Source organism: Sycon ciliatum, chromosome 1 (genome assembly GCF_964019385.1).
Source record: "Sycon ciliatum chromosome 1, ocSycCili1.1, whole genome shotgun sequence".
Lineage (NCBI taxonomy): Eukaryota > Metazoa > Porifera > Calcarea > Leucosolenida > Sycettidae > Sycon > Sycon ciliatum.
In genome coordinates this window covers 5,748,451-5,820,539 of record NC_088643.1, presented here as the reverse complement: position 1 = coordinate 5,820,539, position 72,089 = coordinate 5,748,451, and the positions used below count along the sequence as shown (strand labels likewise).

The 72,089-nt window shown below is 47.6% G+C and overlaps 3 protein-coding genes and 1 long non-coding RNA gene across 4 annotated transcripts in view; 3 read left to right on the top strand and 1 right to left on the bottom strand.

The window, feature by feature from the left end:
• Positions 1-3,824, top strand: part of LOC135811370 (uncharacterized) — a gene marked incomplete at its 5' end in the record, with an annotated part of 10,378 nt that extends 6,554 nt beyond the window's left edge. Inside the window, 1 exon segment of the mRNA XM_065324599.1 lies at positions 1,435-3,824. Within this exon segment, the coding sequence (XP_065180671.1) occupies positions 1,435-3,003 (1,569 nt within the window).
• Positions 3,825-24,967: 21,143 nt separating this feature from the next.
• On the top strand, positions 24,968-27,970 carry LOC135806800 (uncharacterized). The gene is made up of 2 exons (XR_010551283.1): positions 24,968-25,149; positions 27,452-27,970. It is a non-coding gene; the product is annotated as an uncharacterized LOC135806800 (long non-coding RNA).
• Positions 27,971-34,702: 6,732 nt separating this feature from the next.
• Positions 34,703-45,362, top strand: LOC135811358 (non-homologous end-joining factor 1-like). Its single transcript, XM_065324590.1, has 8 exons — positions 34,703-34,982; positions 36,276-36,380; positions 37,473-37,583; positions 40,894-41,032; positions 41,930-41,991; positions 42,957-43,062; positions 43,768-44,051; positions 44,622-45,362. Exons 1-8 carry the CDS (start codon positions 34,797-34,799, stop codon positions 44,712-44,714), a joined length of 1,086 nt encoding a protein of 361 aa, XP_065180662.1. The 5' UTR covers positions 34,703-34,796; the 3' UTR covers positions 44,715-45,362.
• Positions 45,363-45,836: 474 nt separating this feature from the next.
• Positions 45,837-49,875, bottom strand: LOC135811347 (kelch-like protein 3). Its single transcript, XM_065324578.1, has 2 exons — positions 47,938-49,875; positions 45,837-47,422 (listed from the first exon to the last, which is right to left on the bottom strand). The coding sequence occupies exons 1-2, from the start codon at positions 49,369-49,371 to the stop codon at positions 46,673-46,675; spliced, it is 2,184 nt and encodes a 727-aa protein (XP_065180650.1). The 5' UTR covers positions 49,372-49,875; the 3' UTR covers positions 45,837-46,672.
• Positions 49,876-72,089: the final 22,214 nt, after the last annotated feature.

Sequence of the window (72,089 nt, the reverse complement as noted above, 5' to 3'; positions counted from 1 at the left end):
CACTAGTGAGGGAATGCTGTATATCTGTGCATAGGGATCAGTGAGTGTAACAGCAACTACCGTACTGGCAATATATGTTGCCGCGTAACGCGTAACGCAGGGGGTGCGGCGTAACGCGCGACCAGGCTAGTGCGACAAATTTTCGTTGCGTTCGTAACGCGCGTCAGGCGGGGTGCGGCGATCTTTTCATTGCAGTTTGCACTGCAAAGGCTGAAAACTGTGAAAGCACGTGTACCGCGTGGCAAAAAAAGGACTGCGGCAATATAGAAACCTGTGTAACGGCTCCTGTGCGACTTTGCATGTAACGCCCTGCGTGCGGCAAACATGTGCCAATGTAACGCTTCATGGCCTCACTGCGGCAACATATATTGCCAGTACGGTAGTAGGGAAAGAAAAAGAGAGAAGAAAAACAACTCAAAACAGTACAACTACATGCAGTATGATTTTGATGTTTATAGCCCAAACGTGAACCATAACTAAGTTAAATTCCTGGCCGGGTTTGAGTATTTCAGCCGGTTAAGCATTAATCATTGTACAGATATGCTGGTCAGAAACCCTATTCTGGCCGAATTAAAATTTGGTTTTGTGCCTGACTCTGCTTAAATCGGATTTGCGAAAGGCTAGGTAGAGATCAATTGTTTTGTAAAACAACTGTAGTTAGGCCGTGATCGTTTGGTCGGACCCAGATCCAGATCCAGAGGATCCACTGGATCTGCAGTGATTGATTGGTCGAATCCGGATCCAGATCCTTCGGATTTGGATCCGAATCCGGATCCAGATCCTTCGGATTTGGATCCGAGCAAGGGTTGACTGGATCAATCGGATCCAAACGTGACATTTGTGCGTATATGACGGGTAAAAATCATTTTCGTACTCATCGTGGTACGTCTAGTCAACTTTTGTTGACTTTTCGTACGACGCGCACGATCAGTATGTCTTTTGCCCTTTAGGGTGGCCTGTCAGCGCCATTTTTTACTTCGTCAACATGGCAACAACCAAGGTCCCAAAAAAGGTGATCGGTTGATTCTGAAGGATCTGACGGATCTGACGTCTGGATCTGGATCCGGATCCGACCAAACTATCATAGCCTTATTACAGTCAGACGTAGCTTAAACAAATATCTGGATAGGCGAGGGAATCGGATAATCGAACACACATACTGTATGTATCAATGGCATATGCTGTAAATCGGTAACCAGCGTTTTTCTTCTGAATGGAGAGGGATCCGGATAAAAGAGGACCGGATAAGCGATGTCTGACTGTACTCATCCTAGGCAGATTACTAGCAAGCCAAGCAGTTTCTTCTGGGTCGAGATGCGGTGTAACTCATGGGGGCTGGGAGCTGTTCTTCACAGACACTGCGTGTCCTATCTTGTTGGTGTAGGCCATATTTAGACGTGTTTGTTTGTGTCCCGCGTATAAATGTGTGAACAGCGTCGCTACCGCATCAGCCCGAACCTGGACGTGTCCTACATCAGCGTGTGCAAAGGTCTCTACATTGCACACACGATCGCCGGTCTGGAGCTCCTCAAGTGCTCTTCCGTCTACTCCCTGCTCAAGCAAGACGGTATTCCGAACATCTGCGCACAGATGACCCAGATCAGCGGTACACAACTGGCCAGCCTCCCCCTACTACCCTATAGTGGCAACAGTGCGCTAAGCTTCCCGGAGCCAACGCAATATCACCTCCGATCGTCGAACAGTGGTTTCCTGCTGCTGTGCCACCCTAGTGAGCTGGGAAACTTCGTCACAGCACAGGTGGCCAGAAGAGCGCTGCCCAACCTGACGGCAGCGGAAATCCGGAAGCAGTACAAAGGCCCGACGTTCCAGCTCGGCAACCACCGGTATCGGCTGCACGAGTTGGCGGAGATATCGATTCGCAAGTACGGATCCATCGAAGCCTTTCAGACTGCGCTGCTCAGCAATCTTTTACAAGTGACCCCCGACCTGGTGAGGTATCTGCCGTATCAGTCTCATTGCCGGAGGCTGAGTCAATTGGCTGACTCCTACCATGACCTGAAACAGCAAGAGCCGCATTTACGGAATTGCTTGTTAGCGTTTGGGGGGATCATGCGCACCAGAGCACACAACGACCATCTTTCGTCTAGACTCGAAGCGGACGTGCGGATTCAATTAGCCGCCAACGTTGCTAGGCGCCATTCCGCGTTGAGGTTGTATATCAAGGGCACCCTGCAGATAAACGTGGACGAATACTTCGGTGCGTGCTTGGACTACTACGGAACCGTCTGTGCTGACGCACGCCAGTCGATGCAGAAGCGCCGAAGTCACCTGCAGACGGCATACTCCAGCTTAGGGCCGTACCTTGAATCCCTGTCCTCCGTGTGCAATACCTGGACCAAGGCCCAGCTGTTCCATGCCATGATGCGGTGTGGAGGTATGCTGAGCACCCAAGTGCAGTGCGGAGGAATGCCCAGCACCCCAGTTCAGTATGGAGGAATGCCCAACGCCCCGGTTCCATGTCAAGGCACTCCCAGCGCCTCGATACAGTGTGTGGCAATGCCCAGCACACCAGTACAGCTTACTGATATGCCCAGCGTCCCAGTACAGTTTGGATTAATGCCCAGCGCACCAGTACAGTGTGAAGAAACACCCATCACCTTGGCACAGTGCGAAGGAATGCCCAGCGTCCCAGTACAGAGTGTAGGAATGCCCAGTGTCCCAGTACAGAGTGTGGGTATGCCCATCGTCACCGCACAGTGTGTACAACCTTCCATCACCACGGCACAGTGCGAAGATGTGCCCAGCGCCCCGGAACAGTGTCACGTAGGAATGCTCCCATCACCACTGCCACAGTTTAAAGGACCTACCATCACCATGCTGCCGTGTGTAGGAATGCACAGCGTCTCAGCACAGTGTGGAGGATCTCCCATCACCACTGCACAGTATCAAGGTGTGCCCAGCGCCCCGGTACAGTACGCAGATGTACAGTATGCAGATGGGGTGCAAGTACTACAGCATTTCCCTGCCTTTCAAATTATGTAGTCGCAATCGCTTCTAAGACTACAGAAGCAATACGATAGAACGTAGAAACTAGCGATAGGTTATCCGATTTTCCTTACCAGCTTTACTTGCTGTCATTACAATGGTTTCAGTAGACCAATGCTTGGCACTACGGTAGCAGCTGAGTGCGGTTGCCATGACTGCAGGCCAAGGGGCAGGGCACCTGATGATAAGCCGACAATCCAGTTTTGTTTGTTTGTTTGTATACTTCACTTGAATTCGCTAATCCAAACGAGCACAAATGCTTAATGACAGGGCAGCGAATTTTTGGCATTTGAACCACGAACAATGAGTATAGGATTTAGAACAGCTCTTTTCAACTTTGAAATTCAAGTCACACTATCTCTCTCACTGCCACATTCCACTGCCACATGCCCATTGCTGAAGTGATGATAGTGAACAAGCTACATGTATGGTAGACATACTAGAGAGATAGGAAGCTTTGTCACAACTCTGAGTTTCGCGTATTACTTCGATCATCAGGCAACTGATGGTTCTATGCATAGCAACTTGTGCTTGGATTACACCACCCGCATGCACACACACACACACACACACACACACACACACACACACACACACACACACACACACACACACACACACACACACACAAACACACACACACACACACGCACACACACACACACACACACACACACACACACACACAAACAAACCCACACACAGACACAGACACACACATACACACACACAGACTGAGCTGGGTCTGTCCCATCGGCTCCTGCTTCTTTTCCTTCATAATATTTCTATTGTTCGGGCCTTGTGTGAGGTTACCGTTAGGCGCTGCATCTGCCACTAGGGTTTATCGGGTGTGAGCGCAACCAAGATAAGCACGAGGTGAAAGTCTCAGCTGTGAAGGACGTTGGCGGATGTTCATGCATGTCGATCACAATACTGGCAAGACCATTGGACAATGCGGTCAAACCACGATTCAAGGACGCACAGCAACATTCCACACAACTTGTGTGGCTCAAAAGATGCGAAGATCAATTATATAAATGAACGTCAGTACCGTCGGTCAGCGTCGTGCAATGTTATCGAATGAGCTGGCTGTTTAGTAACTGGTGGTGTTAGTGGACATTATAGCATAACTTGTAGTTCCTTGGTCCTTTTCTTTTCTATAAATTAATCCTTAGCTCTCCATCCGAGTCCATTCATTAAATTAATTAATTAATTTAATTTTCAGCCGAATTTAAATTTTTTTCCACACGTATAGCGTGAGGTTCTCGATCTATGCTATTGCTGTAGCTCTACAAATTGCTGTATTTTGACATTTTTCCATTATTCCCTGTACTTACCCATGATGAGCAGGGAACGAAAACGTTCGGTTAACAAATTGGCTTACTTGACTGTGTGGATTGCGTCGATGCTGACACCTTTTCTTTCGAAATTTATTTTTTTTCATTTTTTTCGTCGTCTGATGAGTGTTTGTGAACACGAAACTCGGAGTAACGAGAAAGATGTTTGGTCTCTGTTGGTCTGCCTTGTGTAGTACGCTCTGCCCATTTTGAGGTATTGAGCAATATTTGCAGTAAGGACTTCAGACACTTTGTAAATTTAATTTTGTGAAAAATGAAGGACCAAATAACGGATAACTTGTAAACCTTTGGTCCTTTATTATTCACTTTTAAAAGTGTTTGATCCTTGGCTCTCAATCCGAGTCGTATCTGCAAATCATTTGTCTGTTTGTGCTTGCCTGTTTGTTATTCGACTTTGGAAAAAATCAATCAAACCCAAGCCAACCAACCTAGATCGCCATTGATACCATCTTTTTTAAGCAGTTACGTAGTTACGTACACTTGGCCAGCCGGATCGATCGATGCACGTAACTTTCGAAAGCTATTTTTTTCGTTAAAAATCACGAAACTTTTCACTCACATAGCAACCGGGTTGTACATGGGGTAGTGGTCTACCAGAATGTACTCACAGAAAGTACTCAGTATTCCGTCACACCACACTCGCAGCCACACGCTAGCCAAAAACTAGGCCAGAAGTAATAAAGAGCAAGGCGGCCAGCAAGAGATATGTCAGTGCAAGACACGAGCAGAGCAATGTCCTGGTGTGGGTGACTGGCCAGTGGGGGAGCGCCTGAAAATCCGACTCCCTAAATTTCCAGCCACGACCGCTCAACCGGGCTGGGGGAAAAACTCGCCTTGCGGCCAAAAAAACCTTCTACTAATATGGGACCTGCCCCACTGCCAGTCACACCCAAAAGAAAAACCGAAGAGAAACAAGCAGAAAGGAGTAATCATACAACCAAAAAACCCCGAGACCCTCGGGACAGAAACACACAAAACAAAGTATGCCATGGAAAACCAGTAAAACAGCACCCAATGGAAGCCCAACAACGTACGGGACCCAAGGGAGGGAGGGCGGGAAAACTCCACGCTCTACGAGGAATACAAGACCACGATGGCAGGTGGGGGAGAGTTGCGCAGTGGAAGAGCAGCAGAGCACGACAGAAAAATGGTGAGTGAAAAATACGTTTTTTACACTCTTTCGCTACGCTCAGCCGTGAAAAAACAACACATTTTCACATTCATTCGTGGGCGCGGCAAATCCTCGACAACTGCAGTGACGTGAAGCTGGAAATGGTTTATCACGGGAAAAAAGATTTGTTAGGTGCGATGTCGCAGATTGCTGGTGATGCTCAGTAGAGGACCCAGGGGGGGGGGGGGGGACAAAATTGTTGTCTGATAACGAGTACAGTCGAATGTCACTTATCCGACCACTTCGGGAATCAGGCATGTTGGATAACTGGAAATGTTGGATAACTGATATCATTTTTATGTGCATAAATGGCTGGATTTCATTGATTTATGTACACAATACCCAAATATATTCATGCATACCGTATTATCTCTATTATAAGCACAGTCTCCAATAATAGCACGTCTCCAATAATAGAACACCTTGGGGCGGCATTCAAAAAATAAAGTGCTCAGTCTCCACTATAAGCACACTGTGTAAATTCATTATCTGTACCGGCGAAAAAAAAACCTGAAATGTGTGTGTCTGACATGAATTTGGCATGGCAACAAGCCTCTGAAATGAGGTTGAAATAATAATGGAACAGTCTCCAATAACGGAACGTCTCCAATAATAGCACGGGGCAGAGGTACATTGAAAAAATAAAAGACCGTGCTTATATTAGAGATAATACGGTATTCATGAATTGCTCCATGTACACATACATGTTAGCATACTTGACCACATCTACTTCAAGTAAATGCATATTACACCGTATAATAATACAAAAAAATAGAATTTTACTGTTGAGAGTCATAAAATTACCACTTCCGGGCTTGTCGGATAACCGACGTGCTCGGATAACTGGCGGCCGGATTAGTGACATTCGACTGTATCATACTATCCGGGCTTGCATGCATGCGTTTCAGGCGTCCTGGGGTTTTGGATCATTGTCTACTAATGAGGTTTGTCTTGTATCCGATGTCGTAATAACGAGGGTACACCTTTAAACCAGCGAATCCAATCCAATCTACGAGATCGTCACGGAATCTCTAACCCAGACCTGATCCATTCACTCCCGGACATTTCGTAGGAAAGAAACAAGTCACCCAACCTCTCTACCAAGAGTCCATAGGGGGTTATGGAGTCTTGTGTCTATACACTCAAACGTCTCTTATCCGGACGCCTCAGATATGGGCACGTCTCTCTACCGGGCACCTTCAGCTTGAGTTCAGATGGCAAAAATGCATCGAATTTGGCAACCTATGTAATCCACACATTTTTGTCAACGGTGTCTTTTTTAACCTGAGATACGGGCAAATCTGAGATACGGGCAGTGCCCGGTCCCAAGGTGCCTGGATAAGAGACGTCCGAGTGGATTAGTCTTACTGCCATTATAAAAGTAACTGTGTTCAGGATAACAGAGTGGCATCGAAGCAGCCATCCACGCTGTGCAGTCCGCGTTAGCGCAAGGTGACACTGAGGCGGTGTTTCTAGCTGAGGTATCAAAATGCATTCAATCGTATCAATCTCAACGTATGCATTCGTAGCACCCAGCATTTGTGCCCAGAATTCTCCACCGCCATCGTCAACACGTACCGGTCCCCATCTCGGTTGTTCGTCGGTGGCGAGACCATTCTCTCCTGTGAAGAAACTACGTAAGCAGATCCGCTCGCAACGGCGATGTATGCGTTGGGCACCGTGCCTCTCATCCGTCGTGCAGCTTCTAGCAAGGCCGTACAAGCGTGGTTCGCGGACGATTCCACTGCAGCAAGCCCTCTCACCAAGCTTCACAAGTGGTGGTCCATCCTGAAAGAAGAAGATCCATCCTACGGTTACTTCATCAACGCCAAAAAGCCGATACTCTTGGTGAAGCCTAAATGCTTAGATCGGGCCAGGGAAATCTTCCAGGGCTCCAGCATAGGCATTCGGTCGGATGGGTGTCGCCACCTTAGGTGCCGTCCTCGGAACGTGTTGTTTTTTCACGGCTGAGCGTAGCGAAAGAGTTTAAAAACGTATTTTTCACTCACCATTTTTCTGTCGTACACTGCTGCTCTTCTACTGCGCAACTCTCCCCCACCTGCCATCGTGGTCTTGTATTTCTCGTGTAGCGTGGAGTTTTTCCGCCCTCCCTCCCTTGGGTCCCGTACGTTTTTGGGCTTCTATTGGGTGCTGTTTTACTGGTTTTCCATGGCATGCTTTGTTTTGTGTGTTTCTGTCCCGAGGGTCTCGGCGTTTTTTGGTTGCATGATTACTCCTCTCTGCTTGTTTCTCTTCGGTTTTTTGGGTGTGACTGGCAGTGGGGCAGGTCCCATATTAGTAGAAGGTTTTTTTGGCCGCAAGGCGAGTTTTTCCCCCAGCCCGGTTGAGCGGTCGTGGCTGGAAATTTAGGGAGTCGGATTTTCAGGCGCTCCCCCACTGCCCAGTCACCCACACCATGACATTGCTCTGCTCGTGTCTTGCACTGACATATCTCTTGCTGGCCGCCTTGCTCTTTATTACTTCTAGCCTAGTTTTTGGCTAGTGTGTGGCTGGGAGTGTGGTGTTACGGTATACTGAGTACATTCTGTGAGTACATGCTGGTAGACCACTGTGAGTACATTCTGTGAGTACATTCTGGTAGACCACTACCCCATGTACAAACCGGTTGCTATGTGAGTGAAAACCAACATTCTGTTTGCCCGCACCCAATCACAAGCGGCATTTGCTGCCTTCGGCCAGAGAGTTCACCGCAAGTGGTCCTTTGTCGCCCGGACAGTGTCAAATACGGCGTACCTGCTTGCACCCCTGGAGGAAAAAATCCGTAGCAAATTGATCCCTGCTATCACCGACCACATCCCTTCGAGCGTTACGCCGTGTCATGCTGGCCCAACCGTAGAGGGGTGGAGGGCTGGGGATTGTCAACCCACCCTCCCTTGCCTCCCGGCTCCAGGACTCCATGCAGATCACCAAGTCTCTCGTGCAGAAGATCCTCCGACAAAATCCGTCCGCAGAAGGCGTCCCGGCTGCCGCCATCACAGCCAAGGCAGAGATTGTTTCCCAGTCACAGCGCCTGGCAAAGGAAGCTGTTGCCCCGGTCATTGCCACCGCCACCAGCACTGCAGAACGCACCTTGCACCTCGTGACCGAAAAGGGCGTCTCCAGCTGGTTGACATGTCGGCCCCTTCGACAGTATGGTTTCAACCTACACAAGCAGGCATTCTGGGACGCCCTGTGCCTACATTATGGCTGGGCCCCTCCAGGCCTGCCAATGGAATGTGCGTGGCAAAGCGTTTTCACCAGAACACGTGCTGTCTTGCCCAACTGGAGGCTACCCTGCCATACGACAACGATCTAAGGGACCTTACCACGTCCCTCCTGCGCGAAGTGGCCCGTGACGTCCAGATCGAGCCGCATCTCCAGCCACTAACCGGTGAGACCTTCTGTCACCGCTCCGCCATCGAATCAGAGGATGGTGCTTGCTTGGATGTGGCTGCATCGAGTGTCTGGGGTGGACGTTTCGAAAGGGCACTCCTGGAAATCCGGGCGTTCAACCCTCACGCCCATTCCAACCACCAGCAGTCCATAACGGCTACCTACAGGAAGCATGGCGTGCTTACGAAGAACGCGTCCACGAAGTCGAACACGCTTCATTTCCCCAATTGTGTTCAGCGCTTCCGCCAGCTACGGCAAGTTCCGCCTCCGCTTTCTTGAAGCGTATTGCCTCCATGCTCGCCGACAAGAGAAAGGAGACCTTCTCTTCACTGCTTGTCTTTATAAGGTCAAGGGTTTCCTTTTCTCTTGTTCGCGCCTCCCATGCCAGCCTCCGAGGTCACCGCAGGCAAGATGCCCGCCAAAGAGTCGTTGATTCTGATGCTCCAGTGGTCCTTGCTGCCGCAGAGTGCTTTCAGTAACTATCTGTGTTGATTTGGCTGCTGTTGTTCTATTTCCGCTCCACCCCTCTTTCTTTTAATGATTTTGCATGTTATAATTTTCTCGAATTCCGGTTTTCCCCCTTCCTATAATTCATTCATATTTCTTATGGACTCGCATGGAGAGCCAAGGAGCCAAGGTGTTAGTGGACATTATAGCGTGACTTGTAGTTCTTTGGTCCTTTTTCTTTTGCATATTTCTTATGTTTGTTTTTAGCGCTCGACTGGTTATTGTTTTCCTTCTTTTCATTTACGAAAGATGTAGCGACATCGGCGGTGATTAGTGAAGAAAGTGTCTGCTCCCAACGTCGGAGCTCGCGCTTCCTGCCGACTGACTTGACACGTGACTGACTCACGACTGCGTCTGGAGCACCCGAGACTGAGCCCATCGAACCTTCCACTTGCGGGCAAACCAGTAAGAATCCACCACTCCCTGCTCACTACATAGTGTTTCGGGGGAATCCCCCCTCATCAGTTGAGCTTGAGTCGGTTCGATGGGCTTCTCGTGTGCTCCAGACGCAGTCTTGACTTGAGTCAGTCAAGTGCCAAGTCAGTCGGCAGGAAGCGTTAGCTCCGACGTTCTTAGCAGACACTTTCCTCTTTTTATTTGATATTAGCACCATATCCCTCACACACTCATCTTGCCAACCCCTAGCCCTGACAAACAGTTTCCTCAACACTGATGAGGTTTTCCTTGATTTTGCCTATTTTTTATTTTTTCTTGATCTGCTGTTATACAGTCATGATAATTGTGCAAAATGTGGATATGACACATCACACCATGACCACAAAATATTCGCAAATAGCACAGCATGTACGACAAAAACGTACTTGTCCAAGCGCGAAATCAAGAGTTCTTGCTCGTTACTACGACGTTAGAGCTTCGTTGTGCAAATTGTGGGCGCAGCACTGCAAGCGAGCGTCCAAAACACTGAAAACCAGCAAAAAAAGTGCGGACATACATTTTCGAAAATCCGGTAGATGTTTTAAGTTTCCGGTATACCGGGACGAAAGCGAGTGTTACCGTATTTTACCGATTGTAAGTCGACCCCAATATCCGGAGGTCTCAATTCTGCGTTTTAAAGTTTCGCCCAACGAAGCACTACTAACCACTCCCTGCTACTATTAAACACATCAATATATTGCAGATGACACTACACTGTATCAGTGCATCTCCGCCACCGCCAGCATATCCGACTCTGCAGCACAACTCCAGGAAGCAGTGGACGCCGTCTCCCACTGGGGTTCCAAGTGGAAGGTCACCTTCGAGTCATCAAAATCTCAGGCCCTCATCATCGACCACCGCAGCCACCGACGCCCTATGAAACGGTTTAGACCAGCGCCTCACTAGCATTCTCCCCCCCCCCCCCCCCCCCTTACCACAATGTGACGTTATCTTTCACTCTGCTTCTCTCACGACCATCTACCCATTGTCTTTGTTTCTCACTATTATTCATCTCCCCTCTTCCTCCTCTCTACATGGTTTTACTGCATTTTGGCGCGCTTTGTCTGCGTAGACGCCGAGACCTTTGAGGTCGGCAGAGCAGCCTGGCCCCGCCACCACTTCTCGCACATATTCGGGAATATAGTGGACTTTCGTATAAAAAAATAAAAAATAAAAATCATGTAAATGTTCCTTATTGGAGAGTATAACTTCCCAATCCTTGAAAAAGGCCAATAAACTGGCAAAAATGTGCACACACGGTGCTCTCGTGCATGCAGTGCAGGTCATTTTTTGTAAGATACTGATAGTTCCCGGATATAAGTCGAATCCCGGTTGTAAGTCGACCCGCACCCTTTCTCCTTCTATTTTTAGTCGTAAAATGTCGACTTACAACCGGAAAAATACGGTATCTACCTCGCAATCCGGCATTTTCAGCATCACTTGGAGGGTCGTTCATTCCATATTCTGACAGACCACAAGCCGCTCATATTTGCTATTAATCTGTCATCCTCATGTCATTCACCTCGTGAGCTATGTCAGCGTACATTGCCAAGTTTACGACTGACATTCGCTCTGTGAAAGGTTCGGAAAATACTGTCGCCGACGCTCTATCCCGCCCTGCCGTCGATCCTGTTAGCCAATCGCACACTGTTGATTTCACCGCTCTTGCCACTGCTCAAGAGACTGATGCTGAGTTGGCTACCTACATGTCGACGCCCGACTCATCACTCCAGCTCCAGCGCCTTCCAGTGGCCGGCAGTCCCTCTCTGCTTATCTGTGATGTGTCTACCGGTGTAGCTCGCCCATTTGTGCCGCAGAAATTTCGCCATGATATCTTTCTGTCTATTCACAGTCTCAGTCATCCTGGTGGTCGTGCAACCCGTCGGCTAGTTTCTGCTCGCTTTGTTTGGCATCTATGCAGAAGGATACTGCCACTTGGGCCAAGGCCTGCGACTCGCGCCAGCGAGCTAAAGTCCAGCGTCATACCCACTCTGCTATTGGTAGCTTTCCTGTGCCGGATCAGCGTTTCGATTCCATCCACTTCAATCTCGTTGGTCCTCTCCCTCCATGCAATGGCAGTCGTTATCTCTTGACGTGCATTGACCGTTTCACCCGGAGGCTTGAGGCTTTTCCAATCCCCAATGCCACTGCATCCACTGTTGCGTCTGCCTTAGTGTCTGGTTGGATTGCCCGGTTTTGTGTACCCTCTTCTCTCGTCACAGATCGTGGTGCTCAATTTGAGTCGGCCCTCTGGAATAATTTGATGAAGCTACTGGGATGCCAGCGTAAGCGCACCACCGCCTACCATCCCCAGTTCAATGGTTTAATTGAGCGATTCCATCGGCATGTCAAGTCATCACTGCGGACTCTCTCTCTCTCTCTCTCTCTCTCTCTCTCTCTCTCTCTCTCTCTCTCTCTGACCACCCACTGGCTGGAAACGCTACCGCTTATTCTGCTCAGCATCCGGACATCGACCAAGGCTGATAGCAACTGTTCACCGTCCGAACTGGTTTACGGTACAACGCTGCGCTTTCCTGGTGAATTCTTCCCCTCTAGTTCCCTGACTCCTGCCAGCGACCGCAGTGATTACGCATCTCGTCTGTCTACCTTCCTCCGGCTGATCTGTCCTCTTCCTGTCCGTACTAGCACGAATCCTGTCTATCTGCCCCGCGATTCGGAACAGCCGCTTAAGTGTATTTGCGCCGTGACACAGTTCGGCTACCACTCCAACCGCCATATGATGGTCCGTTCCCCGTGGTCAAGCGCAGCCCCAAGTACTGTAATTTCACAAATTTTCGGTGTACCTTTATTTTCAGTACTTTCGGTGCGTCTGTTTCACACCTAAAAACTCAATACACCGAACAAACACCAGCACATGTAATCCAATAGGGAACTGCTTCTCTGTACCGAAAATTTCTGTTCACCTAACCTAGCCTGTTGCCCTCATACCGAAAATATTGAGCACCGGAAATTTCTGAAATTAGAGTACTTCACTCTGCGTATGAACGGTAAGGACCAGACTGTCTCTGTTGATCGTGTTCAGCCTGCGCATTTGCTTGATCGACTTTCTGCGCTGCGCATCATTGGCTTTCCGCTACAGTGTGTATTACATACTGTACTTCTTTCCTGTAATTTTTGATTTCTTATCGTTCACTGGATTGTTCCCGCACTCGTTCTCTGGGTGGGGAATACTGTGGCAGTACAACTCTAGACTCGGACCTTGGGCACAGAATTTAATACTTATCATGAAATCGTATCAGCAACTTTCATTTCCCTTTTCTATATTCGTCATGCAGGTTTCTTATTCATCATGGTTGTACATTTGGTTTGCATGACCTCAGATTGACTTGTACGCATTTCCCAACGGTAAAGTTTAGGATTGGTTCACATATCGCCGGTACGCACCAGGAGTCAGCGGCGGTGGGCCTCTTCCGGCGCATTGCGATTTTATGAACCAGTGCAGTCGTAACAAAATCATACGGTAAGTAATCGCAAGGAACCGCCGGGAAAGTTGTTGGGCAGTGCCCAACTGTTGCGATCTGCCCCGGCACCGATCCCATAGAATTTTGACCAAAAGTGGTTTGTGAACCGGTCGCGCAAGTGAACGCTGCTGCCGGGAGCCAGACTTTGTCAAAATTTCAAACCAATACTTGTCCAAAATTTCCTAAATTGAAACTAGAGATGAGGTCCGTTCGCCATTCTTGTAGTCGCTTCAAGGTGGCAAATAAGTCAGCATACCAACCCGTCCTTCTCGGATGATCTGCTTGGCTGTTATGCAACTAATGAAACAAATAAAAAACACGATGGATACCTTGGCAAGTTCTTGTGACTTTATCAACGTTTGCACGCATATTTTCGACACCATCGCTTACTAGACTGCAACAAAATGTGTAGAAGTGGTTTCATGATCTCCAGTAAAAAGTAGCACCGAGTGGCCATCACCGAAAGACCTTGAACTGCTGAAGAAGCAAAGAATTTAAGCTTCAATTGGCAAACCTGTCGTAGCATTTGGGCACATTCTGTACTACTCAGGCCCGTCGCACCGACTTTGGAGGTGGGGCGGCCATGGAAGGGGGGTCGGGGGGTCCTCCCCTGGGAAAAAATTTCAAAAATTGAAGCCATTTGCAAGCATTTCCGGGTATTTGGTGCCATCTCAATGTATGGTAACTACAATGAAAGTCTTTTTGATTCTGCAACAAACGAAGAAGACGCTACGATCGGGACAAACGTTACCCTCCCCCGGGAAAAAAATTCAAAAATTGAAGCCAATTGCAAGCATTTCCGGGTATTTGGTGCCATTTCAGTGTATGGTAACTACAATGAAAGTCTTTTTGATTCTGCAACAAACGAAGAAGACGCTACGATCGGGGACAAACGTTACCCTCCCCCGGGAAAAAATTCAAAAATTGAAGCCAATTGCAAGCATTTCCAGGCATTTGGTGCCATTTCAGTGTATCTGCAATGAAAGACTTTTTGCAACAAACCACGATCGGGGACAAGGATTTGTCACGTTTGCGCTAAGCTGCGCGTGCGATCATTGTGCTTTGTTGTAATGTGCTCCAAAAAAAAAAAAAAAAAACGTCGAAAAAGTGGGGCGGCCTCAGCCGCCCCGGCTGTGACGGCCTTGCTACTTTGTAGTAGACTTGGTACTCAAACCGTATGCGCAACGGATCGGGAGCTGGCTCACCGCCGATGTCTTGCGGCGCCGATTTTGCTTATGGGAACCAACCGTTATTTATGCACCTCGTATTTTTATACGTCTCCCAGATTCAGTGTACCTGCTCACATACGTCCCTGTGCGGACCGTACCGTATCTACAAATTTCCATAAACGCATTTATCTCTCCTTATTGCTTTTCCTTCTCTCTCTTTCTCTTTCTCTTTGCTCTTTTTATTTGGCATTCACACTGTTTGGCAACACTTTTCTTGCTCCTCAAAAAATTAATAATACAGTGCAAATCTATCGAGCACGCCAAAGCAACGCTATCCCCTAACAACCCCCATTATCGAGCAGTGAGATTCCTATGCTAGGACTCCAGGGATAGAACATAAAACTGTCAGTGCAAAGAATCAGATATGGTCACTCACTGAGGCAAGCTGAGCCGAGATCTTGGACTTGGTCTCCATCCGGGAATGCGCATACAGCGTAGACACACATCGCTCAAGCAGCAAGCGCACAGTACTGGTGAAAACAGCGCGAGTCCGGATGATGGCATTGTGACATGCTAGTAGTAGCACCGTTCTCAATCAAATGAACCCCTCTGGCTCGATAGGCACATTGCCTTTGGGTCATTTCATAATAATAATAAGAATAATAATACCCTTGGCAAGTACATACACTGGATCGGAAGAGGAGTGGATTCGTTTCGACTCAGCGACCAATCAGTCGGAGGATCAGCAAGACGAAATTGGCGTTAGTGTTCGCACTCCAAGGAAAGCTTTTAATGTGCTGCGCATGCCTATGCAAGACGATGACCAATCCCGAAAAGACTGTCTGGGTTTGAAAACACATACATGATTGTACTTCTACATTGTACTATTACTACTACACGTACTACTACTGTAGCTTGGTTGCCACAAGGGCCACACCACTCCGAAAGGAGCCAGAGTCAGGAGCAGAAACGGAGATGACGACTCAGGTCACCTGGTAGACCATGGTAGACGGTACTACTACTACTACTACCGTACTGGCAATATATGTTGCCGCAGTGAGGCCATGAAGCGTTACATTGGCACATGTTTGCCGCACGCAGGGCGTTACATGTAAAGTCGCACAGGAGCCGTTACACAGGTTTCTATATTGCCGCAGTCCTTTTTTTGCTATTGCCGCATCACTTTTTTTGCTATTGCCGCATCATTTTTTTGGCTTTTGCCGCATCATTTTTTTTCATCCACATTGAAGGCACAGAAATTCAGTTGCTATCCAACTGTTACAAACCCGACGGCAAAGGGCGACAACGATATCAATAGAAGACTGTATATTTTAACTATCAGAGTGCAAAACGACCTCGGGAAAGAAGAAACCATTAAGATCGCCAACCACTGAATGATGCGCCTTCGAGTGTCAGGACTTCCTGCTGCGTCCAGTTTTGAACTTTTCACCACGCGGTACATGCACGTGCTTTCACAGTTTTCAGCCTTTTTTTTGCAGTGCAAACTGCAATGAAAAGATCGCCGCACCCCGCCGGACGCGCGTTACGAACTCAACGAAAATGTGTCGCACTAGCCTGGTCGCGCGTTACGCCGCACCCCCTGCGTTACGCGTTAAGCGGGATTCACAGAAGCTTTTTTTGCGATGCGACACGCGATGCGACAGACGCGAAACCGGGAAAACCCCAAATCGCAGCCATGTCGCACCCCACGCAACTGCCGCCACTGGGCCATCGCAGGCCATCGCAGAAGTTGAGCTTGGCTCAACTTTTGCGATGCGATGCGATGCGACAAGCGATTTGGTGTACGATTTTGACCTTTTCTACAGCAAAGTTGTACAAAGGTGCAAGAGTTGCCTATAAATTTTTACAAGTTGTGTCAAACCGCGCGAATATCATGGTGACGTACCCAAATCAGCAAAACTTTGTCGCATCGTTGACTTCTTCTGTGAATGGTATTTCGCGAGTTCGCATCGCACGCATCCATCGCAGATCGCGTCGCATCGCGTGTCGCATCGCAAAAAAGCTTCTGTGAATCCCGCTTTACGCGGCAACATATATTGCCAGTATACGGCTGTTAGCTGCACTTGGATCGCGGCAACTTAGTTTTCTGCACGTGAACCATGAAAAACCAATGCATGCTCATGCATGTTCATGCATAACCAGTCAGCTGGCCTGCTCGCCCACGCATTTGACAGGTAACAATTCCATCAAATTTGAGATATCGCTTCGTTCTAAGTCTCAAAACAGTTCTAAAGTCACCAAACCACGCTGGTAATCGATGGCTATTCAATGTTAACATCTTCAGGAAGACTTCCACGGCTGTTAGCTGCACTTGGATCGCGGCAACTTAGTTTTCTGCACGTGAACCATGAAAAATTAATGCATGCTCATGCATCTTCATGCATAACCAGTCAGCTGGCCTGCTCGCCCACGCATTTGACAGGTAACAATTCCATCAAATTTGAGATATCGCTTCGTTCTAAGTCTCAAAACAGTTCTAAAGTCACCAAACCACGCTGGTAATCGATGGCTATTCAATGTTAACATCTTCAGGAAGACTTCAGCCGTTTCCCGAGAGTTTGGGCATCGTTGCCGTTATTTTTCACGGTGTTCTTCTTCCTCCTGTCTGGATCTGCAATTGCATCCTGGAATTATTTGAAAGGTATTTCGTGCGGGCTGTGGGGGGTTCCAACAGGCATAAACTGACATCGCTATAGGATAACTGGTAACTTTCACCCTTCAAGGAGGTAGAGCAATGAGAATTTTTTTGTGGCGGTCGTCCAATTTTTGTGGCGGTCGTGGCTGTATTTGTGCACTTCCAAGGCTTTCATTCTGCCTGATACTACTCTCTACTGTATGGGAATCGTTGTTTAGGCACATGTAGCTGTCTTATTTGGTAGATCTGCTGTTTTCAATCACTTGGGACACTTTGTCTAGCCTATTTGTCTTTCGTTCGTGCCATCTATCAGTTTTGTGGGGTGCCTTGACCTGTATTTGTGAAGTTCTCGAGTAAAGACCCTAATTCTTGACTGGAGTCACGTCTTGAATTGAATTTGCTGGGTGAGCCCTCGTTCACGCAGTTGTACTTATCGTAATAGTCAATATCTGCTTGCTGGACGGACTAGCGGCTAGAATAGGGATGACCAAATGGTCCAAGTGTGTACTAGTACACGATTATTGTTTCCATCATCGTGAAATGAGCGTTGTGGAATTGCAGTCGTCTGCCTTTGGCACTGAGGACATGAGGAGAGTTGATTGTTACTTCTGCTCAGCAATGAAGCGATCATCAGCTCTCTTTGTTCTAATTATTGAGAGGACATACCGGCATCGCAATCAAGTAAAGATTAGGCAAACCTCGCCAACCTCCAAAGAGAGTCGAAGATATTTTCTCCAAATGCAAAGACGATCTTTGTGAGTTTGTGACTTGCATTTGCGTGCATACATGAGCAAGTCACGGACCACGGCACGTGCGCGGTTACCATGCCATCTCGAACCGACGCCATCTTTCTAAGTTGCCGCTTCTTGACAGCCGTGAGCTTCAGCCGTTTCCCGAGAGTTTGGGCATCTTTGCCGTTATTTTTCACGGTGTTCTTCTTCCTCCTGTCTGGAGCTGCAATTGCATCCTGGAATTATTTGAAAGGTATTTCGTGCGGGCTGTGGGGGGTTCCAACAGGCATAAACTGACATCACTATAGGATAACTGGTAACTTTCACCCTTCAAGGAGGTAGAGCAATGAGAATTTTTTTGTGGCGGTCGTCCAATTTTTGTGGCGGTCGTGGCTGTATTTGTGCACTTCCAAGGCTTTCATTCTGCCTGATACTACTCTCTACTGTATGGGAATCGTTGTTTAGGCACATGTAGCTGTCTTATTTGGTAGATCTGCTGTTTTCAATCACTTGGGACACTTTGTCTAGCCTATTTGTCTTTCGTTCGTGCCATCTATCAGTTTTGTGGGGTGCCTTGACTTGTATTTGTGAAGTTCTCGAGTAAAGACCCTAATTCTTGACTGGAGTCACGTCTTGAATTGAATTTGCTGGGCGAGCCCTCGTGCACGCAGTTGTCCTTATCGTAATAGTCAATATCTACTTGCTGGACGGACTAGCGGCTAGAACAGGGATGACCAAATGGTCCAAGTGTGGGTAATCATGCAGTTTAGGGTCCCAAATTATTTCGAAATTATTTCGCACTTTCCCAGTGTTCAGTGTACTGTCACACACGTTTTCAGTGTACTTTCACATCATGAACTTTATTTTCATGAAAACCGAGGACAGATCAGACTGGGTACTGCTGGTGAACACTGCGGAGCAGGGAGCCGAATGTGTTGTCTTCCGCGCGAACTCTCTGTCTCCACACGAACTCGCGGAGGTACGTCGGGAACAACTCTCGCGAGGTGCCGAAGTTGCGCTTCAGCTGGCGCTTGGCCCGCATCCACATGTTTTCCACGTTGTTGGTGTGGATCGTTCGGTCGTCCGGATCAACAAAGTTGTCGTCGTGGACGACGACATCGTGCTGGTATACGCCACCGTCGATGTTCCTGATCTGCGCGTATGCGGCCCAGCCGTCAGAGATGATGCGTGAGCCAGGCAGAATCCACTCGCTGATCAGCTGGACCAACGTGGCAGCACGCCTGTCGGGAACTTCCTGTACGAACAACATAGGCATGACAAGAAGCACCAATTAATTATTTGGTAACCACTTTCAGAACGACCAAAATCAGAACTTCTTTTGGTAACCACTTTCAGAACGACCAAAATCAGAACTACCGGTAGGCCTACATTAATCCAAGATTATATTGCTAACCTTGATCATACATCGGCCAGAGTGTCGCTCGATGGCCCCGAACACCCAGTGCCCTTCGTGCCAGGCGCCACGATGGTACTTTCGATGGAAGTATTTACTCTCGTCGATTTCAACAACGATCGCTTGACCTTGAAGATCGATGCCTCCGAGCTGAGGGGGGTTGTTCAGGATGTCCTGCATGGCAATGTCTCGGTGGAAACTGTACCAGTCCACAACCGTGTTATTCGATAAGCCCAGCTCCCGGATAACGATGTCTTGCGGCGTATCCTGGGCCCACCAGTAGGAGATAAACAGTATCTCTCGGAGAGACAGATGGCTTCCCTCGAAAAAAGAACCACCGCGAACGCTCCGGACATATCTACAAGGTCGGCATCTCCAGCGAAACCCGTCGCTGCTCTCCTGCCGTCTAGTGAGGCCACATAGCGCCCCACACGTGGCACAATGCATTTCGTTGCTGATACACCGCCGAGCGGCAAGGAACTCCAGTTGACCAAGTTGGGTTCTGGAGAAGATAGGCACTAGTGTGAACACCGTCCACTTCTCCATCAAAATCGCATGATCATTTAGAATGTGTGCCTGAGGGACAATGCGTGTCGGCGCTCCGGGACGCCCAGCCATTACCACAAAGTCAAAGAAAAACTTCCATAAAGGAGACAAAACTTCGACAAAGGAAACAAAACTTTGACACGAGAAAAGAAGAAGCATAGTGAAAGTACACATGTTTCCATCAAATAAAGTTCATGATGTGAAAGTACACTGAAAACGTGTGTGACAGTACACTGAACACTGGGAAAGTGCGAAATAATTTCGAAATAATTTGGGACCCTAAACTGCATGATTACCCAAGTGTGTACTAGTACACGATTATTGTTTCCATCATCGTGAAACGAGCGTTGTGGAATTGCAGTCGTCTGCCTTTGGCACTGAGGACATGAGGAGAGTTGATTTGTTACTTCTGCTCAGCAATGAAGCGATCATCAGCTCTCTTTGTTCTAAATATTGAGAGGACATACCGGCATCGCAATCAAGTAAAGATTAGGCAAACCTCGCCAACCTCCAAAGTGAGTCGGAGATATTTTCTCCAAATGCAAAGACGATCTTTGTGAGTTTGTGACTTGCATTTGCGTGCATACATAAGCAAGTCACGGACCACGGCACGTGCGCGGTTACCATGCCATCTCGAACCGACGCCATCTTTCTAAGTTGCCGCTTCTTGACAGCCGTGCTAGCTAGTACGGTACTACCGCCAGTAGTGCAGTGCCGGTTACCATGGTTACAGTATACCTCATCAGAATGCGGCGCACGCGTAGGATGACTAAAATTAAAAATGTCTTGTGTTTGACAGTTTGCGTGTGACTGTGGCCCGTGCATGGGGTAGATCTACAGGGTACGGGTAAGTACTGGTACATGTACTACTACTGTACTAGTCATGTAGAGTAGATCTACACGTGACGTGTATCGTTCTTGTACTGTTGTAGTTGCATGCAAGAGAAACGGTGCGAAATAAAAATAAATAAAAAGCAAGGCCGGCCGATGCCGGCGCCCTTTCACGGCTGTCAAGAAGCGGCAACTTCAGGGCTGGTATTTGGGATCACAAAACGGCAAACACGTCAGAGGCCATCTTGAATCACTCTACGTCATCAGATACCCGCACGTGATGCGGGGCCGCGAGATCGCGACTGTGCAAAAGTGTACTTGCCAGTGCAGTCTTTGACCTAGCTGCAAGAGCAAGTGCTAGTTTTTTTTTATTTTTTGGTGGTGCTTGAACTAGTTCGAACTGCTTCCCTTCGACTTTCTTTGACAGAGCGGGTGCTGTTAGGGTTTCCTGTTGTCAGTTTGTATCCACCACCGGTCTTGTATGTCAGTGCTTGTACAAGGAGGTGTTCAGTAGTTATTTTCAGTCCGCGCCATGGGTCGCATCCAGGGTAGGAAAAAGTCGCACTCTGACCGGCTTGATTATCCCGAGTCGAGAAAGAAGCGAACTAGTGGCCAGTTCGGCTCAGTATCATGGCCAGCTGGACGTAGATCAGATCGCCCAGAGGTCGAATAAACCGACAGTAGTCCTGAAATCCTTACCTCGCAGAACATTGACGATGTGGAGCGCGGTGTTCAAGAACAAGGAACCATGGTAATAATTGGATTCGCTCCAGAAAATTATTCTCGTGGTTCCCGGTTCCTTTCCCATGACTCTAATATTTCCTATGGTCTGGATACGTGCATCACGCTGAAGCCTAGATGAATCAGATTGTAAGTCAGTCTTCTCTCTAGCTCAAGATTTTGCGAACATGTTATCAGTGAACAATAAAAGCAAAGGACACAGTGCAACAAATGGAAAATGCACGTCTCCTTTTCCTTGCCGTGCGCACTGCACTGTCACAGTCTGCAGTTCTGACTGGAAGGTGTCTTCCGTTTGTGAAAGAACCAGCGCAGATCGCGCGTGGCGCGGCGTCCTTCAAAACGACACAAGTGAGCTCCGCATGAGCCGATTTTGACAATCGATGGCTCAAAATTTTCAGTAGGAGATGCTCCATACTTTGACCGAAGCGAATTTCGCCAAAACGATCCTAGAGGTGGGACACGTTTACCGAGTTTGAGGGTGTTATTTGAGGTCCAAATTGCGAAAATCAAAAAATCCTTCGGTGAATCCCTTTGCCCGCATCTGAACTCGGTGCCTGCAAAATCTCAGCCTGCTAGAGAGAACTGTGGCTCACTTGCGTGGATTTGAACAGGCCAGAGTCGACGCGAAGTACGGCAAGATTCCCTGTACACAGCATGGTGGGGCACATGTCACGTGAACCAAAATGGCGCCCACGTGTTTCTGTACAAGTACTAGCCCTGAACTTAGAAAGATGGCGTCGGTTCGAGATGGCATGGTAACCGCGCACGTGCCGTGGTCCGTGACTTGCTCATATGCATGTGCCTGCAGGCTGCAGGCTACAACCAAGAGTTTATGTACTCTTGCTACAACCAAGAGTACATAACCCCCCGGGGGGTTATGTACTCTTGCTACAACCAGGGAGTCGTAAAAGCCCGGGAGAGGACACGGCACACATTCCCAGAAAACATCTTTGCCTCGCGCTGCCGGGGAACGCTGCCAGGGAACGGTGTTGCGAGGCAAGGAAATTATTATTTTCGAAAATTGTGATGTCTTCTTGAAATACTAATTGGGACATTCTCCGATTTCTCTTAGAGCACGGAGACGATTGCTCCGTCGAGTCTTCTGATCTCTATTTTCATCCTCAATTCTTCCAGCTGCCTCACTCATTCTCTCTCAGTTTATCGAAGTTAATTTATTCTGAGGCGATGGAAATGCAAGATAAATCCCTAATTGTACTTCACTTTTATTTGAGTTGGGGTGAACGAAATGAGATTTGTGGAAAATGACGCCACTTCCCGTGTTAGCCGCTGGTCGTATCATACAGCTCATATTCCATTGCAGGTGATGGGCGAACGTTCGTGTTGAGATCCGCTGAGCTTCCTCGTACTCGTGGAGTTGAATTTGTGGCAGAAATTGCACTGAATTGCAGTCAAATGGTTGTGAATGAAACGAGATTTGTGGAAAATGACGCCACTTCCCGTGTTAGCCGCTGGTCGTATCATACAGCCCATATTCCATTGCAGGTGATGGGCGAACGTTCGTGTTGAGATCCGCTGAGCTTCCTCGTACGCGTACTCGTGGAGTTGAATTTGTGGCAGAAATTGCACTGAATTGCAGTCAAATGGTTGTGAATGAAACGAGATTTGTGGAAAATGACGCCACTTCCCGTGTTAGCCGCTGGTCGTATCATACAGCCCATATTCCATTGCAGGTGATGGGCGAATGTTCGTGTTGAGATCCGCTGAGCTTCCTCGTACTCGTGGAGTTGAATTTGCGTCAGAAATTGCACTGAATTGCAGTCAAATGGTTGTGAATGAAACGAGATTTGTGGAAAATGACGCCACTTCCCGTGCTAGCCGCTGGTCGTATCATACAGCCCATATTCCATTGCAGGTGATGGGCGAACGTTCGTGTTGAGATCCGCTGAGCTTCCTCGTACTCGTGGATTTATGAATTTGTGTCAGAAATTGCACTGAAATTGCAGTCGAGTGGACTTCTGTGCGTGTGTTGTGAGTGAATCGCAAAGGCTCCCTTCCTTCAGCATCGTCAAAACGCAACATAGAGCATTATTACGCACTCGTTCCATGATTCATGATATTGCCTAGATTCTTTTAAAAACAATCAATGTGTGTTCCCTATCTATCTACATTGTACATGGTTGCAGGTCGTTATTTATAGATCTTGTTAAAATTTTCTACACTTTTCTACTCGTATACTGAGTACTTTAGCCGTTTAGGAAACGGAAGGCTCAGCCTCCAGGTTGGCCAGAAAGGTTCTCAGTGAATCTAACCGAAGTCTTGGCGAGTGTACAAAAGGTAAACCTATCATTTGTACTTCATAACGGAATTGTGCACAAAAATGCGCACGCACACACACAAAAGTACAAGCACATGTGCACATACACACGCCTCCCCCCCCCCCCCCCCCCCCCACACACACACACACTCAACTCCCCACCCCCTGTACCATGTGTACTGAGTCTGACAGACAGACACCCAATCATGATTATGCTTCCTTCTCCACCAGTTTCGGATAAGGCCACCCTTTGTTAATTCATTGTTTAACGTCCTTTTTTTCGCGAAAAGGTACGCGGGAGGGCGGAAAAAAAACAAAAGCCCATTCCAAAAACTGGAAACCCCAATCAAACATTTTGACCAGTAAAGCATGTGATATATACAATATTTCTGGGTCTAACGGCACTTGCAGGCATAGAACAACACTCTTTGATGGTACATTGGAGCACATGCCTGATGAATCCAACAAAACAGGTACAAAGCATGGAGTTAGCATGTCATGAATTCATTACATCTGGATTTTTACTAGGACACACACCGTACGATATTTAAAAGCCAACAAAAAAAGAAAAAAGAACACAAGACAAAGGCATGCCCGGGAGGCAAGATTATAAGTTTAAGGTCATGATCGGCACACTGTGAAACTACACAATCATGTATTTACAACTTCGCATATTATTGGTACTACTACTTTCTTGGTTTTTTTTTCCGGTCGGAGGCAAAAAGGTACGCGGGCGCGGACGTTAAACAACGAAAAAAGAAAGGGTGGCCTAATGGTGTCAACAACGAGTTGTAAAATATTGGTATTTTAGGACTCCCTGCCCTGAAGACGAGCACAGCGCCGTGGATCGAGAACATCGTCCGCGTGCGCGCATCCCGTGTCCTCTCCCGGGCTTTTACGACTCCCTTTACTTACGAGGTATATTATGGCACCGCAGGCCGCGCACCTGAGGGCCTTTCTGGAAGCCTTACTCGATCGGATAGAGCGAAACTGAGCACCCTGGGATGCGAGCAGTTTTTAGTACGGGTTCCCGGGTCCAAAATCTCACCACCAGGCCGGGCTGATCAAAACGTCTGCCGGGTCTGCAGCCTACAAACGTGGATCTGCCGACACTGTGCTGTCGACGACATGTCCGGCAAGGCACCTAGTACCTTGCGTGAAAGCAAGGAACGCTTTTTTTTAGAAAGGAAGCTTCTTCTCCAAAATTTAAAAATTTTTGAAAATTATTCCTTCTGAAAATATCATCGCGTTCTTGACCTCGAAGCTGACTGCTGAATGCGATTAAGAAAGAAGATTCCTGAAGATGCACCAGACTGATTCTGGCAAGCCGTCTGTCGTCTGGATATGCACTGTTGTTCGTCATGGTCAGCAATCTTCTTCGTTCGTCCTTTCGTTTTCCTGACCACGATGATGACAAGCAGCTCTCATGCTCAGGTTAGAGCTACTTGTATGTCTGGGCACACAACACATCTGAGATGCACCCACTGACGTTATCGTACTGAAGAATGCAGCAAGGGTTCCTCGGATTCTCTTGATTTCGGAACAAATTTCCTTCACTTTCACCCTCTCCGTCTCTTCCCCATGCCCTCCATGCATGCACAATCGAGTTTGCATTTCAAATGTTGTTTTTACTTTGGCAGTGCGTTCGATAACGTTAGGACAGTCTAAGTTAGGTGTTCTTCTCTTCAGGCTTATTGGGCCTGTAAAAATTCTAAAAAATAGCTTCCAAATGCTAAACGCAGGTCCCTATGAATACGGTTCTGCTGGGCAATGATGTTTGCACCAATCTACACTCTATGCAGCTGTCACAGCAGCCACAACTGATCCTCTCTCTCTGATCACTATTTGATAAAGCCAATCTATAAATCGCTGTTGCACAGGATCTCGCGTGGGAAGAAGCGATGAATCGATACATGGCAGTGTGAATAAAAGAAGAACCAATTCACAGTGCACGTGAGACTCGGTTAGAAAGACTTAGTTTCTGAATTCGTAAGAACGTCACACCCCGGGGATCATGATAAAGAAAATATAGGTCGTGAAAATGACTGAAAGAACCAAAAAAGTATTAATTTGATCTTCCAGCTAGCTTAGCCTGGCACTACCATACTAGCAGTGCTACCAAGTACCAGCCCTCCATATTTTTCTGTATTTGTACGGAAAATCACTCCTTGTCCGCACTACAGAATTTGAGTAAATGGCATAGAAAATCGAAGAGGATCAACCAGCTGTGTAGAAGCATTGCAAGTGTAAGCTGAGCGATGAATAGTCTTGTACCAAAGCGAGTGCATGCCGTACCACGACAACATGTACATGTAGCACAAAAAAATAATGTCGTGAGTGCAAGTCACACATGTTTTACACTACCAAATGCAGCCACCGACATGCATGTGCGTGTCAAAAAACTTTGTAGTGCAAGTATGCATGCAATGTACACGGCAGTACGCACTGCAAGATACGGAAAATCAGAAGTCTGAGTACGCAAAACAGACTCAATTGGTGGGCAGCTCTGTACTGGCCTGTACAGAGGGAGTGAATCTTAATGTGTGCAATGCACGCACTTCGGCCGACAGTGAAAACTATGCAAGTCGTGTAGGTTTGCAGGATGAATGTGAGTCCTTTAAGACAAACGCCTGAGTGGAGTAGCCCACCGAAAGAAGAGTACTTGACACCGCGAAGTGGAGTCTGCGCATACAACAGCGAGGGGGTAAAATTAGCTATGACTGATTCTGCATGTGTGTCACATTACTCTAGCAGATAGGCACACGTGTTGTTCCAAAAAGATGCTTATGTCAGTGTCTGAATATGTCATGTACCAGGTAATATTGTTGCCAGGATCTCACGGTGAGAGTCAGACTTGGATATGGTATCAATTAGGGGTGAAACGATTACACTTTTCAACTATCGGTTAACCTACCCTTGCATCGATTCGATTATCGATTATGATATCGATTACTGTGTCCCAGAAATTGTCGCGCCAGACCAGCACAAAGCATGCCGTGTTGACATATACACATATACATGTACATACACACATGCAGATAAACCGGGTACTCTACACAATGCAGTGGCACATCACGTGCAGGTGCAGACAGTCAGTTTTTTATTTTTTTTATTTTTTCACACCCCTACTGGAAAACATATGGACAACAAAAAGAAACGAGGAAAAGAACAAAGTACAGTATCTAGTAGTGCTGTACATGACATTTTTTTTATTCTTGCAGACGTTTCTTTTTTTTTTTGAATCGCGTAATCGAAACAGACAGCGTAATCGAAATCGTTTCCTTGTAATGATCGATTAGACGGATAACCGATATAATCGTTTCAGCCCTAGTATCAATAGATTATAAATATCATACATCACCACCCAAAGTATAATAGCCGAAGGGCCCGTTTGTGTGGTGGTGTATGATTTCGTGAGCAAGATGAAGTGGCTACAGATGTGTTTTATATAACACCCTAAGAAAAGATCATCAATACTGGGGAAAGTGATTCTGGTAGCATGTTGTATCCAGTGTGGCATGACAGAGACTCCCTCGATTTAGGCTAAGGCCTGTGGAGAATCCATAAATACATAAATACAATACATACAGGCATCGCAACCTTCGGATTATATGCACTTTTGCTTGCCTCCTGGAGTGTGGTTGTACCTTGGTTCAGTAGACTTTGTTTTTCGAATTCGTTTCTATAACATTAGGTTTCTTTGTGTTGCTGCTATGTCTTTTCATGTGTTTTACAGGATTGCCATCTGTTGATGAATAGCACTCTGAGGCACTTTCACGAGCGAAGGTGTTTGAGAATCCATGTCGGAATGATGGTCGTGTTGGCCTAAAGGTGCATTACATTGCCGATACTCGCTACCTCCACCCTGGAACATGTTCTATTTCTGTTTCTCGTATGGAAGGACCAAACAGGTTGTTTTCCTGCCTCAGTGGACCACTCAAGACTAAACAGCACTGATGGAAGAAGATTTGCCGTGAATCTCGTTCACATAATCAGCCTGTTAAATTGCTGTACTGAAGTGACTGCTTCATAACAATGACCAAGCAGCATTAATTTTTGCATAGTACTGCAGTGCCCCTAAAATTGGAGAATATCGAATTTCTCTGATAGCATTGTGATTCATTTGTGAATAAACATCACTACTCTTTTTGAGTAGCATAGCAATGACAGAGTTGGTTTGATGTATGACAAAAATGGAGCCGCTTTTTAAACCTGTACTATAATCAGTACCGCCGGAAGCAGTTTTTGATTGGTCCGGTAGTTTCATGGCCTTTTATACTTTGTGTGTGATATGGCGGGTACACACGTCCTCCACAGCAGGAAACATTTTGTTGGTGGCCAACAAGTTGGTCCGGTGATAACCTGACCAACCAGACCGGTTCCGGCGAGCCTGATAATTGTGGGGTTCATGAGCAGCTCAAGTACTTAGCATGGTTTTGGACATGTCCTCAGTTGAAACCGACTTCCCCAAGCATTCTCTGAGGGGACCAAAGTCTACTCTATCAGTTCATGTATTCTGTGAAGTGACATGACCATTCGTGGGGACCTTGCTCATAACTGCAAAAGTCCTCGTCTGATTTTTCCGAATCAATTGAACGTTGTGCATGTAGTGAAAGCCACATGCAAAATGCTGTTCCATGACACTCATCTGCCACCAAGCACTGGGTTCATTGGCTGAAAATATTCTTCAGCACAGTAAAGTCGTGCGCCCAAGAGCGTGGAAGCCTAGACATCCAGCCTGGAATACTAAGAACATCACAGCCCAAAATTAAGAATTGCAGTGCTGGGTTTGTGCTGTTGTAAAACACGGGGATTGTTATGTTGTACATGTATTTGAGCTTTACCACTACATACACGTCTGTCACACACAATACTCAATCTGAGGACAACATGCTGTTTCGCTCATCAATGCAGCACAGAGAAAATGAGGCAGATGAATGTCCTGCTAGAGGACATCGAATACTGTAAGACATGTTATTATAACGAGTCGCAAATTTAACGATTGTCCAAAATTCATAGGTTAACGAGAAGATATGTTTTAACGAACGACCTTGCAGTATTCCGGCATATCCACACACAACATATATGAAACAGTATGGCCTCAACGGACCTTATTATAACGAAGAAATGTCATCCGTTAAAGCGTTAGATTTACTTCCTCGTTATTATACATGTCTTACAGTACAGGTATAGAATCATGCCTTGCAGATCTCGTTACGGCCCCTTCGATGCATGTTTGAACATTAGATGGCTGTGTAGATTCAGTTATCTCGGAATATGTTATCCAGCAGCAACAACGTTGGGCACCGATTAACTGACGCACACCTATTCACTGTAATGAGTATGCGTTGGAACACTTTACCCCGAGTCATACTATAGCAGTGAATGCCATGTATGGGTTTACCTCACACACTGAATTTCATAATTTGACATCCAAATCACAGAAGAGTGGTGTTCCAAACTTTACGTAATTGCACTCCATGTCCTGCGAGCTACAGTAGAATACTTTAATAGAATGATAGTTATAGCACGTTCTTAGAAACAAATCGTATAGGTTCGAGGCTGTCAACCCAGAAATTTGTGATTTCACAGCCATAGATGTTACCAGTTACGTCACAGTATACAGTAGGTATGCAGAAGAAAATACTAGTAACTATTTGTGGAAGAGCTGTGCCAAAATGTGTACAGTACAGTAAATAATTAATAAAAAGTGAGAAAAGCAGTGACAAGGCTGTGCATGATGTAGATCCACCAGTAAGTACAGTGCACCAGTGAAACTGTTGGTGTAGTACCGGTATACTACTATAATTATGGCATGGCCCATGCCACTACAATCTATTTGCAGTGGGCCGCAGTAGGCCAGTGCAACAGAAAGCAATTCAGTAGCTGTGTGCAATGTGAACATCTATGACATGCAAGTAAACTGCCATACAGCACAATCGATTACTCTCAGCCCACATAAGTACAATGTAGGCCAATCAGTAGTATAGATACATAGAGCACACTTGACATCATACATAGTTAGCACCAAATCTATATTGTCGATGTACTTTGCAATGACGAAATGATGGCAAGCGTGCTTGATTCATCATAATACTGCCTTGAACTTGGTTGGAAGTTAGTTGTAACTTCAGTGGTCGAGGTAAGCAGAGCTGCTCCAGCTTTCAGAATCCTGCATGAAAAAGGCAGAAAGCAAATGTAGGTATAATAGTAGCAAGCTGACGTAAAGAGCCTGTCTTTCAATACAATAATTCTATCCACTGCATGGACAGACCTGGTGGTTCATTCACCTCTGGCTCTGTTTCTTGCTTTCTCAGAAAACCTACTTCCTCCTTCTGCCATGTAGCTCATGACATACATTTTCTTTACGCCTTTTCAGCCGTGGTCAACTTTCGCCCCTCCTGTTTGATTGGCAATTGCAGTCAACCTGGGGAATATTGACCCTCGATTGTGAATGAGAAAAGTGTCGCTATTGGTGTATTGTTGTTACTCGTGAGGTTGGAAGTATGCAATCAAATGGTCACTAGATCTGAAGATTGTGTCATTATTTGCGAGTTGTTTTGTAAACCCGAGGTAAATTATTCACAAGGTGGATTGTACATGCTATGTGATGTAGAATAACTAACCAAACAAGAATGGTGTAACAATGATTTGAGTCCATATCCAATCGGATGAACCTAGAGTGCATGATCCATTCCAGAAAGGCGACTTCAGTGAGTCTTGAATTGTCAGCAGCATCATACTTCCATTGAGCTTTTTTTCTTTTTCGAAACGACCCTCTCTTTTCAATTCGAACGAAGGTCAACATACGATTATGGCAGGCATGCACGCACTGATCTTCACTCTATACATGTGCATGTATACTGTACTACAATGTACATGTAGTCTGTACAGTCAACTAGTCATGTTCCACTTGGCTTCCATAGGTGCAACTTGGCTTACGGTAAGTGTCACTACAAGTGCATAGTAGCCCCCCCCCCCCCCCCCCCGGGAGTGCCCGTGAACAGGAACTGTGAACTGGTAAAAGAATCATTCGACACCTTCATTCGTTTCGATGGAGAAGGTTCATTTGGCAAATTGAGGCCTTCGTTTCACCCCTAGACCCAGAAGCGAAATTTTCATTCCTTGGCTGCCTGTTTGAGCCGTCTTTGTGGAAGGGTTGATTTATGCATGCCTGCATATAGACCTTATTCGAAAAACGTCACAATCACGTGAACCGGGGTCCCGGGAACCAGGGAGCGGCGAGAGACCTGCACTCAGTGCACAGAGGACTCAGTGTGGGAACATAGTAGTAGAAAAATACCGGTATGTTACTACTCCTTTGTACGAACTGGGCCTTTCTTGCCACTTGTTTCACGTACGCATGCCCCAGCTTACGACAAATCCCTGGAGGCGAGTCCTAAAAATCATGTTATCGAATAAGGTCTATAGAATTGTTGATCTAGACTAGGCCTTGACGGATTATGCTAGCATAATTTTTCGCATAATTCCTACCAAATTCGAATAATCGCATAATTCGAGGCAAATTGCATACGAATCGCATAAAATTGTAATATTCCGCCTGTTCGCATCAAATTCCATACAGTTGTACATGTTCTACAAACACAAGTACAAGTAGATGCACTAGGAAGTTGTAGGTTTACGACTCCCTTGATAATATGTCCAGTCCACTACAATCAGTGATGGTCGTAGCCAGGTCGGACGATGCGTTGACCCCGTTGAACTTTTGCTACTACAGTACAACGCCCTCTACAAAAAAATTCCCTTGTTATTTTGCACAGAACCATTTTGCATTAGCAGCATATGTGAGCATAATGCGGCATAATATGGTAACTTTTAGCATAAAAATAGCATAATTCTGCAATTTTTTCAGCAATGCGAAAAGCATAATTTCACGAAAATATTAGCATAATCCGTCAAGGCCTAGCATGAGCTGTTTCGGATATTTCGCCTGGCTTATTTCGTTTCGGCGCTGCTGGGACCTCCTTTCGCGGAATATTACTCAATGACAGGTGAGTTGACCAGTTGCCTTTGATTCATTTGCTTGTGTTGACTCTTTCATTCAGGAAAAGTGTGCTGATTTTGGGGCGGAATGCAATAAATAATGGAAAAGTTGACAGGATCTCTTTTCTAAATTTTGCTTTTCTGCTGCCGAGCTGCGAGGCGTCCTTTTACGGAATACTCGATGACAGATGATCTCTAAGTAACTGAGTTGACCGGTTTCCTTCGATTCATTTGCTTATGTTCACCCTTTCATTTACGGAAACGTGTGTTGATTTTATTCGGATTTAGATCCATTTTTATCTCTTTGCCTTTGTCTACAGTGTGCGAAGAACGCGAGTTCACCTTCTTGACGGTAAGGCTTATGTTAGATGTGTTGTCGAAATACTCATATTCATTGTACATTGATACGTTACAAGTAAGGCACTGGTCAGTGGCATACTATCGTTGGCAGTTCCCAATCTGGAGGGAAAGTTTCAAGTACCAATTGACCGAGTTTGCAAAATAAATTCGCATATCAGGGGAAATCTCTATTGTGGAGAGGTTCAGTAACTTGTTTGTTTCATACGAAACAATCCAATGGGTGCAGTCTCGTCTCGTGAAAATCTCGTACTTGTATGATTGGATTTGTTTACTCGAGTCTGGGCTGTTTGATTTGTGACTAGCGCCGGGATTGCACTGCCACAAATAAAGTTCCGTGCCGCCAAAGCAAGAATTACGATCTGCAATCTGTTTGTAGTACCTGTAAGAATGTGGAGTACATGTATCGTACTTTCTCTGTTGCTGTTTCAGTTGCCGTCATGTTGCTAAAGAAAGGTTCAGTAGAGAGGTTCTACAAAACGAAAATTCGAACGAAGTTTCGCGACAGTCCTTGCGAAAGTGTGTGCGAATTTTTGCACGAACTTTGCGTTCTGCACATTTTCGTAGTTTGCGCGGGCCAAGTGCACGTACGCCATGACCCGATCTCACGAAATTTCCTACGACAGTTCATTTCGCGTTCCCTGCAAGTTTCGCGTCCAAAGGTGCGAAGTTTCGCACTTCATGATGTAGAGCGAAAGTTTGTACGCATTTTCGTTTTGCAGAATCTCTGTAGTGACTCAATTGTTTCATACGAGACGAGTCAATGAGTCGGTGTGGCTTAGAATCTTTCGCTGTAGAAGAAATCTATTCGTATGTCTATTGGAGAAATAATTGTATTCACTGGTTATAAAATAGGTTAAGACAAACTCACAGAATATATACCATCGGTCCCTTGGTGTTCGTCCTAAAGAGGTTCGACTGGATATCATTCATAATCACCAAAAGATGTGTAAGATTTTATTATTGTGGAGTGCCTTGTTTATCTCTCAGTACCTCCAACCATAGCCTTGCCCCTTTTATCCTCGGGATCAGTGTAGTTGTTGGAACGAGGTTTTGGACTCAGCAATGTATTCGTTTACATTTTAATTCATGTTTATTGTTCCTCCTTTGCTGTGTTGTTTTAGAAAATCGTGGCCTAACAGTTTGAAGTCATTGAACTACTTCCAAAAGTTGTATCGGCATCAACAGGATTACCATTTCAGTGCAATATGATGCAGGATGACCTTATCACGATAAGCCATGATTATAAACACAGAATCAACAAAAACATCTGCGACACGCACCTGGCTACATTTCTCAAATAAATCTGATCGAGGGTGGGGAAATCTGAAATATCTGAAAGGCAAGACAATTTTATGACAGAGTCATGAAATTCTTCAACAGCAAGTTGCAACATGCACAGAATGACCTCCGTATAAAAAAGTATCACCACCACCAGACCACGACTCACATGTTTCCCCGCCGAAGAACATGCATTATCATTTATGCTAATGCCATTTTCTGCAAGAAAAGGCTTGCACATCATGCGTATAATACGGTATTGATGTGAAGCTCGAAGGCCATCATTTACATATTGATATAGGCAAGAGTACATAACCAAGAGTGTGCAACTGCCTGCACAACCTCTATGCTGTGCTGCGACGGCAGAACTTCACATCACGTGACATGGTTCAAAAGGTTATGCTGGCAAACAGTGCAAAGTGACCACAAGAGAGTTGTACCCAAAGCTGGGCTGCGTACAACCCAGTATCTATCGATATATCATGCACTATACTAGAGTGCACGGGTTCATCACGTGATGTGAAGTTCTGCCGTCGCAGACCCCATAGCTGGAGTTGCACACTCTTGGGTTATGTACTCTTGATATAGGGCATTCCATTGATTGGTGACAGAAAAAACAAAAGAAATTATAGCAATAAAAACTGCTTTATGGCAGTTTTCTAAAAAAAAGTTATTGTGTTCTAGTCCATGGACCCCGTCTAAAAAGTAAGAAATTAACGAAATGTGATAGCCGAAAATTAAAATTTCACACAAAACCTCACAATAATCACACACAGAATGAAAAGCTACATGTACCGTAGAAGACCTTTTCTCCTCGTGATCCTCTTTCCTATGCATGCATGTTGCCAATTGTTGGTGCAGTACAAGTAACGTTTAGTGTTGAAAGCAGCATTTCAAGTGTTGTGATTATTGTGAGGTTTTGTGTGAAATTTTAATTTTCGGCTATCACATTTCGTTAATTTCTTACTTTTTAGACGGGGTCCATGGACTAGAACACAATAACTTTTTTTAGAAAACTGCCATAAAGCAGTTTTTATTGCTATTATGTATTACTGCACAAGGACCAGTGCAATACCGGCCGATATCTGCACGAACGGCGAAAAAAATAACCTATATTTGCACGCTCGCTTCGAAGTGAGCGTGCAAATATAGGTTATTTGCACGCTCACTCGCGCGATCGCCGGGGTGCAATATCGCACTGCAGTGCATCCACATTGGCCGGCGGTGTACTGGGGAATATTGCACGCTCAGTAAGGCCGCTGATTGGCTCAAACCATGGAAACACTCACGTGGGGTGCGATAATTCATATTCCGACTCAAGATTCAAACTCCTTCCCTGATTTGAAATGAAACAAGCGAATATCCTCAACAAATTAAAATTATTATTATTATTTTGACGTTCTCCCTGAGCAAAGTAGGTCGAGAAGAAGCTATACCTGATGAATCCCGTCACGAAATGGAAAGTAGGCCTACAGAGTGCTCCGTGGCGGCCGCTGACCGTGGATGGCGACTCGTACTTGCTGAAATCCGTGGCCGATGACCATGGGTATCATGTAGCTATTAGTGACTTGGTGTCGATCTGGTTTGAGCAATTAGACGCCGACGTGTTCCACGCTCGATCGAAGGTGCGCTCTCATATTCATATAGCTTACTTCTTGTATGTGCATCAGTTTGAACCAAAGAATATTACTAGAATTATACAGCTTGCGTACGGGTTCTACTCAGATCGACTATCTCGTTGAACATCAAAATCTGGTGAAACTGGTACACACATTTTGTAAGAATGAACTGGGGCGGGGGGGGGGGGGGGGGGGGGGGGGGGGGATAAGCTGATTGTTCAGTAACTGGTGGTGTTAGTGGACATTGTAGCGTAACTTGTAGTTCCTTGGTTCTTTTTCTTTTCTACAAATTTTGTATTTAAAAAAAATACGTACTGAATTAATATTGGTGAGAATGGGTAAAGCAATGAAGGCACGTACTAGTATGTATGTAAGGCCATGGTAAAAAATAAAGTTGATTCTCAGGTCATGAGCCTGTGAAAATTGGTGCGAGCGCGCGAGCGATTTTTTTATTTTATTTCCCACAATTTTTTTATTTCCAAAGATAGGGTGGAGTCACACATGTACATAATCAAGAGTCCATAAACAAGAGTATGCAACTGTGATCTCTTTTCTATGGGCCAGATGCGCGACGCGCTGCCTTCATTACATCATTCAGCTGCAGTCCGCGCACTGCGGAAAACCAAACACCGCACTTTCCCTCTGGTTTGAAATGAACTTTCGTACGGAACTGGAGTTCACGCGCCAGAATTCAGAGATCCCGTAGGTACTGGAACGAATCGAGCAAAAACGGATGGGTTCGTACGAGAAATTGTGAGTTTGAATGCATGCTTTCAGAGCGTGATGAAGGCAAGTTATGTAATGAAGGCAGCGCGCCGCGCACTGACCCATAACCACAGTTGCATACTCTTGTTTATGCACTCTTGACATAATATTATGTACATGGTCACATGTTTATATATTCAGGCCAGGGAGTAGAAAAATACCGGTATTTTACTACTCCCTGATTCATGCCTTTCGCATTGACCGTTTTCATGCGCGCATGTGCATGTATAGAGTTTTTTTTAAATCGTCGGTGCGCCGCCAAAAATCGGTGCGCGCGTACTTGAGAATCAAAGATAATTTTTACCATGGCCTAAACAACAGTGAGCAGGAGTATGCATGGAGGCGTAGCGTGTTTCCTGTCATGTGCCATGTAGTGTAACTAACCTGGTTTTGTTGTTTGTTGAAATCTTTTATTCTCATGATGGCATGTGGCAAATACGAGAAGTGGTTATTGTTGTTGTTTTTGTTTATTTCGCTTTGTGGCTGCATGTGGTTTGGGCTATCTCTCTCACACACACACACACACATGCACAGGAAGTCAACCCCAAGGTGGAAGCTCCGGTTACACGGCTTATAAGACACGTCAGCTCCTTCATCAGCACTGAGCCATCCAAAGATGCGGAGTTCCACTTTGCAAAGGTTAGCCATAAGTTAGGCACAACACCAACCCGGAGACATTGATACACGGTCGTGTATAGAGCTATGTATGTAACCTTTTGCCTTTACACCTGGACAAGACATGCTCATGAGTTGTTCCCAGAAAAGCATGATAAATCCATCGTGTTGTTGATAATCAATGTGGTGGTACAGTGGTCCCTCTATAATCCGGCACTATTTGTGCCACGGAAAATCTGCTGGATTAGGGAGGGTGCTGGATTAACAAATCGGATTTACTGCTGCAATGTGCATGAAAAGGACATTTTGGCTACTGAAAATTGTGCTGGTTTATCGAGGGTGCTGGTTTATAAAGTGCTGGATTAAAGAGGGACGACTGTACTTTTGTTATGCCTTGCTTGTGTACACTATGCACCGGGGGTAATTGTAGAGTCGACTCCACTCATAACAAACTCGCATAATAACGAATTTCGCTATGAACGTTATAGCAAACCAATGCCCACGTCCCTGTTTGAACCCATACCAAATTGATGATATAATCACAGTCATAATCTATATTTAAAAGGAAGGATCAAATTGTCACATGTTATCCGTAGTTTGTGTCCAACACTAACAGTTATAAGCAAGATGTTGTGTAGTCAGAAGTGCAACAGCTAGCACAATACTGACTGAGGTGATACTGACATTCAACGACCTGATAATAGGCTCTATCATGCCTTGGATGCGCAAACCAACAGCCTTCCAACTTGGAAGGTTCTAAGTTATGAGTTGTAGGTTAGTGCATGGCAGAGCGGGCCTTATGGCTTGTTAATGCCCGACAAGTTAGCCTGAGGGCCTTGGCGGGAACGTCACTGATTGGTCGTCTCCTGGACAACGAGACGGACCTCGTTCTAAATAACATGAATTAACAGCATCTTGCTTATAACTGTTAGTGTTGTTACTGTTACTGTTAGTGTTGGACACAAACTATGGGACACAAACTAAGGATAACACGAAACAATTTGGTCCTTTCTTTTAAATTTAATCCTTGGCTGTCCATTCGAGTCTTAGTTGCACATAATCTGTATTCCGCGTTTTGTGTGTGTGGGCGCGCGTGCGTATATGTGTTTTATCCAGTCTTCCGGCGAAGATGAGAGTACACAGTCGGTGACTTTGCACCTGAAAACTAAACTGGCGTCTCTGCCGTATAAATGGGAGTTTCGGCTGCAACAAGGCAATGCCGGTGATGTGAGTACTTCTATCAGCTTGTTTGTGTGTGTGTGTGTGTGTGTGTGTGTGTGTGTGTGTGTGTGTGTGTGTGTGATGTCGGATGAGGCTTCGGCAGTCGTTCTTCATCCGACATCAAGCGCCGTATTGCCGAAGCCTCAAAGGCCTTCGGAGCCCTCCAGAAGGTATTCACTGACAGATCTCTGTCCCTCTCTAGTAAACGCCACCTGTACATGGCCTGCGTTTCCTCAATATTACTGTATGGCGGAGAGTGTTGGACCCCACTCCAACGGGATATCAGAAGTTTGGATAAATTCCACCATCAATGCATCCGGACTGTCCTCAGCATCACCAAGCCTCGTCAGTGGTCCGAGCGGCTGTCATCCACAGACCTGCGGAACCGTTGGGGAGACCCAGTACTGATGTCTACACGCCTCCGCAATCGGCGTCTGGAATGGACTGGGCACGTTGCGCGTATGGATGAGGATCGCACCCCCCTCCAACTCCTCTTTGGGTGGCTACCTGTGCCTCGGCCGTTTTGTGGTCCCCGGCGACGGTGGAAAGACACGGTGATGACCGACCTCAAGGTTGCACTGCAACAGCCATCTCAGTGGTTCATCCTTGCTCAGGACCGCCAACAGTGGAGGGAAGTACGGGTTGCCCCTCAGTCGAGCTCCACCATGCCCAAGTCTGTGCATTGCGCAGTGTGTGACCGGAACTTCTCACGGGTCTCAGATAGAACGCGGCACAAGTGCACCACTCAGAGACGGCTTCCCATCCAGCTCCAGCGTGGATCAGTGCAATGCCAGAACTGCCAGAGGTGGTTCCGCAGCAAGGGTGGCTACTCTGTTCATCGATGCCAGCCTGTCACGAGTTCTCCTACACCAACAGTCAGTCTGTCTGTGCCACTTTCAGCTTGTTGCCAGCAGCACTGCCCAACATGTCAGCGATGCTTCCGTTCTGCGGCCGGGTTCAAGCGTCACAACTGCAATCGTGGTGCGAGACCATCTGCTGCTGAGAGAGCAGCTCTGCCCCTCAGCTGCCCACGTTGTAAACGCAATTTCCGCCGGCAGCAGGACCTAGCCAGACATTCGCGGTCCTGCTTGTGATCCGTGTCCCGTTTTCTGGTCCCCTTTCCATAGGGGTGACACTTGCCCCTCTGGGCAGTCATGCTGCTAGTAGTAGTAGTAGTAGTAGTGTGTGTGTGTGTGTGTGTGTGTGTGTGTGTATGTGTTTGTGTTTGTGTTTGTGTGTGTTTGTGTGTGTGTGTGTGTGTGTGTGTTTGTGTGTGTTTGTGTGTGTGTGTGTTTGCATGTGTGTGTGTGTGTGTGTGTGTGTGTGTGTGTTTGCATGTGTGTGTGTGTGTGTGTGTTTGTGTGTGTGTGTGTGGTGGTGTCTGTGTTGGTGTGTCTGTTTGTGTGTGTGTGTGTGTGTGTGTTGGTGTGTGTGTTTGCGTATGTGCGTGTGTGTGTGTTCTTGCGGTATCCTTGCCCCGTAGAATGTATTGCCCTGAATTCTTTATACTATTCTAACGTTACTTTTAACCCTTTAGTAGGGATGTCAGCGAACGCACTGCGCAGGCCTCTGCGCATGCATTGCGTCATCGATTTTTTGAACGTGATCGCGGCCGACAGAGAAAACATGGCCGCTGTCTATTTGCACCGCTGGGAGTCGTAAAATTACTGTTCTTCTGTCCCCGCGACCATTCAAATCATACGCGATACTCGAGGCCCCACGTACTCACCACGTTCTCCCCGGTCGATTTCTCTGAAAGTTTGCACATCGTGAAACACCAGTATGAGAGGTGTTCAGGCCAATTTTCAAGGAATTTCCCTGGTTGGATCGTTCCAAAATTGGACTTCCATTTCTCGCTCGCGGCCATTTCTTGCGCGATGGAAGCGCCCTGCCCTGGTGAGTAACCAGCATCGCGCTTGGTAGAGAGTTGCTGCAATCAGCTCCCTGATGTCTTCGCTGCCATTGTCAGAAGCGATGGACCATGAATTTGTTTGAGCGTCTCTGGATGCTACTATTCCTCAGCCTAGTTTTCAGCCATTCCGTGCATCTTCTTCGCACGATTTATTTTGCAAAAAATTGAAAGTGTTCATGAGTTTTCTTGTCGGCCGCGCGTAGATGGGCCAGGCTGACCTGCGCAGATGGGCTGCGCAGTGCGTTCGCTGATATCCCTACCTTTAGGGCCCACGATTATTTCCAGGAATGCACTGCACACGCGAGCCCAGTTACTTATCTGGTCATAACTTTGGTGTCCTTTGACTGATTTTGGTGATCTTGGGCTTCGGCGCTCCAAAGCCAGTATTGCGAGTGCCCAATTCAAATTCTCTGCCATTTCAACAAATTGTAGCGCAGATCGCTCAGATTTTTACATGAGAGCTGAGGAACATGCCTTTGCGATGACGTTAACTATCTGTGGCTGCGTGGGCCGCGAGTCGGGGAAACCCCCAAAAACTAGTTCAAAATGCATGCACCCGAGTTGACTCTGCTGAGCGAATTAAGTTCGAGTCTTATAACTCCATTCTCCGGTCTCGGATCGCCTTTGGGTGTTTTTGAGCCGATAGCTGAGACAATTCTTATGTCAATAGACCTTTCGATTGTTCGATTTGGTCAAGGACAGCCGAGTTACGCCAGATTGCACTTTGAAAAGTATGCACTGCACACTGGTACGGATATATCCGTACTATGGGCCTCAAAGGGTTAAATCCCTCATTTTCAAGACAACTTTGTAATTTGTTTTAAGAACTTTGAAGCTCCATTGTAGCCTTGTCATGTTTTGCTTCACCTCCGATTCGCAACACATGAACAGTCCTTGGCTACACTACGTACAGTAATAATACCGTAAAGTACCGCCAGAGCGCCCCGCCTCGCGAGAGCGCCCCACCTGGATTTTACAGCCAGAGAAAGGAAAATCGTATGGCAGAGTGCAACGAAGTGTGTACGATGTGAGAATATTAGTGTACTAAGGTCACACTTGGCAGGTTTTTGTGTGGAGCTTGTGTCCGCTCGAAGGTACGGATTGACTGCAAAACGTGCAATATGTGTACAAGGTTCATGTCGTATGACCTACAGACAGCAGACCACCTCCACAATACGACCACGGAAGGATGAGATGGTGGGGCGCTTTGGGGGTACTTTACGGTACTGTTCCAAATGTTCACCCAGGAGAGCATCACCCTGATTTGGAACAATATTCCTACTGTACGTGGCGTAGCCAAGGACTGGACGTGAAGTAAAAGAACTTTATAATTGCGATAAAAAAGGACAAATTGCGCTCTCAACATTAAATTTTCATTTTGCACTGATTATTCTGTCTCTACAGGTGAGCGAGCACGTACTCTGTCCACTGTTGCTGACCGCGGGGGAACTGCAGCGCAGGACACAAGAGCTACATCAGCTTCTCGTCAAGAAGGATAAGGAGATTGCCGAGTACAAGAGCTGCGGAGCGCGGATCACCAGACGTAAGCGCTTATCTGCAGTGCAGTCGTGTGCGGCGTTGCACTCGTCTCGTTCTTGTCGTGTTTTCGTTGTGTTGTACTGCATAACACGTTACTTTAGGTGTAACTTTAGGGTGCGTTCTTATATTCTCTAGCTTCTATGAGAGGAAGAAAAGAGAAGTCGAAGAAACTGGGATAATTCAAGAACGGGTCTCGAAGAATTCGGAGATATTTTGCACATGTCAAGCAAAATGAAGCGCCAAAGGGGCCGCGATCTTGAGTGCCACGAATATAGTATGCGCTGTGCGTATGCGAAAAGGGAAATGCGTACACTCATGATCAACATGTGGCTTTTAGCCTAGTTCGCATGCGCTGATCCCAAACCGCGGGATTCTCCAAGTTTCAGCCACCTCTGAAGCTTGGAGAGCTTGGAGAGCCTCCTAAAATTCGGAGAGGATATAAGAACAGCTCGCGAACTTTTCGGAGAGTCTCCAACTTTTCCGAGAGGATTTAAGAACGCACCCTTAATTTCGGTAACTTCGGTAGAGAAGTCAGGCATCTGCATGTAAGATTACACCTAAACGGCGCTAGGGTATGCACTGTGTTTGAAGGGAATGCTGGTCACCTAATTCTACGTTACACGTGAAACCTGGCAGGTCCCTGACACCGGCATTTTAGTACGCCGAAAAGTACACGTTATACAGTATCCACAAAAAGTGCAAAAAGGAGTAGTAATATTTCCACTGAAACTGACCGAAAGGGTGCCCGGTGGACCGAAGTGCCCGTAACTTTGGTGTCCGGATAACCGCGGTATGAGTGTACATGTAGTTGTAAGGGACCATGTCCGTCTACCTGTATGCTAGTCCTACCATTCTCTGAATCTTTGCTTTGTCTTGTTTCTTGCACTGCTCCGCCTCACAGGGCACTTGGAGACCAGCTCGTTTGATGCTAAGGTGTTTGATAACGAAATGCTTGTCAGTAAGGTATGTCCCGTTTGCCTTGTCCTGCTTTTGTATTCATGTTTTGATCATTTTTCTTCTCAAGACAAGCTCACGGTCAACTCTGGGTTCAAGTTCAATTTTGCAACTGGGTATTGTAGTGTATGGTGTTTGTTACCGCATTGTCTCTCTCTCTCTCTCTCTCTCTCTCTCTCTCTCTCTCTCTCTCTCTCTCTCTCTCTCTCTCTCTCTCTCTCTCTCTCTCTCTCTCTCTCTCTCTCTCTCTCTCTCTCTCTCTCTCTCTCTCTCTCTCTCTCTCTCTCTCTCTCTCTCTCTCTCTCTCTCTCTCTCTCTCTCTCTCTCTCTCTCTCTCTCTCTCTCTCTCTCTCTCTCTCTCTCTCTCTCTCTCTCTCTCTCTCTCTCTCTCTCTCTCTCTCTCTCTCTCTCTCTCTCTCTCTCTCTCTCTCTCTCTCTCTCTCTCTCTCTCTCGCTCTCTCTCTCTCTGTCTATCTATCTTTCTCATCTGGATGCTCGTTGTGAATAAAATCAGTCCTTGTCTTGTCCCCACAATGGACTCCTGTACTGCATGGCTAGCAGGCCGATCACAGCATGTATGGCTGGGTTTAGCTGGATTCTCCGGTTGAGCAACCATTGTGCTAAGAGATAGCAGGCTGTTACTGCCTTGTCAACTCTGCCTTTGCATGATTCAACTGGATTCAAACATGCATAGATGGAAGAGTGTTGCGCTCCCTAGCTTCGTTTCCGTTGATCACTCTGTCTGATTGTCGTTAGAGGTATCTGTCTTCATGCAGGGCTCGCTGTGTTTCTCGCAGCATGAGCGCTCTGACGTTGATGCTTTGAGCCGGTTTAGAAATGCTTTGTTGCTCATTTGACTTCATTTGCGATCATTTCGGCCGGTCACTCTGAGCACCCCTGGTGTGTGTGTATGTGTGTGCGTGTGTGCGTATGTCTGTGTATGTGTGTGTGTGTGTGTGTGTGTGTGTGTGTAGAATTTCACCAGTCTGTTGGAATCATCACCAGCTCTGTGCACTGAGTCGTTCTCCGATGTGTACAAGCAGGTCATGATGCAGCATCACCGGCAGCATCAACAACCGGGTAAGTACTGTGCGTGTGTGTGTGTGTGCGTGTGTGTGCGTGTGCGCGCGTGTGTGTGTGTGTGCGCGTGTGTGTGTGTGCGTGTGTGTGTGTATATATGTGGTGTGTGTGTGTGTGTTCATGTGTGTGTGTAGGGGGGGGGGGGTGCATATGTTGCAGTGGTATGTGCAGCGATTTCCAATCGATAGGTTGCGGGTTCGATTCCTGACGATTATGGTCGCACACGTCTTTCTCCTCTTTCTCATTCTCCTAGCTCTTCTTTCATTCTCCTGGGTGGTTACCAACAGCCAGTGTATGCCGGAGTATGTGGTGTGGTGTGTGTGTAAAAAAGAAAAAAGAAAAAAGAAAAATAGGGATTCACTGGCCAGAAAAAAAACACTTCAATCAGCTGTGTGGTGGATACCAGGCTAGAAAATAGTGGCGGTCAATTCATCAGCCTTGCAAGCTGTTGAATGGTGTAATGCCAGCACAAGTTGCTATGTCTAACATAGCTGTTCGCTATCATCGCTTCCGCGATGGGCATGTCTGAGGTCCGAGGGTGTGTGCATGTGTGTGTGTGTGTTTGCGCGCACGTGTGTGTTCGTGTGATTCTGTGTGCGTGCACCTGAGTATTTTTTTAATGTTTCTCACTGTGTCTCACCTAGTCCTTGTGTGTCTGCATGTCTGTGCGTATGTCACCATTGCTGCGTGCTTCGCTCTTCGAAGACGACGTACCGGATATGGACCCGCTGGACGAGATGATGGCTTCATACTCGCAGGAACTTCCGTCGTCGCTGGTTCCTGGCCCGTCCGCTTCCAGCTCGTACACGTATCGTCTTCCTGCCTCCCTGGTGCCTAGTACGGTCAGCGGAAGTGATGAGCCAGCGGCGAAGCGTGCATTCCGCAGCCCGCCCATTTCTCCCAAAAAAGGCACAGCTCTTACGTCGCCCGACAAGGCATCGCCGAAGAAATCCCCGGCCAAGGGCAAAACAAGCGAAGCGCAGTCTCAGGTATGTGTCACGATTCGTAGTATAGACACTACTTGGTGTTAGTGCTGAATTTTTATTCGGTATTCTTACGATGGTGGCTCGCGCCAATAGCAGATGAGAGACGAAGGAAGTTAGAACCTTTTAAAAGAGCAGCTTCAAATAGAGATATATAAGGAGATTGGCTGCAGATTCTTTAAAAGCCCAGCGTGGGGAATTGCTTTATTGTATTTTTAAATGGCCGGCAATAGGTTGTAATGACTAAAATGGAGAAAGCTGGTGCGTCGTCGTTTGTGAATTTCTGGCTGAAAGCTACATGTATCCAGGCCTTGCTCTTTTGTTTTGTGCTCTGCGAGTAACATGTTGCCTCTTCGAATGTTGCTTGCTTCAACGTGCTCTCTTTGGTCTCCAAGTTGCCGCGTCCTTTTCTTGACGATTGCCGTTTGGTTGCCGCTCGTGTTATTTGACTTATTTTCTCTCTTCTCTTGTCGATTATTGACACGAGTGGATCAGCCAGTGCCTTTACGTTGTAGGCGTAATATTTGACACGGATTTTGTTTGAAATCCACCTTTCTTGCTTGTGTTTACGCACAGGAACAAGAGCTACAGCGACGGCTGGAGATCGAAGAGCGCCTCAAGCAGCAGGCCAGCAAGCAGAAGACGAAAAAGAAGAAGATCAAGCTCTGAAGGTTCCTTGCCGTTGTTCTGGTGGTGAGATTGTCCTGTTCTTGTTGTTTGAAAGTTTACACGGCAACTACTCGTGTGCTGTCACATGTGCTGATGGCATGATTACCTCAAGCATGAAACTATGGTATGAAACACATTTATTTCCAAGACTCCCCCCCCACACACACACAACACATACTCCCCTATTTCTAGACCATAATTATGGAAGAACTGTGACTGTGTGGTCTTTCGATATCTAAATAAATGCCGGCTGCTTGATGCAGATTATATGCCAGTGCTTGACGTTCAACTTAGCTCGTGACTCGTAGCTGTTTTTAGGTATCGCTTATGAATTATGATTACTAGTAGGCATTCGCACTTAGCGACAGAAAAGCAGGGAGTATTTTGCAGGTGTAAGGAAATCCAGTTCTGTTCCTCATATGCCGATTGTCGTAGCTGTGCCAAGCTGAACAAGAATATCATTCAGTGTTTCTCTTTTTTTCTTTTCTACCATTTTCAAGACATCAGTAGGAGCCATGCCTCGCACACACACACACACACACACACTCACACACACACACACACACACACACAGGCTGTTTTCTGAGTTTTTGAATGTTGAACTTTGAACTTTGATTTCGAATTGTCGAATGGTCTTTTCTTCCATGAGCACCGCCGGAATGCTACAACTGCGAATTTTCCTGATCTCGTTGAGGGAAATAAATTATGGACATACACATCTTCTTTGTACCAATGTCATTTACGGTAAATTGCACTACAGACCTGGCTCGCCAGTCATATCCGACTGTCCACTTCTCAACCGTATTTGGATATTGCCACCAGTGCTGTGCCAAATATGGCCTATTTCTGGCCAAACATGTATGATTCCTGCCCAGATATGGATGATTTCTGGCGTGCCATATAAACGGAGGCAAGCCAAATACAGCATCGCCTGCTGTAGTGAGAAACATCATACTTCTAGCTGCACGGATGCTGACAGCACACTCTTTAGGCAGATTCCTATTTGGGCATGTTCTTTTCCGTGGTATATGCCCGACCACCTGAATTTGGATTCCGCCGGCAGTGCTCGCGGCTGCAAGGCCAGCGCCCCGTGGCCGCTTGACTTCTCAACAGATTTCAATGTCCGCTACACTAGTACTGCATTAAAGTTCAAACTGTGATCTGTGACAGCATCCATGGCTAAGGAGACGATTTCATGAGTTGGGTTCACATGCTCTACAAGCGGACAGCAGCAGCAGCAACAGCAGACTAACAAAGATAGCAAACAAAAGACAAGACCGTGTGGTAGCACACACACACACACACACACAACGGCGTGCTACTGGCTGAGTTTAAAAGATAAAGACGAAACGAGTCCTGATGACACGTCCTGCGAGATCATACTTGATATGCCTGACCAGCGATTTGTGATAGTACTCGTGAATACGAACACATGCAGTGTCCGAGGAAATAGGTACATTGTATATATTTGGATGGTGAAGGATGAGATGAGTCAAAGCGAAGGCAATGCAAGTCAGTTAGGACAGAAAATCGGTCAGAGGATTCAAGTCAACTGAGATCAATATTAATTTCAGAGACAGAATAAAAAGAGCATGATTATCAACAGTGGTGGAATGTTAATTGTTGATTCCCTCAAAACGCCACCACTTCCTTCTCAGGAACGTGGTGTTAAAACTTAAAAGAGTTACCCTGGCCACGTTGGGTCATCGGCAGCTGGTCATACGCAGTCATTTCTTCTACAAGCAACTTGGACACTTGATGTACTGACGCACATTTTGCAGAGCGAGACATCAGCTCCCCCGCGTACATCTCACACTACTAGGGCTGATGGTGTTGAGAATCAAGTGGCCGCAGCAAGTCTTCTTCATCCAGAAGAGTCATTCATCCATGCTTCGCCGTGCCGTGCTACTGAAATCACACGGATGAATAATCCATGCGTACCTCCCCGTGTCCAGTCGTCACACGGATGAATCATCCATGCGTACATCTTCGTGTGCGCTGGCAGAAGCGGCAGCCGCCATGGGTGCACTGCCCTCTCCCACTACCGCTGGCAGTACAAGCGTACTCATAGCCCGCGATGGAGAGTTGCTGGTGAACGTCATCTCCCAGTTGTCGTCCCAGGACTCCATCTCGCTGGTCGGCTCCGGGTTCGGCGTTCTCTGCAGCTCCATGGCGGCGATGCGACTCGTGAAGACGGCAACGCCGGTCACGGCACGTGCCAGAGCCAGGCGCGGGCCCGCCTGCCACAGACCGGACCTAGGCTCAAACCACTCGGTCGTTTCCAGGTAGCTCGAGCCGCAGTGGCCGCCAACAACGAGCAAACGGCCGCCGGCACTCGTCGCGGCCAGTCCGCTCCGGCACGTCTTCATCGGCACGGCCATCTTCCACGTGTGCTCCTCCTCCAGGTACTCCACGGTGCTGAGGTTCTTGGAGCCGTTGTAACCACCCACGGCGTACAGGCGGTTCTCCACGGTGGCCACGCCGAGGCCGCCGCGCCTGCCCGCCATGGAGCAGATGGCCGTCCACTGGTCGGTGCTGGGGTTGTAGCACTCCACGCTACGTAGGTACGTGTTGCCGTCGTGCCCGCCGACCACGTACACGTTCTCGCCCAGCGCCGCGGCGCCGGCGTGTCGCCGCGGGCAACGCATGCGCGCGCACTCCGTCCACTTGTTTGTCACCGGGTCGTAGCTCTCCGTCACGTCCAACACCTGCACAGTGCGCGCAAATTAAAACAAAAGGAAACGCACAGAAAACAGGGAATCAACGAATCAATAAATTAAATAATTTCTCGTGACAACCAAGGTGCCGGTACAGGTAATTTTTACCTAAAAAATAAGTAAAAATGCTAAAATAAAACGCACCAAAAATATACATACATGCATGCCGACTGCAGTACGGAAAACTTTCAAACTCCACTGGGCATTGGCTGATGTACAGCGCTGCTCAATGAAATATGGTGGCGCGAGTCAAGTTTGCACCTTGCAGCATTTCGCAGCCCAGTGTTCGCAACGCCCGGCGCGTACGAGTGACTCGACTGGATTTCATTGAGCAGCACTGTACAGATCACATCAACGGCCTGGGCTACATGACTGACCCCCCGCCCCAGCACCTGGCAGTACCGTACCACTTTCAAGTCCTATTTAGAAAGCCGTGTGGCCATACACAATACAGATAGGGAGGACACAAACATGAGCAGCAACACGACGACACGACCACTACTCACTTCCTTAGCGTTGCATCCGCCGATGGCGTAGAGCTTGTCGTTGAGAGCCGTCACGGCAACGTAACGGCGTGCGTGCTTCATCTCCGCCACAAACTCCCACTTGCGAGTCGCCGGATCGTAGCACTCCACGCTGTTCAGGTAGCCGTTGCCCTCGGGGCCCAGCTTGCCGGGAACGTGCCCGCCGATCGCGTACAGCTTGTCCTTGATGATGGCCACGGACAGACCGCTGCGAGCGATGTAGAGCGGCGGCACGTCGAAACCACCCGACGATGACGGCGACGAGTCGACCCCGCTGGTGCTGCTGCTGGCGGTGGCGCTGCCCTCGTCCTGACCGCCGCTAGTCGAGTGCGAGCTGCTGCCACTCGCCTTGACGGGTACCGGGCCGCCGACGTTCTCCAGCGCGTGCTTCTCTACGCGTTCGACCGGCAGGCCAAGGTTGTTCATGCCGCCGACGACGAATAGCACGCCGATGGTGCACGGCCGCGCCGGCATCAGCGTCAGGCGCGATCGCATCTCCGGCAGCAGGTGGTAGTCCTTGGCCTGGTCGATCATGTCGCGGCACTCCAGGCTCATGCGCACCAGGTCGCAATGGCTCACCGTCTCCGTCAGGTACGGCAGCGTCAGCTGCCACAGGCGTACGTGCTTCAGCAGCACGGGAAAGTGCTCGCGCCGCGACTCAGTGTCGTGCCGCACCCAGCGGATCACGCTCTCGTACACAAACTCCTCCATCTCCACGGCCAGCTTTGCGCTGGAGATGAGAGACACCACCACGTTGAGCGGCTGCTCTAGAAATTCCTCCCTCTCCGCCACCTCCCTGAAGTTGAGCTCGGCAAAGCGTATCGCGGCTCTACGCAGGTCGTCGCAGTTGAATAGGATGGAAAACTGCAGCACGGCCAGGCAATTGGCTGTCTCCAGGTGTTCGTGCATGAAGCGAGCACAGGCAGTCTGGACTTCCTTGACTTGTAACATGCTGGCTGTGACCATTAGCTGCTGCACACTTTCTATGCTGATGCTCAGCGACGCTGTGTAGAAGTACTCCACAATGCTGTTCACCGATTCGTACTCCACGTCGTGCATTTCGATCGTCCGTTGGTGGCGTTCTGTCATCTGGCCAGCCAACATGGCGCGGAAATAGGGACTACACGCGGCCAGAACAACACGATGTGCCCGAATGCTTTTCTTCTCCACCAGCAGCTCCACATCGCACAGGCTGTCTCGGAGATGATTCATGGCGCCCATGCTGCACATACCGTGCGTTCGGCACGAGTTGAACACGGCCACGACTTTCGCTCTCTCCTCCGCCATGGCCGACGGTAGAGTCCTTCCTCGATCTGCTGTCTTGTCCACGACAAACGCTGGTGCGATTTGCTCCTGAGCGTACCCGGAAGGTTCCGGCGACGATGGCGCACTGCTATCGTCATAAATAGCGTCCATTTCACCAACGCAACTCACGCTCACGTCTAATTCTTTCCCTACGAACAGCGCGAGGCAGGCTACCTCTGATCTAGTGCTGAAATCGTGAGTCGAACTCACACCAGCCGCTGGTCGTCGAATTCCAGCGACCAGGCAAACACAAACTGAGCGGCTTCCTCGTAGAAACACAGTCACTAGTGTGATGTTCTGAATATACAACGCTCTGGCTGATTATCCCTACTCCAGTTCACAATGACAGGACAGCAGCGATCCTGTAGGTGAATGATCTAGCGGATATTTCACTCAAACCTATCGTCTGTGGCAGATCATGGGGCTACTGTTGTGACATGGAAATATCTCTGTGCACCGACAACAAGACCTACGTTCTCGCTTCGCACTGCACTGATCAGGTGGTTGATTGGCAAAAACAGCACAAATGCTGCAGCTAATACATGGCCTGCATAAAATCTTCTCCGCTGCTGCTCCACGGAAAGGCTATGAGTATGACTGCATGATCAGTGTGTTGAATCAAACTGATGTCAAAGGCCAGTGATGCTGTGCAGTGTGCGTGCAGATCCATGCCGCGTCAGCTATGTAGTGCTCCTGAATGCCGCCTATGGCTGATTGCATGCACTCGCAGACCTGAATAGAACGATCGCAGCCCACGATACCACTATCTGCCGTACTGCGCGAGGGCTCTACTTCCGGAACAGAAAGGCTGGATTTTATGAGAATCAGGCTACAACAAACTGGAACGGGTCTAGACTATGGCTGTTGCAGGCTCAGTGCTACGGCAGACCCGATAAAACGACCGCCAGAATGTCCAGGCCTCCTCTGGGCTGGAGTATGTTTTCTATTTCCGATTCAGCTTAGGTAGTTCAAACATCGACAACCTTTCGTATTGTGATTTGAACCTGCACCATCGCTTCGTAGCCACTGGTGTGTAAAAAGTACGTTCGCGTACCCTACTCAAGCACCATACACATAGCCGTATACGTACGCCATTGCATGATTGTATTTATTGGCATTATTATTATTATTTCTTTAAAATGTGCGCAAGCTCCACACTGCAGCCACTTCATCAAATGGAAAACCTTACACACACACACACACACACACACCATTTTCAATCCAATTGGTCTTGAGAAGTATTGTAATTTGCAGCGAAGAGACCAATTGGATTGAAGATGGTGTGTGTGTGTAAGGTTTCCATTATTATTGTTATCAGGTTATGGCAATACTGACTTTATAGCTCGTTCGTCGTGACACAGAAATGTTAGTCAATGGTTATAAAGCTCAGGGAGAGCCTCTGCGCAGTTCCCAACTGTGACGGGTTGTCGGATGTCATGACTAGAGTAAGCAGTTTCTTGAGAATTGGGTCGAGACTGTTGTTTTGAGCCAAGTGCAATAAATATACAACTCATCGTAAGTCCTAACCACGTGCCTGTATCTCGACGTTCGCGGCTTTTCGCAAGAAGAGCTAGTAGTAGTACTAGTAGACGGGAAGGAAGCTCGTTGTAGATGACCATTGGTGAACAGGCGACTCTTGAGCAACTAAGTTACTTTGAAGACACAGTTCAACGGAACCAGCTACGGTCTAGTGCAGACTGTTACCCAATACTTGGCTATAATAAGGTCACCGTTTCCGAACACAGTGTCCTCCTTGTTTCATGCTGTCAAACTAACATGTGTGACTGTCAGTCGTAGACGTGTTACGTACCAGACGGCCACTTTAAAGGGGAAGTATACCCTAAAATCAAATTTTCACCAGTTGTAGTCTTCTGGGTGCTGAGTCGAATGGTCTTGGTCCGAGGAAGCTGCGACGCTCCCTTCCTACTTGAATCCCAATCGAACTCGCGCACTTCCACCGAAACTGGGTGACTGCGCCCTACTAGATGGGGATTTGTATGCAAAATGTCACTAAAAGCGCCATTTCGTTCTTATAAAAGCACGGATGACCGCGATTGGCCCATATGTTGTAGTCTTTTGGACGCTGAGTCGACTGGTTTTGGTCCGAAAAGGCTGCGATGCAGCGTTCCTCCTTTATTCCCAATCGAACATGGTTGAACAAGCGGTCACGTGCTCCTGGGTGCCCAAATCACCTGGTCACCGCGCCAGCAGGCGACAACTTTCACACCAAGGTTCAACTCGAGTTCAACTCGAGTGACAGGACTGCACCCAAAAAAGGTCAAACAGGCTAGTAAGTTGTACCCTGCAGGCACGGTGACCAGGTGACTGGTGTACGCAGGAGCACGTGACCGCTTGTTCAACCATGTTCGATTGGGAATAAAGGAGGAACGCTGCATCGCAGCCTTTTCGGACCAAAACCAGTCGACTCAGCGTCCAAAAGACTACAATATATGGGCCAATCGCGGTCATCCGTGCTTTTATAAGAACGAAATGGCGCTTTTAGTGACATTTTGCATACAAATCCCCATCTAGTAGGGCGCAGTCACCCAGTTTCGGTGGAAGTGCGCGAGTTCGATTGGGATTCAAGTAGGAAGGGAGCGTCTCAGCTTCCTCGGACCAAGACCATTCGACTCAGCACCCCGAAGACTACAACTGGTGAAAATTTGATTTTAGGGTATACTTCCCCTTTAAAAAGTCTTCATCCGCATTAATTTTTGTCTTCACATGACATGATGCAGTAGGGAGCTCTGCGTATAAATGCAAAGTAATACTAAGGCCAAAACAAAAAATGACCTTGTTTCCGGTCGGCCGACCGGGCCACTTTTTCCCAAATTCTGAAACTTTTTTTTGGTCCCAAATGTATACAAACGGTGGCACTGCCATGTGTGCAAGTGCACTCAACGAGTCATAACTCGGTCACATCTCAACCGAATTCCACAATCGAAACACCTACAAGGTAGCAGAGATTCTCAGCTGTCGGCTTGAAACCCTCCGGGGTCGATACGAGCTATAATAACGGAGCTGGAAGGACTCGAAATGTTTGCTTGATTTCTCAGGAGGTACGAAAACAGGAATACACCACATGCTGTACAAAAACAGTGAGTCAGCCAACTTTGACATTGATCCTTGCCATGATATATGTACAATGTACATGTGTACATGTAGGTGCTCTTGTCCATCATTGCATCAATACCACAACGATTGAGGAACCAAAAAAAAGTATCCAAAAAAAGTTTCATTCCGGCCGACCGAGTCTCCTTTTTGAGGGGTGGCCGACCGGAAACAAGCCTATTTTTTGTTTTGGCCTAATACTATAATAATTATTGCAAACAACTACTACACAGTCTACCATGGTCTACAGTCAGTGCTGGCAACTGAAATCCTACGCCCTTGCCGGCGCGGCGCGCCGGCAAGGGCGTAGGATTTCAGTTGCCAGCACTGTAGTACTCTTACAGTGTATAATAGTAATACATGTACACAATAATAATTATTATTACAAGAGAGAGAGTTTGGAAGCTTTGTTACAACTCTCAGTTTCACGTATTACTGTACTACGATCATCAGGCAACTGATGGATCCAAAACGGGCAGTTAGAACATAAAGGGGGAGCAAGTTGGGAAATTCTGAGGGTGTCATAGGCGACGCGTATCATAGCGCAAGAGTCAGGTGCAGGCGTGAAGTTGCCAAGTCTTCAGACTTGGGGCTGTGCAGCAGTAGTTCCGGCGTGAATGATATAGAATAGAGCTGGGGACAAATGCCAAATCCACACATTAATTAATACATGTACATGACACTTTACTGGATTTTCTTGAAGCAGAAGATTTTCTAGTCTTCTTCTGCTTTGTTCAAAGGGTCGTAGCTACTATTGTAGCTCTTTACGGTACGCCGGTGCTGCAAATGAAGCTTGTGTCGTATCCAGCCAGCCTTGGTCTGACTCAAAGCTGTCATAATATTATAAGTATAAATTATGGCTTGCTCCTTCTTTATTTGAAACTCGGATGTTGAGCCATAAATAAATGTGGAAGAGAAAAAGACATATGGATACGAGTTAAGAGTAACTCTCCATCACTGTAACATGATACTATATACAAGTTGGAAGGCTGTCGGTTAGCGCTACGGAGATGTGTTGAAGCTAGGTGTCAGGACGTCGAATGTTTCAGTACTCTGTCAGTTTTGTGCCTAGTTATTGCACTTTCTGACTGTATATAGTATCATGTTACAGTGATGGAGAGTTACTCTTAACTCGTATCCATATGTCTTTTTCTCTTCCTTCTTTATTATTGTATCTCGATCTCCTTATCGGTTTTTTCGGGCCTCTTTGTACATGTCGTATACTAATAATAATAATAATTAAATAGTTGATTGATATTCTTCACTATATTCTTGATTGATATTGATATTATATTTTCAAGGATTCTCCAGAGGCAAATGGATGCCTATCAAAGGGAGTCTCCTGAGGAAAGGAAGTGAATGTGGCTGTTATGAGAGAGGGAAGAAGGGACATGACAAGGTGAGGAAATAAAAATAATACAAACAGGAACAGCAGAAGCTACTTGCAAGATTTCGGTATGCCTTGCCCAGAATACTTGTGGTGCAGATAGTGTCTACGCCCAGCAACAGTAAATCGGCTAGCGGATGTCAGACAGCGGATTTCTTCTGGCAGCTTATTCTAGGCAACACTGAGACATAGGGTCCAGCGGATTCTGCCGGCAAAAAAATTGGCAGAATTCGGTACTTTTTCTGGTAAGTTTCGTGCATGTTTGGTATGTGGATAAAGACATGGAGCAGAATTCGAGGAATTGCCCGCCATAAGGTTTGTATGGTTCTGCCAATTTTTCTGCTTTTCGAGCAGAATCTGCCACCTTTTCGAGCAGAATCCGCCGCTCCCTACAAAATAGAGGGCATTGAGTGAAGTGGACTGTGGAGAATCATAGAAGATGGATGGCGACTACTACGGGATACGGAAAAAGAGAAATGTTGCCACAATGATGGGTATCGGGGAAAAAACATGGTGGAAGTAAGCGAGGCCTAACATTTGCCGCCGCCATGCAAGTGATTCCCAGGAGGGAAGTTCATTTTAAGTTTCTCCTTTGGCGTGAACCAGTCAGGCCGACGCTTCCGTTTACTCTCTAGGTAAGCTCTTGCAGCTACAGCCTGCAATTTGTCAAGCCTTGCTGACAGTGTTACACTAAGGGGAAAATCCATATGAGAACAGCATATTCAAGAAGTGGACGGACATAGCATTTATACAGTAAATTGAACTAAATTCGTTGTACCGTGAGGGAGAAAATTTGACAAATGGTATAAGAGAAGTACGCGGCCACGGAATTGATTGGTAATACTTTGTATGCGTGCAGTAAGATTAAATGATGGGGTTAGGATGATACCCAAGTGTCGATGTGAAGAAGGCTGAGACAGTAACGTATCATGCATCACGATAGCTCCATAATTAGGACCTAGTACTTTACTCATGGGTCTGCGAAATGGTACGTGGACACACTTGGTGGTGTTGAACAGAGCCTCAGATTTTTCGGACCATTGTAAGCATCTGTCAACATCCTGGTTGCAGGGAGCTGATGTGAGTGGCTATAGGAATGGTAGGAGCGGACACACAAACCATATTGGAGTCGTCAGCAAACAGGGTAAGATCACTGGTGCTGGGAATGGCAGGCAACAAATAGTATGATTGTACTGTTGAGTCACCAAATTAAATAAATTCAATTCATCACAATACATATGGCGACTCAAGTCAAGCGCAGTCGAGGGGAGGGAGGTAGAGAGAGAGCAATAGACACAGAGAGATATCAGCTCCGCGAGAGAAAGATTCTTTCTCCTCCGCCGCGCCCCTCGCGGCCTCGCCATGGGCATGCAATCCTAACAATAATAATACTATGTAACAGTAATTTTGGCCATCGACGAGGCTCTAAAAGGATATCGTCTTGGGATGCTCCTGCCAAATACGGGACATGTACATGTACGTACCTACTATTCTGGATTGTATGCCACATTTGGGCAAGGGAACGCCATATAATAATTATATGGATAGCAGACCACGTGGCACAAGTGTAGTAGTATTCTTTTATTTATAGTGGAGAAAACCAAAACAGGCAGATGTTTAATAACAATGGACCCACTGTGTAGGGTGGAGGAGGGGGGAGACATGGCTGATGGTAAATAGTGGCGGCGAAATAGAGCAGCTCCAGCACAGCTACAGAAACATGGACGTAAAGCTAAAAGCAGGCAAGAATGTGTTGCAAAGCGCTTGACTTGAAGGCGGCCAGGTTGGTGACGCCTCGGATATCCGCATGGAGGGAATTCCAGAGAACTGCGCCAGCATGTGTCACCAATTTGGTAGAATGTGCAGAAGCAGCTGCAGGGACGATAAGCAGGTTACTGTTGCCTCCTCGAGTTCTTCGTGACGAAAGAGGTCAAAAAAAAGTTGCAAACAATCTACTTCCTGAAGAATTTAGACCAGGAGAGGGCGGAATCTATGACAATGCCAAGGTGTTTATGGTGGGGCGCTACAGAGATAGGGTGACCGGGATCATGGGGAAAGTGGAAGATGGGCACTGGATCTGTGGGATGGGGAAAAAGGAGGAGCTCGGTTTTGGTCACATTTGGCTTAAGGTACCAAGTGCTCATCCAGTGAACAACGTCGTTGATACAGGTCTGAACTTTGGGGTACAGGGTGGCGTGAGATGGAGAGGAAGCAAGGACAGTGGTATCATCTGCAAACAAAGAAATATTGGGAATTAAATAGGGGAGGTCATTAACGTATGTGAGGAAGAGCAGGGGACCTAAAATGGAGCCCTGGGGCACTCCGGATGTCACAGACTCGGGGTCAGATAAGGTTCCATTTACTGTGACGCACTGATTTCGGTCCAAGAGGTAGCTAGTTATCCAGGTGAGTAGGGAGCCGGAGACACCATGGGCACGAAGTTTGGCGATCAGGCCCTTGTGCCACACGGTGTCGAAGGCCTTGGAGAGGTCGAAGAAACAGATGCAGGAGACCTGCCGCTGGTCTTTTAGGGAGCAGAGGTCTTGGATTATGCGGGACAATTGCAGGGATGTGTTGTCCTTACGACGGAAGCCAGATTGTGCGGGGTGAAGAAGAGGGGAGATATGGTCGCACAAGCGGTCGTACACTATTCTCTCTAGCAGTTTGGAGACGCAGGACAGGAGGGAGATTGGTCGGTAATTAGACGGGTTGTTCTTGTCGCCTTTATTTTTGTACACTGGAATGACAGTGGCTGACTTCCATCGTGACGGGAATGTGCCGGAGGAGAGGGAAAGGTTAAAAAGAATGGAGAGTGGGCGGGCAATTGAGTAGCTCAGTTTCCTGAGGATCTCATTGGTGATCCTATCAGCTCCGGGGATTTGTTCAGAGGCAGTCTTGCAATATACTTGTGAACAGTCGATGAGGTGATGATCAGGGAGTGCAATGTAGTTGCTGGTGGAGGTAGGGAGGAAATAGTGGGAATAGGAGCATCGGGGTCAACCTGTAAGCCAGCACTGACGAAGTGGCGGTTCAATAAGTTACCAATGGATGCCGGAGAGGTGCTTGTTCGACCATTGGGGCCCACCATCTTCGAAGGTATGACCCGGGCGCTGGTAGGATTTCGCTGTTGACGAATGAGCACAGGGAGGGATGGGAGGCGAGGGTTTGTGGGAGATATCGTGGCACGGAGGTTGCGGATGTAGCAGCGATGGCAGGATCTGGAAAGGCATTTTACATAGTTACGTTGGTGTTTGTATTTGTTGAAATTTGTAGGGGATGGGTATTTCCGGTAGATGCTGTAGAGATCGCTCTTGACTTTAATAGCTGCTTTCAGTGATGGAGTCATCCAGGGGCAGGGTTTGTGGCGTGATGTCCGACGAGGAGGTGAGGATCTTCCTATATATAGGTCCAAGGCACCTTCAAGGATGTCAGTGAATGCGGAGACAGCCGTGTCGATGCAGTGGGAGGCAAGGACCTGAGACCAGGGTACATCTGCGAGAAAAACAGTCATGGCATTCCACCACGGCATGTTATCCGTGGCACTCAGAACATTGTATTTTTGTGTAGATGGTGGGCTATGACAGGTTCTGGCTGCTGTGGGGGAAGACTTTGAGGAGGAGAACTCAGCCAGCAGGACGGCATGGTCTGATGCGCCAAGAGGAGCCAGGTGTTGAATGTGGTTGAGTTGGTTAGGGATGTTGCTCGCGATAAGGTCTAGACAGCTGCCAAGTCAACTCAAACGACTGCAAACCACGCAAAACAGAGCCATCCGCTGTATCGATGGCAACCCGCTCCGGACAGCCATGCAGCCGCTGCTCACTGCTCACTCCCTGTACCGTGTCAGCGAGCTCTACAGGCAGAAAATATTGATCACCATCTGGCGGTGCATCCACGCCCGCACCAGCCCTGTGCTCGCCCAGCTTCTGACCCCGGCACAAGGCACCCCTACCCGCCATCAGCAGTCAAATGGCCTACTAAGCCAGGCAAACCGTAGCCGCCGCGGTCAGCGGAGATTTTCTGTTGCTGGTGCTCTGCTGTGGAACGCTCTCCCTGGTGAGGTCCGCACAATTACCCGGCTACCTGAGTTTAAGCATGCATGTGTACCATACGCCTGTAGGGAGTAGTTCGAGTTGCTGCTGATCGCTCTGCTCTCCCTCCCCGTGCAGTTCAGTAACCCGGACGTAGTATCACAGATACATCGTATTCTCTCTCTCCCCCCGTTTACCCGCAGTTATTAGTATCCTATTCTCTTACTATGTGCTGCCATAGCTTTTACTATGTTCTTCCATAGCCACTTCTAGGCTAAGCCTTCGCCGTCATTTTATTGGGTCGTCATCCCGTTTGAATGTGCGAAGTGAAATAAAAACCAACCAACCAACCAACCAAGTCCATTCGAGCGGAGGTGGGTGGGAAAGGTTACCGATTGGGTCAAATTATAGCATGAAAAGAGGTTGTCAAGACTCAGACCCTGTGCATCCGTTTGGTCAGTTGAGCACCAGCCGGAAAACCTACAGTTGAAGTCGCCTGATATCACAAGGGCTTCGGGCTTCCTTTGAGTTGATTGCAGGGCTATTTGGAGGCGGTCGAGAAAAGTCGAGAAGTCATCCGTCGACGGGGAAGGAGCACGGTAGATACAGGCTACTGTTAGGTGGGTTGTTGGCAGGTCAGAAGGTGAGACAAGCTTATGTTCAGCGAGTGTAAGCCGAAGTGCTAGCGCTTCCAAGCCCGGTTGCTGAAAATCCGGTAGCTGATCAATGGAAGTACACAGACCTTCACGAACTAAGATTAGAACTCCTCCGTGTGGGTCACGGTTCTGTCTATTTTCTAAAACAGATCGGTCTCGACGGAAGCATTCATAGTGTGGCACGTGGAAAGCTTGTGTGGGAGTTAGCCAGGTCTCTGTGATGCATACTACGCTGGGTGTGTGATCCTCACAGATTTGAATGAGTTCGCCAGACTTGTTTGCTATGGAGCGAGCATTAAGGACACAGATTGTAAGTCGGTGAGTAGCAAGCAGCATGTACAGAATGGGGGAAGAAAGGTGGGGCAAGAGCGTTGAGAGGCGCAGGGGTTGAAGTGGAAGAGGAGGGAGAAAGGTTACGCATTGGAAGCTGGCTTCGTCACTTTGGGGCTGTCCGCAAAACGCCACTTGCGTACTGAGTGGCTGATGGCTTCGGGCCAGAAGGCTCTGTCTAGTACGCGCTCTTCATGTTCTGCAGCCACAGTGACTCTGGCATACTATGTACCAAGGTATTTCGACTCCATGACGGAGCAATTTAATACCTCCACGTCCCTCGCTTCGCACCAGTCTCTGATGGAGTGAGCGTTGCAACCGCTGTTGATGCTTCCAACGTAGAGCACAAGTTTGTCGATGGGCACCACCCCTGTCAGGACGCACGGATCAGCAGGTTCCGTGTTAGGTGATTCCTTCACGTACCTTGAGGTTATAGTAGCCTGCAGAGCTTTGGATACGCTGTCCGTGATTTTGTCCTGCCGTCCTTTTCGTCTATGGTTCACCTCTTTCCACGTGTTCTGTGTCGGCTCTGTACTACATATGCCAGTGACCCCTGCTTCACAGCATTGTGTGTCGGCTGTGTGGACTGTACAACTGATGAAATTCACATGTTCTTTCTGCCAACAGCACGGACAGCCACACTGATTAGTTTGGCTCTGTTTCTTGGCTTCTCGGAAAGGCTCCTTTTCCATCTGCTATCAAGCTCATGTCATGCCTCATAGACTTTCAGCATTCAGCCACTTGTACTTGTATTGTATACATTTCAAAACCGGCACTTTGCAAGCAATGCCTATGTACACAGCCTGCGACAACATGAATAATTATGATTCTCTCACCCGCATCTCTCGCCGTTCATTGCGCACTGTATTTCGCTACCCACCCACCACAGATGTTCAGTGTATTCTGTCTCGAAACAACCTCACACCCATCACTATCCGTTTCTCCCTTAAGCTGTATCTTCTTGTATTCAGATGAGTTCATTCTTCTGCCAGTTCACTTCTGTGCCGCCTTTTCTGCCTTCGTGCCAATTCTGGAGCACGTAGCCGCACCTGCACAAGGTCTCAAGTCTCGCTTGGACTTCTACTGCCACGAGCCTCCTCTCGATTTGGTTATTCCTCTCTTTCTTATCTAGCCGCCGACCGCTGGAACTCAGTTCCGGCATCGGTCCGCCTTGCTGCTTCACCAAGTCAATTTCGTATCGCAATCCTAGATTGGCTAGGGTACCCCGTAAGGAGACCATAGGTCTGTGGGGACTGACCTAGAGAAATATGAATAAATACTACTACTTTACCCATGATCCCTGTGCTACACGCTATGCTACCACCAATCACGTCATTCGCTGCAACATTCTTTCCTTTCGCCAAGCTACTGTATTGATATTGATACTTTATTTTCTAGGATTGTCCAGAGGCAAACCGATGCCTATCAATGGGAGTCTCCAGGGGAAAGGAAGTGAAGGTGGCTGTTATGAGGAGGGAAGAAGGGACATGACAAGGTGAGGAAATAAAAATAATACAAACAGGAACAGCAGAAGCTACTTGCAAAAATTCGTATACATGTAGATACCACACAGCAGCCCGATGCTTTCTTCGACTCTATTGGTATCTCTCCGGCCACGTTATGTGAGAAATCTAGAAGATAAGGTGTAGATTAGAGAATCGCTCAAAAAAAAGGTGAGAATTCTGCATAGCTGTAACGGAATGTTGTGCGGATAGAACACCACTTCAATTTCTGGCCGCGAAGGCAGTGATTTGAGATCCAACGCGAAGACAGCAAAACATGTGAAGATTGTCAGGGAGGGAAAGCATCGGGCTGCTGTGTGGTAATCATACATTACTAAAGTAACACCAGCTACCTACACAGCAGCCCTCTGCTTGAGAACGCCTCTCTGCTACTATGGTGAGTTGTTGTTGTTTGTTGTTTATTTATTTTACATCGCATGTCAAACGTGAGTGACATGAGAGACAGGGATGGGACACAAAGAATGATGGATGCATGACAGAGCTCCATAATTTATTATGTTTGGGGCCAAAAGAGTAGAATAATGGATATGCTCGATCCGAGGAATGTCTTTGATTGTTGTTGGGATCGTGTTTCGGCACAAATTTCCCAAATTTCGATTGTGTCGGACAACGCGTGGAGTTTTCGTTGCCATGGGTTCTCCTTTGGGTCCGGTACTTTCGTACTAAAAAACGTTTTTAGTAGACTCTACCCCTGGACGGCACTGACCAACGGTACTGACCAAGGAGTAGATTAGTTAGTACTCTCTGGTGCTGGTGTTCTCTATCCGAGTCCATGTATTCTTTATACACCTTTTGGAGTAACTGTTGTAAAAATTACAATTGATCAGGCTTAGCACTGACAAGGCCCTCGAGGGTCTGGGAGGAGGAAAGTGGCTGATTGGCCAGCTCCTAGCGAACGGGCCCCAATGATGAACCTCGTTCAAATGATAATTCAAGGCAACATGGATTAACCTTCGTTTTAACAATCGTTTTAACGATGTCCGCCTTCGCGTTGATCTTCAGCGCCCCAGCTGTGAAGCTGTGTGGGTCGAGCTGAAGCCTCGCTCAGTTTTGGCCACACCTACTATCGTGTGCTGCACCTATCGACCCCCTTCAGTGAGAAACGCTGACATCGCTCACTTCTGCGACATGCTCGTTGACGCCCTGATCTCAATTCCAACATCGTCCTCCCACGTCATCTTGACTGGGGACTTTAACGGCAAGAACCAGGAGTGGTGCGCAACGGACTCGACCTGCTCCAGTGGAGCTGGGCTTCACCGCCAGCTCAGCTGCTTTGGCTTGGAGCAGCTAGTACACACGCCTACTCGCACAGCACCGTCTGGTACCCAGTCGTGCTTATACCTATTATTCAGCAACCAACCTCACCTTGCTTGTGACATTGCCACCGCCCGCCCCCTAGCAGCATCAGATCATTATTGTTACGTGCCAATTCGACATCCCCGTCACACATCCCTCAAACCCAGTGGCACAGACTCTTGGAAAGTTGATTTCTTTCTGGCTTCAGCGCATCCCACCCCATTGTTGGGATTCCCTGAATGCCGCTCTCTCAAGTCGTGACTGGTCCTTTCTGCGCACTGGTGGATCACCCGATGTCGATACTGCTGTCCAGCGCTTCAATGCGGTTCTGGAGGGCGAGTTCAGCAAGCACCTCTCTGCCTTTCTGCCTAATCCCCCTCGTCAACAGACTGTACCATCTGTGGCAGCGTCGGCACCACCTTGGGTCACTCCTGTCCTCAAGCTAGCTGTGAAACGCAAGGGGGATTGGGTCACTCCTGTCCTCAAGCAATTGTGAAACGCAAGCGGGATCTGTTTAGCGTCAGCCGGAAGTTCCTGGCACAGCCTAACCTGGAGGCCTATCGCGCTCACCGAAACATAGTGAAGAATCTGTCTCGCACTTTGTATCGTTCCTTCATCAAATCTCTTACTGCAACAATTTCATCACCAGATCGTCCCTCCCTCTACCGATTTGTGCGCTCCCAACGTGCAGCAACCCCGCACCCCAGTTCAGTCATTCACGAGTACGGACGGTGCCCACCTGTCAGATGTCAAAGTTATAGCCGACGCGCTAAACAAGCAGTTTGTCTCTGCTGGTCACCTTGATAATCCTAACTGGACTCTCCCCCCCTATCGTCCCTGCGGCTGGCCTTGGCGACCCTCTAACTAGTGTGGTTACAACCACAGCTTAAGTCCGTAAACAGTTGAAGAAGTTGAAACAGAGCAAATCCCCTGGCGAAGATGGTACCCCTAACGAAGGTCTCAAATGTCTTGCCCCTCCCTAGCTTATCCAAGTCCGTAAACAGTTGAAGAAGTTGAAACAGAGCAAATCCCCTGGCGAAGATGGTACCCCTAACGAAGGTCTCAAATGTCTTGCCCCTCCCTAGCTTATCCACTTTGTCTCCTCTTTAATTTTTCATTTCGCTCGGGATCTTTTCCAACGGCGTGGAAGTCTGTTGTTGATGTCCCAATATACACGGAAGGCCCTCGCACAGATCCTGCCACCGGCCTATTTTTCTTCTCCCAGCAATATCCAAGGTTTGCGAGCGTGCATTCTATGAATCTTTGTATCACCATGTTTCCCCTGCTTTATCTGCCGCTCAGTCTGGCTTTTACCGAGGGGACTCTACACACCTTCAATTGGCACGCCTCGTGCAAGATATTAATACCAGCCGCGACGTGAAAGAACATGTTGGCCTGGTGTTCTTCGACTTGTCGAAAGCGTTCGACACTGTGTGGCACCGTGATCTCCTAGCCAAGCTAGAGTCATCATTCCTTGTACATGGTCCCGCCCTCCAGTGGTTGTCATCACCAGGGAGTAGTACAATACCAAAAATAATGGTATTGTACTACTCCCTGGTCATCACACCTCTCCTGTCGTCGTCAAACTGTTCGCGTGTCTGGTACTTTGTCTGATCCATTGATTGCTCAGTCTGGTGTTCCACAAGGATCAATCCTTGGCCCGCTTCTGCTGTTTTTAACCTACGTCGATGATCTACCCCAACAAGTGTCTGGGGTCAGTCTGTTTGCAGACGACAATGCACTTATGTGCACGGACAGATCATCCGACAGCCTTGCTATCTCGATGCAGCATGGCATTAACACCATCGTACCCTGGATGCAGCATGGCATTAATACCATCGTACCCTGGATGCAGCATGGCATTAACACCATCGTACCCTGGATGGAGACATGGCATTAACACCATCGTACCCTGGATGGAGACATGGCATTAACACCATCGTACCCTGGATGCAGCATGGCATTAACACCATCGTACCCTGGATGCAACATGGCACTAACACCATCGTACCCTGGATGGAGACATTGCATTAACACCAGGGAGTAGTACAATACTACTCCCTGATTAACACCATCGTATCCTGGATGGAGACATGGCATTAACACCATCGTATCCTGGATGCAGCATGGCATTAACACCATCGTACCCTGGATGGAGACATGGCATTAACACCATCGTACCCTGGATGGAGACATGGCATTAACACCATCGTACCCTGGATGCAGCATGGCATTAACACCATCGTACCCTGGATGCAGCATGGCATTAACACCATCGTATCCTGGATGCAGCATGGCATTAACACCATCGTATCCTGGATGCAGCATGGCATTAACACCATCGTATCCTGGATGCAGCATGGCATTAACACCATCGTATCCTGGATGGAGACATGGCATTAACACCATCGTACCCTGGATGGAGACATGGCATTAACACCATCGTATCCTGGATGGAGACATGGCATTAACACCATCGTATCCTGGATGGAGACATGGCATTAACACCATCGTACCCTGGATGGAGACATGGCATTAACACCATCGTATCCTGGATGGAGACATGGCATTAAACACCATCGTATCCTGGATGCAGCATGGCATTAACACCATCGTATCCTGGATGGAGACATGGCATTAACACCATCGTATCCTGGATGGAGACATGTCAACTAAAGACCAACCTCACGAACACCGAGACAATGTACATTTTCCCTTCCCCTCCCACTCAACCACTGCATTTTCCAGGTCATCTTACCCCTATCCTTATTGTTGACAAGCACAAGCACCTTGGGGTTATCATAGACAGCCAGCTCTCCTGGAGCCAACAAGTCATTGTATGTACATGTACTAGTATGTATGCAAGCGAGCCACCTCTGGTGTAGCTATTCTACAGCCGCACTGTCAATATCTACCTGATCGTTGCAGACAATTAATTTTTAAGGCCTATATCTTACCAACATTTGACTAGTGTGATACTGCTGGGTGTGGCCTGTCAAAACGGCTTCTTCAAAAGCTAGAAGTACATCAGCGCTTACTCTTTTAAAGAACAATTTTCCGCAAAGACCCAACATTCTCATCTGAATCTCTCTATACTCTTGCTTCTTCATCCCCCTTCTCGACCCACACCAGCAACATCTTTGCAGCCTTGTCCATAGAATACGTCTCGCGCAGGTTCCACGGCATGTTCATGCATATAACTGGTTTTCTAGCAATGGCTCTACTCGTAATGCGCTAACCCTGCCACGTGTCCGATTCTCCCTTGAAGTCTCCTTTCTTCTCCGCCTACTCCTCCCTATGGTCTGCTCTGCCTCTAAGCCTTAAATTAAATCATGCACTGATATCAAGGATCCTAGAGGGTGGTGGCGTTCCCACGGCGGATGCGGAAAACTCGGCTTCCAGCCGAGTCTCACGCGAACCGTGAATTTTTTTAATTTGTTTTATCAAGGAATGTAAACGTGTTATCTCTGGCTAACTGGGCCTGCCTCTACTGTCGTCATCTGTACTCTCCTAGGGTTATCTTCGACTCTTGATTCCTTCATGACTTTTACTTTATTTTTACTGTTTCAGATAGTTGCCGTGGTTGGTTATCACCCTTCATTTCACATTCATTTTGTCATTTGCAGTCGTTTGACGAGCAAGGAAATATTGAATAAATACAAAATTAATACAAAGCTGGTGCTTTCAGCTACAGCTAACACAGCTATACTCGCTGCAATCCCCTCACCTCGAAACAGTACCGAAATTTCCGGACCAGTTTCCATCGCTGTGTGTCACCATTTTACTGGATATTAATTAGCGTAATTGCTGCGCTGTAATACCAAATAAATTAACCTCTCGTTTACCTTTTGAAAGGTGTTTACTCATTGTATGGAGGAGGATATGTCAAGTCTGCGCGCACTTCGACATGCTTAGCCTTTATCGATTTACAGCAAAAATAATAGTATGCACCACAGGCACTGAAGTACTGACGTTCAGTAGTAACTTTCAGCACCCTTATTAACATAGTGATTTGCACTGGTGATTTGTGAAACTAAAGTGACACGTCGCTGAACTGCGTGATGGCCAAAGGCGAATTCGATGGTAATATTACATTTCAGATTCCTGATGTTAGAGGCGACGTGGCTGCAACTTCAGCCCGTTACCTGGTTACCGACTCAGTGTATTTTGCTTGAGTTGCTTGCTTGGTTAGCTGAGACTGTAGAATGTGATTTTCAGACGACGTATGCAGTGACAACTACACGACATCGCGATATTCTACGTACGTGCTAACCTGGGAACAAGGCTTCAAGCAGTATCAAATGCTCGCTCGGACCCGGAATGTCAACAGTCAGTTCTTGAGTGCAAGGCCTGCTCTACTGGTACTCAGGCTGCGTTGGGGCACTGCCAACATTGTTGAGTTTTCCTTCAGGCAAAACAACCCGTGGTGAATACCCGTGGTTTTGCATTCCAAAGCTCTTCTCGGACGATCCTGGGTGAACCGAATCCAGATGACCGCGTGACATATGACACCATGATCTCGTTGGTGCTACATGTACTCCTGTTGATGCCCGAGGCGATTCTGGACTGAACATAAGTTGGTACATGCACATGTTCGCGTGAAAATGAGGCTAATGGCCTGATCGCCTGATTATGGAAAGGGTCCTATTACATTGTTTGCAAACGTGTCGAGATAATAAGCTCCACAGGCTTACCCAAACCATGCTGGAAATTCCAATACCCATAGGGACGATTGTCGTATCTCAAAGTGGGTCTCTCATAAAAGTGGGTCTCTCATGTTTGAACCGAAGTTCAGAACACGTTTAACGTTACTGTTCGCACCAAGGCCAGAAGGGTATCGCACGGTTGCTGGTGCTAACACGCCGCGTGGCGCTACACTGCACCGGTTGCTGTCAGGGTTTGTTTCATTACATGCTCAGTGCTACGCGTACTGGTTCATAACGCACAACGGACGAACCTCCGAAGAGTCATCAAGGAGCATTCACCATTCCTTAGTCATTTTAATTAACAGCAATTAGCAGCGACTTCTTCGAAGTAGTTTTAATTAAAGCTCATAGATGTCCTGCCAGTGAAGCGAGACAGAGCAACACTCAATCTCAATCCTGCGTTTTATTTGAAAGGTCTAACATACATGTACATGCAGTGTAGATGGACAGGAAATTCAGAAAAGCAACTTTACCATTCCTTCGTGACTCACCACGACAGCCCACAATGATCGTGACTCTGACCACTGGTCAAGGTTCTGCTGTGATACCGCATCGAATGGAGTGTAATACATTGGCAAGACGGGTGAGGACTGAGGGAATGATGTAGTGGATGTTGTCATTCATATGCTGCAGTATACTCTGCGTGATGCCAGTACGGTCATTAAATTTTAGAAGTGTTATTAATTTTAGAAGTGTAATAATTAGTCACTACAGAGTTGCTGTACTTGCATTCCACGACAAAGTGGTAAGACACTCACTATCGTGTTATTGAGTGGTGTTGATGTGGTGTCTAACTGAATGCAACGAGATTACCAGTTTCGGCGCCTTTCAGATACGATGTTTACCCACAGTACAGGGACCCCAACCATGCACTCAGCCAGACGGTGCTGGAACCCCTTTCTCCAGCCACAACTCAGCACTGGTGCAACTACATTGTACATTGTACATTGTACAGGGCCATGTCAGGCAATGCTGCGCATACTTCAACTATACAGTGTAGTACATAGTCATTGCATAGTGCGACTAGTCCAGACCTTAGTGATTATCACCAGGGACTTCAGTATGTATTTTACTACTCCCTGACCGCTACTTTGTATTTATGCTCTGTATACGAGGATTCGTCCATGGTTGTTTTCTTTGAAAATAGTGATAGCCCTCTTGCTGCACTGTTCCTTGACCCGCGATTCCTCGGCAGACCACAGGATGTTCCAGGTCAAGTAAACAGTGTCCCGACACGCGTAAACAAACCAACCCCAGGTGTGGGAGGTTTGCGTCATCTTGGACTTGTTGATCGCAGCACAGGGCCAGGGCGCCATGCCAAATACTGGCAATAGTCTGTACATCCACCGTTGCTTTGTTTTGGTCAGCTGACAGTGTTATTGAGGCTGACTACACCAAGAGGCAGAGCCAACACATCCCACATCATACGTACCAAGAGCTACACTATAGACAGTATAGTATAGTATTTTAGTAGAGGCAGAGCGCTAGCGAACACATCCCACATCAAACATACTGAGTGTGCATGCGAAATTCCCCATGCGCTGTTACAATGATTGCCATGATTGGCTCCGTTCGCTGGTGCATATGTATTGTCGCCCGTATTGCGTCACATTCACATGACAGCCGTGCACTAGAGACGATACGAGTAGAGCCTGTGTGGTCCAGTGTGGAGCCCTCTCCATGATGTCTCCACGCCTGAGCGTTGCCAGGGCGCCAGCGTCGCCAGAGATATCGCGGCAAACAAGGCCTTGAAAGGCTCGAGACAGAACGTGATTCAGGCGAAGCTGACAGTCGGGATCTGTTCTCCATAACTTGACGTGATGGTGACAGGTGGCAAAACGAGAATGACGTCCCGCAGACCCCACATCAAGCACCGTCTCCCGTCCGCGTGCGATCAGGCGGATTTAGGCGAAATAGATCTCATTCCAGGCTGCGCAGTTCGTGGTGGGAGATCTACATTGTACTTATGCCCGAAGCGCGTGCACTTCTCCTCACACGATCTATGAACTACCGCTCAGGCACAGATTTACGGGGAATATGACTGTGGAGGCAGTTTGTTTCAGGCACACCATGATCGAACACGCTGAGTCCTGATGACAGTAACATTCATGGCGATTTCTTCAGCGCTCCACGCACTTTAGTATATGGCCAACACAAACTACTCCCTGTGGTAAAGACATAGTGAATAGACACTGGCACTGAGATTAACGTTGGCTCTCCATGACCTTGCATCTGCTGGACAGCCGCCGGATATCATGGCATTGTAATGTGACGCGGAGAGTCTGAGAGCGTGTTTTCGACCCGCGGGTCTACACCGCTGGTAAGTGTGTCAGACCCCTTTTTGCAAGCCCATTGGAAACTGATGGCATGATGACGGATGAGGCTAGAAAGACAGAGGAGGCCGGAAGATGCAATACGAACGCGTGCTACATCAGAAGGGCACACATACTCGGAAGTGTCACTGTCTGCACTTGATCGACGATTCACATGACTGTATTCCTGTACAGTGCATGGGAGGCGACCGCTCAAGGGACCTTCAAAATGTGCTCCCTGCACAGTACATGTACAGGTGGTCTCCTTATCCAGGGTCGTTTGACTGGGAATAATACCACTCTGTCCTGGTTGCAGTGGTCCTCTAGGACGGGTGGTCGCCTTGACAGGTTTCATTGGAGTTTGGTCGGCTGGTATCGTTGAACAGTGCTAACAATAAAGCTGTGCCAGTCTCTGCTTGCGAGTGCGCCCTGTATAAGCACCTACTGTACTGACGGTGGCGGTGGCTCCAACGCAAGGCATGGCAGGGACGGAGTGATGTACATGTATCACTACTACTAGTCCTGCCATTTGTGGATGCTCTCCTGAAATGAAACGGCATCGGCGACCGCCAGCGTCAGGCACGCTGAAAATCACACCGATTATGTAATAAAAGGACTCGTGCCATATCCCCATAAGGTTTACGCGGTCTCAGGGTATCCATTGTCCTGACAGCATGCAATGTACTAGTACATTTTACTTATGGTTGTGGTTGGAGAGACAGAGAGAGGGGGAGAGAGAGAGAGAGAGAGAGAGAGAGAGAGAGAGAGAGAGAGAGAGAGAGAGAGAGAGAGAGAGAGAGAGAGAGAGAGAGAGAGAGAGAGAGAGAGAGAGAGAGAGAGAGAGAGAGAGAGAGAGAGAGAGAGAGAGAGAGAGAGAGAGAGAGAGAGAGAGAGAGAGAGAGAGAGAGAGAGAGAGACAGAGGCGCCAACTGCATAGTGAAACCAGCAATATAGAGCGTAATAGTAATACAACAACAGTGTGGACTACAGGGCTACAATATCAAAATAGTGACAATTTTCGCACATACTTCTTCTGCATGTACATTTGAGTTCGCGGTGTCACTCACGCTCTTTAATAGCCATTGTACAGACTCTAGTAAACGCTCCACTGGCTTCTTTTCTTCGTGTGTTACTAGCAGCATTCGGGGGGAGGGGGGGGGGGGGGAAGGGGGGCTATTTCAACTTGGACTGGAGACCGTAAACCATGTGCATGATCTGCACCGCACCACAAGCCAAGACACGAGTGTGGTTTCTGTATACTAGTACAGTAGATGTTACGAGATTGCGCGAGCGGTGTGTGTGGCCCCATCACCACTACTAACTGTTAGTGCATGATGGTGGGAATGACCAGGGCCGTGACAGCAGCATGCAGTGTGGACGGTGCTGGCATACGTTGCAAGACAGTCAGTGGAACAGGGGACGTTCGTGATCTAATCCTGATCTTGTGTTATAGCCTCGGGCTGAGCACAAGCGTTGGAGCGAGGTTCCTGTTTGGCAGGGGCGGGCACACGGAATCATTACAATGTACACGTATCTGTCCGCAACATACATTCCTGTCGGAACTTCACACACGTGCGAGATAGAATGCTTACGTCTGGGTTCGAGGATTCCTGGGAACGTCTCGTTCACCGTGTACGTGTTACTTTCATTCGTCCGCAAGTGGAGTGTCGTCACGTGACACATACATGTACAACAGGTCTCTGGTGGTGCATTGAGCAGGGGACCTAGTGGACATGTCGGAACAGTATGACGTCTGCACGTTGTCGACGCACATGGAATACGGTGGCGGATGCCTCCTCCAGACCCGACATCTCTAGCGTTTCCGAGACCAGGCTGTCCTTCATCAGCCCAACACCATGATGACACGAATGTGACACTTCCAGCTTTCTCCTCCACAGCATCTTTACACCATTCAAGCCAGGATGCTAGCTGTCGCTCGCTACCACTGGCCGAATCCTGTGAAATCTGTTTAGCATTGACCTGAGAAAAGACGCATGTACATCTTGTGCTAGATAGGGTGGCTAAGTATCTTGTTTCAGCGTCTCACTATCAATTTCATCAGCAGGATGTGCAACATACTCCATGCACCTACCCTCCCTTCCCTTCCTCATCATTGCATTTCCCTGATGACGCCCAGTGGGCGAACTATTGGCAGTACCTTACTCCTTTTGTGCAGCTCGGAGTCTGTTCGGGGGAATGGATGTGTTTACAAGTGGAAAGAAAACCCAGCAGTAGAGTTAGTTTAGGTGTAGTTTATATTCCAAGCAATACATGGCTGGGGCAGCCAATGACCACTTTGCATGTCGATTGCAGGGTTTTTATGGCCAACCACGGCTAGCAACGGAAAGGAGTTGAAGAGTGTGGACGTCGAGACCAGGGAGATACTTCACACCGGCAATAATGGTGGAGTACTACTAAGCGTGGACATTGCATACATGCACAAGTACAATATTATGTACATCGTATGCACGAGCATTGTGACTTGTAACTAACTTACTTGTAAGTACGCTGTAGTTGTAACCGATTGCAACACGTGCATGACACATGTACAGCAAGCAGAGCTACATTGTACATTGCACATGTACTTGCCATCGTAGTTACAAGGCGCCCGAAGGCAAGATCAGAAACACGGATTGCCCGGGGGCCACCGCCTCGCTGCCACTGTACATGGCTGGCGTCCGCGACGGCAGCTCACGACGCTCAGGAGGAGCCAAAGCGAGCAGAACTCGGCGCTTGTCAGCAGCTCCATGTCGCCCCGGATGACAAACTCCTGTGTTCTGTCACGCACGGAGGAGTGATAGCACGCTCTACCCGATAATGTCAATGTCATCTCCAGATGACACCGAGATGACACTGTACGCGCGGTCTCACGTTGGCATCACACTCCTGCCCAGCGGGACACTTGCATGTATGTTGTTGTCTCATCTGACGCAGAATGTACATGACACCAGCACACAATAGCGCCTTGGAGCTACATAATCATTTTTGTACATGTGAAAGGTAGTCCCAACCCAGATACAGTCAGTGTTAAGTAACATGCATGCAGCAGATGAGTAGCGCCAGCGCCGCAGCGGGGGCAGCCAGATGTGATGTGGATGTGTGGCATGCACGGATGACCGTGAATCTCTCACTTCCTTTTGCAAACTGGTGCCGTGGTGGGTCACCTTTTTTTATGCGGCTCCAAAATTGGGACTTCACTGTGAAGGCCGAATCTTCGTGACACTTTTGTACAAGTCCGTGTAACTATCCCAGCTGTTTCACTTTCAGACCTTACCTTTGACTATTCCGAAGATGCTAGTAGTAGGGCTCGTGGGTGGTCTATCTTAGTTTACATTAATACTTGTACTTCCTCTGTGTAATATAAGTGATCGTCGTCACTGATGCACGGTGCAGTGATACCACCAGTACGTGAATGTCCCGCTGAATACTTGCAACCAATGCACCCGTGCGTCTCATCGACTCCGTCCCATTCGAACGCGT

Excerpts from the sequence above, each read along its gene's own strand:
- LOC135811358 (XM_065324590.1), top strand. The coding sequence starts at position 34,797 with ATGAATCCCGTCACGAAATGGAAAGTAGGCCTACAGAGTGCTCCGTGG. Across the intron at positions 37,584-40,893 it reads AACAAGGCAATGCCGGTGAT|GTGAGCGAGCACGTACTCTG; the intron begins GTGAGTACTTCT and ends CTGTCTCTACAG. Across the intron at positions 44,052-44,621 it reads CAAGCGAAGCGCAGTCTCAG|GAACAAGAGCTACAGCGACG; the intron begins GTATGTGTCACG and ends GTTTACGCACAG.
- LOC135811347 (XM_065324578.1), bottom strand. The coding sequence starts at position 49,371 with ATGGACGCTATTTATGACGATAGCAGTGCGCCATCGTCGCCGGAACCT. Across the intron at positions 47,423-47,937 it reads GCGGATGCAACGCTAAGGAA|GTGTTGGACGTGACGGAGAG; the intron begins GTGAGTAGTGGT and ends CGCACTGTGCAG.